The 72,089-nt window shown below is 41.2% G+C and overlaps 1 protein-coding gene across 1 annotated transcript; it reads right to left on the bottom strand.

The window, feature by feature from the left end:
- Window positions 1–36,223: 36,223 nt before the first annotated feature.
- papss1 (3'-phosphoadenosine 5'-phosphosulfate synthase 1) lies at window positions 36,224–65,623 on the bottom strand. The gene is made up of 12 exons (XM_007907712.2): window positions 65,561–65,623; window positions 64,742–64,856; window positions 62,917–63,152; window positions 62,477–62,615; window positions 61,123–61,241; window positions 59,063–59,176; window positions 55,121–55,232; window positions 51,244–51,449; window positions 49,240–49,375; window positions 44,129–44,397; window positions 38,297–38,526; window positions 36,224–37,593 (listed from the first exon to the last, which is right to left on the bottom strand). The coding sequence occupies exons 1-12, from the start codon at window positions 65,621–65,623 to the stop codon at window positions 37,455–37,457; spliced, it is 1,878 nt and encodes a 625-aa protein (XP_007905903.2). The 3' UTR covers window positions 36,224–37,454.
- Between the last annotated feature and the right edge of the window lie 6,466 nt (window positions 65,624–72,089).

Genomic DNA, 72,089 nt, shown 5'->3' with positions numbered 1-72,089 from the left:
GTGGGCAAACATTAATATAAAAGCAACTTAATCTAGTGTATAAAAAAACAGTATAGTTGAATAAAAGAGCAAAGAAAACAGCCCACCAGTAGTCTACACATCTTGCTGTATATTGTAGGCTACCAGTGAGCATTATAGGCATGAACTGTAATCACTGTCTATCCCCATCAAGACTGTGCAAACTGGGTTGTTGGGGAGTTGTACATTTTAAGTATTTAAGAGTATTTAAAAAATACAGAAATATTTAACCTGATAATACAACGGTGCCATGACCCGTTCTGCCTTCCCCCACCTCCGCAACATCGCCCGGCTCTGCCACTGTCTCACACTGCAGGCCACCGAAACCCTCATACACACCTTCATAACATCCAGGCTTGCCTATGCAAACTCCTTGCTTGTCGGCCTCCCCAACTCCTCCCTCCATCGGCTGTAGATCATCCAGAATTCTGCAACCCATGTCCTCTCTCGCACCAGGCTTCATGACCCTATCGCCCCCATCCTCACCCAACTCCACTGGCTTCCCATCACACTGAGGATACGGTTCAAGATCCTGGTCCTCACCTTCAAAGCCCTCCATGGCCTTGCTCCCCCCTACCTCTCCGACCTCCTAACGTCCCCTCACCATTAGCGGGCGGGCCGTCTGCCACTCTGTCCCCACCCTTTGGAACTCCATCCCATTGCCCCTCCATCTCGCCCCCTCCCTTGCCACCTTCAAGACCCATCTCAAGACCCTCCTCTTCAACAGTGCTTTCGATTACTTTCCTTCCCCACCTGTCTTCCAGCCTCCCCAATCCCGACCCCCAGTTAGGTCTGAAACACTGACTGTCCAGCGCCTTGGGACGCCCTCCGAACGTGAAAGGTGCTATACAAATGTAATTTTGTTGTGTTGTTGTAGAATAAATTACATTCTCTTCAGTTTGAAAGTTGTTGTTGGAGATCACATGTCTTTTTTGAATACAATAATTCAAAATTGCCTTAACGTTACTCAGAGACAATTAACTATTTTCAGATGGTTTAGACGGCTTGTATTAATCCAATCAATCTTCCCTTAATATTCATGATCCTTTTCTATCTGCTGTTAGAATAATCAAGCTACTTTTCTTCCTTGTTCATCGATAGTCAAAACCAGGCAGTGAGCCCTGCTTGAAACATTCAAACAATCGCTTGAAATATATCATTTGGAATAAAGTGCAGAAATGTTATAATAATCATCATAATAATCTTTATATTTGGGATAATGCCTTTCACATCAGGGGGATATCGCAAAGCTTTTCACAAGATATACTGTAAAGCATAGTTACTGTGTATTTGTGGAGCTAATTTGTGCACAGCAGTGTCCCACAAACAACAATAAGTGAATGACCAATTTTATTTGGGGGATTGTTGGCCAGGACACCTGGAGAAATTCCCTTCTCTTTTCAAATAGTGCCATTGAATCTTTAATGTACATCTGCCCAGGCAGACAGGACCGGGTTTAATGTCTCATCTGAAGGACTGCACCTCCAGCAATGCAATACCTCCAACACCCCCAGAACTGAATTGGAGTGTCATCTTAAACTATATGAATTTAAGTCCCAACGTGTTGGTTGAATCCACAGCCTTCTGAATCAGATGCAAGAGTGCTACCATTGTGCCAGGCTAACAGACTGAAAGAGGATAATTAAAGCTCCTATTTCACATAGCCTCTTGAGGCTTCAGATATAGAATTACAGAACCAACAAAATTGTACCACACACTAAGAGAACATTCAGCCCATTATTTTGTATCAGCATTTTCTCCTCCGAGAAGCCATCCATCCTAATCTCATTACAATAAATCATGTGAAGTGCTTTGAGATGGCCTTCTGACATGAAATACACTATATCAAATATAAGGAATATCTATCTATCTATCTATCTATCTATCTATCTATCTATCTATCTATCTATCTATCTATCTATCTATCTATCTATCTATCTATCTATCTATCTATCTATCTATCTATCTATCTATCTATCTATCTATCTATCTATCTATCTATCTATCTATCTATCTATCTGTGTGTTTGTCTGTCTCTCTATGTATTCATTTGTTTATTTATTTATTTATTTGCCTTTTTGTTTGTTTACGTATTTATACTTTACATGGTGATGTTTTCTGTGTGTGTCAGAAACTTATATCTGACACCTGACCAGATAAAAGATGCTCAGGCCATCAGATAGAAGTAACAGAAAATATGGGCCATGAAACAGACCATTACCAGTTGAAGAATTTCAAAGATAGAATTCCCTCATAAAAGCTTCAGTTTAAAGTTAATAATCCCATGGCACTATTTGAAAAGAGAAGTTTATTCTGGTGTCCTGGCCAAAAATCCTCCAAATAAAATTAATTATTTGTTTCATGCCTGTTTGTGGGACATTGCTGTGCACAATTGGGCTGCCACATTTGCCTACAAATCCAGATTGCTACACTTCATAGTAAAATCCTGTGAAGTGCTTGAGACATCCCCTCAACATGATCAAATGCAAAGATTTTTTTAACCTAATAATTCAGAGCATTTCACAATGGAAGGATTGGGCAATGAATGTGGGAGAAGAAGAAGAGGAAGGTGATGATTGAAGAGGGATTTAAAGGGAGATAGAGATGGGGCAAGGGCAAAAAGACAGAGGCAAGGGGTTTGAAAGGTTAAGGATATAGTGACTGATGGCACAGCCATCAATGGCGGATATGCAGAAGACATATGACAGGACTGTGTTAGCGTAGCAATGGGGGGTGAGCTGAGGAATAGGGTATGAGCATATCAGAGAGATATTGATGTGCTAAGATGCGGAGGGATTTATATGAGGATCTTGAAGTTGATCCATTTGGAGATAAGAAGCTAGTGGAACCTGGCAAGGACTTGGGTGAGGGTAGTACAGCGTCCGGTCTGGGTGAAGATATGGGCTATGAAATATTGCATCAATTGGATTTTGTGGATTGTGTAATTGGGAATTTCCAAAGATCCAATCATTTCAATTAGAAATATTAGGATTGTAAGCCAAAAATTGACGATGCCTATTAGAGACACATGCTACGTGGAATGGAAGCCATAAGCAGAAATTAAGTTGATATTTACATTCGGATATTCGACAAACTAAATGGAAAAAACTCACTATCCCAAAACACTGCCCAAAACCTTCTGCCCCCAAAAGTACAATTACATTCTTCAAAAGCCAGATTTTTTTCTGTTATTTGAAGTTCCTCAAGTCACAGTACAAGAATTGAGTTTGCTCACATTTTGTAATAGAGTGTTGCAGGGTGCGGGGGTGGGGGGGCAGAGGGGAGAGGGTAGAAGAAAGCCGTGAATACTTAAAATGCTAATGATATTGCCATTTGATGTTGTTTTGAAAAGTGGAAGAGGCCATTTTTAATCAGCTTGGGTGACTCAAATTGCCTGTAATTAAAGATAATACATGAAACAGGAAACTGTTTCACAGTGACAACCTGCCATTAAGAAAAATTAAACTTGTTTAAAGGAATATGCAGGATGGAATGCTAGGTTACTGAGCGGTTGAAAAACACAGTAAAATCCTTTCTGCTGGATGAAACAATTCTGACGCACACCTTGTGGCAGTTGAAAAGGCAGCAATAATAATTTAATGCTAATAAATTAGTCATGGAGCAAGCAACAACAATAATACATTACATTTTTACATTGCCTTTCGCGTCGGGAGGACATCCCACCAGCAGACATCGCAAAGCAGTAGATGTCATTCCTTAGCGTAACCAATTCTCTAACCAGGCACCAAATAAACCATGCACATGACAATTTCCAATTGCGTTTCTTACGTTATTCTGGTGATTGGTTCATGTCTGCCACAGGGTCACCCCGGTCCTCTCAATCCCATAACTCATAAATTTATCCTTTTAATTTTGTCCCCAGCGGTTTTAGAGGAGGATGTTCAAAATGTTGTCTTATAAAATCACTACCGTCTCATAGAGAATCTTAAGAAACAACAACAACAACTTGCATTTGTATAGTGCCCCTCAGACAGGGTAGCGTCCCAGAGCGATTGGTGGTGAAAATATGGTAGCAATGTGATAATCATCAGCAGGGAAAATTCTTCATGGAAAATTCTCAAATTCAGTCTTAATTTAAAAGCTGGTTCTTCACAGGTCTTTTCAAGAACTTTTCTAAAATTCAGCACAATCTTAAATGTTAAAACAATGGTTAAAACCATGAGAAATTTCAAGCCTCAAATGTCTCATTGGTAGAAACCAAGGAAGAGGTTAACTATTTGTCCTCAATATATGACGCAAGTGTGGCTGGCTTACAACCTGGAAAAAACAACTTACGAAATAGAGAGCACAAACTGATCATTTTCATAAGCATGATACACAAAGGTAATTATAATGTAAACATATCATTGCATTTGAAATAGTGCCTGAATCTATTTTCGCCCACAAGGTACACACAGTCATTCTACTTTTCAGTGTCTCCTGTGAAGTGTTTTTTTTCAGACTTCTTCATGACTTGAAAGGCACTGTACCGAATGTAAAGGTTATTATTAATATTATTATTAAAACAATTAAATGTCTCAGAGTGTTTCACTGATTACTTATGTCAAGAATTGTCCATTGCTTGCAAATTTGTATAATGGCCAATTTTAGCTGGAGGATTGTTGGCCAGGAAGGGAAGAGAAATTGCATTCTCTGTTGCATTGGAGAGAATGCATTGGAGTCCTGTAGCTTAGTGGTTAAAACCCTCACAAGTGAAAGGGCCTGGGCTTGATTGCCGGGCAGAGCAAAACATTTCCTTACTCCACACGCCTCTGTTTATCTAGCAGTAAGTAGGAACCCGGTTTTTCGTCGATTGACGGCTCGCTTTTCCGGGGCTAATAATTCCTTCATTTTAAAAAAATAATAATAATTTGGTCACCTAATCCGTAACTGTTTGTGGGGCACTTCTGCGCACAATCAGCTGCCATGTTTCGTCCACAAAATACACAGTCAATTTACTTTTCACTGTATTCTGTGAAGCGCTTTGAGATGTCTTGAAGACATGATAAGGCACCATATCATCCATGACTGTCCAGTGCCTTGGGACGTCCTCACGATGTGAAAGGAGCTACACAAATGTAATTTTGTATTGTATTGTGTATCAAATGCAAGGATTATTACTATTATTATTATTTGAACAAGCAGGTGGAACCTTGCTTTGAAACTTCTGATAATACAGGACCATATAGTATCACTCCGGCACTTATGAACCTGAAATCTTCTGTCTGACTGACAAGAATGAGAACTAGAAATTCAGCCAAAACCAACACAGTTAGTTGTGATGTTGGCTAAGGATTCATCTATTTCAGATTCAGTTCCAAAATACTGTACCTATTTCTACACAGATACTCGATAGAACAAAATTTAAAGAGGTAAAATTGCACTACAATAGGATTTCCCAAAAATGCCCACATCGCTAAGGATGGTAACTTTACTGAGCATTGGAATTTTACCCCAATCCAATCCCCGAGTTTTGTGTGTTAATCATATAGTAACACTGCCTTGATATTTGTTGGTTGGCAGCACTTTGTGCCGGTCAGAAATTTGGGAGTTCAAGTCCTTATGTATCAAAGCTAGTTCAAGCGCTGTGTCAGGGCTTGATCTTGCACACTGGACTGACACTAATGCAGTACTGATGGAGGTTTGTTTGGTTGGAGATGGCATCCTGCAGATGACACACTAAGGCAAGGTCCCTTCAACTTGATTTGATCCCAATACAATATTTGGAAGCAGAGCAGAAATTCTCCCACTTTCCTAGCCACTATTCCTCAACAAAATTGAACTGTAAATAGCTTTATTGGTCATTCATCTCACTGCTGTCTATAGAAATTGTTGCTGGTGCAGATGAGCTCCCACTCTCACAGCACCTAGCAATATAACTTCATCCCGAAGTAACTTACTGTATGAAGCTACATCATTTACTACATAATACCACATATAAGCTACATAATAATAATTTGGTCACTCAATCCACAGCTGTTTGTGCGACACTGCTGTGCACAACTGGCTGCTGCATTTCATCCGCAAAATATACAGCCAATCCACTTTACAGTATATTCTGCAAAGCTTTTTTAGACGTCTCAATGACATGATAAGGCACTATATCAAATGCAAGGATTATTATAATTATAAATACCATATTTATTGGCTTATTATAGACCGTAAGTGGTATATTGCCATTACAATGTAACAAACGTCCTTCCACCCACTCCCCAGAACAAACAAAGCACCAAAAACGCAAACAGGCAACTGAACAGCTACTTATATATCAAAGCTAGGTTATGCCAAAGTCAGATATTGGCCAAGGTGGCTTGTGATATTGACTGGGGACTCAGCTTAATCAAGCCCAGGCTCCCTTCAAATTTCATCTGTTGCAGCAAGAACGTCACCTGTGTGTGACCTGGAGTTGAACTTCTATCTCCGCAGCCAAAGCCCTCTCCTTTTTCTTTCCTTCGTTGACTTTCCCAGCATGTCCGTTGACAATGGCTTCATGGCAGTAACAAGGAGAGTACATTCCATTGTTATATTTTCTTTTTTCCCTCTCCTTTGCTTAGCAGCCAAAAGATCATAGTAGCTTTCCCACTGCAAGGCTTCCCACTTAGGTTGTGTCATGTTATCACTGTAGACATCAGTGATCTCAGCTGTTAATAGAAGGATCGCATGAATCCACGGGGCATTTACGCAGCCTTCCATTGTCAGTGAGAGCCATTGCTGCTTTGCCAGTGATTTATGTAATAAATATATTGTGCTGTTTTCTCAAAGATCTTTTGTCTTTTGTTTCATATTAGTAATTAGGTGAGCTAAGCACTGAGGTATGACACAAAAGCTACACTTAACTGTACTTTCCAAACCCCCCACCCCTCCCCCCTCTCCATAAGAGATAAATGTGATATTTCTCCCTTAGGCCACATTACCAAATTGTGAAATACTCTGCTGCTTTTGTAACAGGCAAATCTGTGTGCCTTTTGTCACTTGCTAAAGGCTCCCTCATTGTTTAAGCTCTACTTTAAAGGCAGAAGGATACAAATCAAAGGAGCTCATCGTCATTTACCGCAGCTAATGCTAAAAGCAGGAGAGGGGAACTGATGTACAAAATGCCTCCTGTACCCAAGATGTTATGTACATTATGGATGAGATCACCTTTTTTTATGAAAATAAAAGAAAATTGGTGGAGGGATATAGTTATCAATTACCGTGTACCTGCCTGCCAGCTTCTCGATGTTTATTCTTCTTAGAGATGCTGGACGGGGACAGAACTGAATACAGTGGCTCCATGTTATCTTCAACAAAGTGTAACGGTATGGCTTAATCCAACCCCACAGAGAGCTGAGCCCTCATCTCCAACCATCGCAGATGTTTAAAATCTTCACAGTCTTAGCCTTAAGTTTTCATTTGGAAGCATTTCCACCTTTCCACATTTCCACCCACAAAAATGCGCAGTCAATTCACTTAACAGTATATCCTGTTAAGAGCTTTGAGTTGTCTCAACGATGTGATAAAGCGCCGTATCAAATGCAAGGATTATTATTATTATGTCCACATCGCCTGAAAAGAACTGCTGGAAACCTATTTCTACATTGAAGCTTTTTCCAAAAATTCTACACAATCTTAAATTTTAAATCTTAAGGCTAAGAGCAGGAGGGATTTTGAGACATCTCCACGATGTGATAAGGCGCTGTATCAAATTCAAGGATTATTATTGCATTATCACCTAAACACTCAGCCAGTGATTGTATTGAGTGGTGCCTACATGTCGGCTAGGCTTTGAATAGCAGCCAGCTCATTTGGGCCAGCTTGAGGAGATAATGCTTGTATTTATATTGAATTGGCTAGGAATCTTTTTATCCTGCCAAAGTGAGCAATCTGATTTATTGTCTCCTCTCGGCAGCAGATGTGTCAACACGGCTGAGGTTTCAAAGGTGGAATAGACGTAATCTATTTTTAAGGAAATATATAAACAGCACTCTGTCAATTAACAAAAAAGAATGATTGTGGATCTTTTTGCTCCAGTGACCGTCATTGCGTGTGGATGGAGAATGGAACCTTGAACTCCTTAGGAAAGACAAGCGAGGCCAAAGGGAACCTGTTGCAAGGATAGACTGGGATGCTATGCTTAGAAAGACAACAACAACAACAACTTGCATTTCTATAGTGTCCCTCACCCAGGGTAGCATCTCAGAGCACATGACAATGGTGTAGCACAACACCAATATGGGGGGAGTGGGGAGGTAGCCATAGGCATGGTTGAGGATGAAGGTCTTCAGGCGCGACTTGAAGATGGGGAAGAAGGGGTTCAAGGGGAAGGGATAGAGGAAGAGTGTTCCAGAATTTCGAGGTGTAGTGAGTGAAAGCAAGTCCACCGATGTTTTTCAGATTTAAGACCTGAGTTTTCACTGTACCCCTCGACCTTCTAGCATCCAAGTAAGAAAGAACTTTTTATAGCCCTAATACTGAAACATCTCAAAATGTTTTAGAGTAACTATTGTCAAATGCAGTGACTGTGTTTTTTGTAGGCAAAAGTAGCAGCCAGTTTGCGCTCAGCAAGGTCCCACAAACAACCATATGTTTAACAATCAATTAATCTAGAGAACTATTAGCCAGATCACCAGAGAAATTTCCTTCGCTTTTCGAATAGTGCCATGGGATCTTTAACTTCCATCTGAAGAGGCAAACAGGACCTCGGTTTAATGTCTCTTCTGAAGGATAGCACCTCCGACAATGTAAGACAACTAATATTAATAGACCGGAAACTTTGGAATATAAACCCAATACAGGCAGTGACAGACACCCCTTAAAGTGCCTAGGACACTCCTTTGATACTTGTTCTATATTGCAGCCATAGAAGTAAATCTGGTAACAGACCCTATCATTCTATATCCTCAGTGTCTGCTGTTTGGATTAATATGGAAAGATTCGGGTACTAGATTCATTTAAGGCTGTCCCATCTACTTTCTACTTCATTGTGATGTTGGTGTCAACCTTGCTGCTGCCAGAATCATTCTATATCGGTGTGAATCTTTGTAAAAATAATAATCCTTGCATTTGATATAGCGCCTTATCACGTCATCGAAACGTCTCAAAGTGCTTCACAGAATATACTGTAAAGTGATTTGACTGTATATCTTGTGGGTGAAACACGGTAGCCAATTGCGCACAGCAATTAGTAATGTATATTAGTATATAAAATTATAACCTACAAGTTTCATACCTAAACCATCACCTTGATTGTCCTAACACAGTTGTGGAAATTTGGAAGATTTGTTTGAATCAAAATGAGGAAATCCTCTTTACCCACGTGATCGTTCTGAGAGAATCCCTGATTCGTAACTATAATACAGCATTTCAGCTTGGTGGAGCAGGACACCGACTGATAATGATGGTTTCTTCCAGTTGTTTTTTTTAGAAACTACCTACCTTGATGTGAGTGGAAGCAACAGAGGTGTGGGGGAGGAAATTGCATATGGCAGTGGAGCAGAGGCTGTGGGAAACAATGCAGTGGAGCTGTGCTGACAGCTGAGAGGACACAGCAGTACAAAAGCCGAGAGGCCATTGTGTCTGCTCGAAAACAATTTGAATTTATATAGTGCCCTTCACGTAGGAAAACTGCGCAGAGCACTATCTTACTTTGGGCTACTGTGTGTGAATTCTTCCATTTTTTACCCACCTTAGTGACTACCTACCTTGCCCTCTATTCCCTATCAAGGCTTTCCTATATATTGTGCCCCAGTATAGTGCAGGTCCGCTTATAGTCAGGACGCACTGTGGACCAGAGGGTATGTATACCTGTCGTGTGCTACATTTCAGGTGGCAGGCTTCCTGTGCATACCACACGGATGCAGAGGGCTTCCTGGTGCATCAGCAACCATTGGGAACTCCCATGATGGCGATTGCTGGCTTTCTGTTTTCCGTCTTTCCACAGGAACTGACATCAGCAGCGACCTGACAACCTGGAAACACTGACAGCAGCCATTGTTTTTAGAGCTTCATTATAATATTGGGTCTGCCTTTATGGATTCAAACAGCCATATTATAGCAGGGTCCATAGAACCACAGAAACTTACAGCACAGAAGAAGGTCAATCTGCCCATCGTGTTACCCTGTAGTCAATATAAGGAGCGAGTTATCAAGCTTCGCTGTTTTTCTTAGAGTTCTCCAACAGCTTACTGAATATCCTAACATCAGTGTCGAGCCACACGGCAGAATGTGCTTCTCATTTCTGGATGACGAATTGTGTGTACAAATCTCTTAATGCAGGCTTCAGTGAGCTTAGCAAGCGGAATGGTGATTTTGAAGGAATATCTCAACATATACACGAGAACAGATGTCCAAGAGTAAGCTACGAAGGCCGTGATAAACAGGGAGTCAGAGTCAGACCATCAATTGAGAACAAAGCTCAAATGGTTATTAATGTCATCTGAATCTCAGGATTATGTTGCAGTCTTGTAATGGATTCTTAACCATGTGTTTTACATTACTTCAAATATATTCTGTATCTCACTTTGGTCTACTGTGTGTGTGAATTCCTCCATTTTTTACCCACCCTTTCCTGCCTCCCCTACCCTTCTATTCCCTATCGAGGCTATTCCTATTTGCTGTTTGATGGCCAAGTGGGTAAAAACACCGGTGTGTGACAGTAAACCATACAGAATGAGAAAGTGCAGGTTCAAGGCTCTGTCCTGAATTAGCTGATCTCAGTTGGTGCAGCAGTTCAAAGCTACAACTGGTTGCAGCTGGGTAAGGGAGAGGAAATTCAACCTGTTACAATATAGTATTTGGAAACCTCTGCTGGAAAATGTGCATGAGTGGATTTTGGGCTTATGCCCTCCACTAACAAGTAGGCTGTTACTCAGTCATGGCTCACATGTGAAAAATGGTTTCTTGATACTCAACAGTTGAGTGTCAAGAATCTACCAAATCTGGAAGAGGTAATTTTAGTTGTTACAAAATTAGTGAATATGTAATAGTGCTTAATTATAAACTTATACACCCGGGGAATTATGCAATTTTGCACCCACGTAATTTCATGCATAATACGTTGTATTGCATTATATGACCGAAGTGCCTCATATCACTCAGAAATAAATAAATAAATAAATAAGAACAACACTTTGCATTTATATAGTCTCCTTCATGTGAAGCAGCATCTATCTCAGAGTGCTTAACAGTGGCAGAGCTCGATGCTGAGTTGGGGGGGAGGGACAGATGAGTAAATAAATACAAAAATGTGCAATGTAAATATAAATAAATGTGCTATATAAATACAAAATTCATGGAAACTAGCCTCCATATCTTTCTAAAGAAGCTACAATAATATTTTCCTGTAATTTTGCATAATTTTCATTTTTTAGCTGCGTAACTTTTACTTTTTCTGTGCATAATTCCTTGGATTGTAATTGGAACAATTGATCTCCAGCACAACTATATTAAATAAATAATCCATACATTTAATACAATTGAAACATCTCAAAGAGCTCTGTAAAGTGCAGTGATGAATTTGTAGGTGAACACAGCAGCAATTTGCGTACAGGAATGTCCCGCAAATGGATCATACGCATGATCATTGAAAATCCTTACTAGTCCCTGCTGCAGAGTCCAATCGTGCTTTATTTGTATGCCTGATTGTTTCCACTCTTCTCACCCGAGGGGATGACATCCAGATGTAAACAGTGTGTTTTTGCCAAGCATCCATTCTAAGAAAGCTTTAGCTTCAGACATAACGTATCAAATAGGCCTCAGAATTATTTATGGCCTGTACAAATATTAGTTTGCCTTTCATCGGGACAATTGTTTTCGGTGAGAATGAGAGATGAGAGAAGAGATTCACAGATGAGAGAAGACAGATTGCAGTGACCAGAACTGTACATAGTAATCCATCTTGAACATGACTTCTGGTAACTTCATTGAATGCTAAGTGAAGGAGAGACACTGAGGAACATCCACTCTCAGAATCTTTGATAATCCTCATCTTTTAAAATGCTTAACTTTAGTAGCCAGGGACAATATGTGGAACCTGGGATTCATAGAATCATAGAATTATGCAGCACAGAAGGAGAACATTCAGCCCATCACGTTTCTGCGGCTCGTTTAAAAGAGCTATCCAATTCAATCCCACTCCCCCGCGCTCTCTCCATAGCACTGCAAACTTGTCTTCCCAAAATAATTATCTACTTTTCTCTTAAAAGTTGTTATCGAATCGGTTTCCACCACCTTTTCAGGCAATGCATTGCAGATCCGAAAAACTCGCTGTGTGAAAACATTTCTTCTCACCTCCCCTCGGTTTCTTTTAACAACTATTTTAAATCGGTGCCCTCGGGTTACCGACCCACCCGCCAGTGGAGATAGTTTCTCCTTGTCCACCTTATCGAATCCCCTCATAATTTTGAAAACTTCTATTAAGTCTCCTCGTAACTTTTTCTGCTCCAAGGAGAATAATCCTAGTTTCTGATGACTGAAGTCCCTCATTCCTGGTACCATCCTGGTAAATCTGCTTTGCACCCTCTCCAATGCCTTGACATCGTTCCTAAAGTGTGGGAACCCAGAACTGAACACAGTACTCTAGCTGAGGCCTAACCAGTGTTTTATAAAGGTTCATCATAACTTCTTGACTTTTGTATTCTATGCCCCTATTTATAAAGCCTAGTATCCTGTATGCTTTTTTAACAGCTTTATCTACCTGTTCTGCCACCTTCAAAGATTTACTTGTATGAACCCCCAGGTCTTTCTGTTCCTTCACCCCCTTTAAGATTCTACCATCTACCTTATATTGCCTCTCCTCAGTCTTCCTTGTGAAATGTATCACTTTGCATTTCTCCAAGTTAAACTTCATCTGCCACGTGTCTGCCCATTTTACCAGTCTGTCTATGTCCGTTTGCAGTCTGCTGCTATCATCCTCACCGTTTACTTCTTTTCCTAGCTTAGTATCATCTAACTGTACTCCCCAAAGCCAAGTCCATGTCATTTATATAGATTAAAAACAGCAGTGGTCCCAATACCAACCCCTGGGTGAACACCATTGCACATTTCCTTCCAGTCAGCAAAACAACCGATCACCACCACTTTCTGTTTTCTGTCTCCTAGCCAGTTCGGTATCCATGCTGCCACTGTCTCTTTAATACCGTTGTCTTCTATTTTGCTTACAAGTATCTTATTTGGCACTTTATCAAACACTTTTGGAAATCCATATAAACTACTTGCACTACCTTCATCCACCCTCTCCGTTACTTCATCAAAAAACTCTATCAGGTTTGTTAGACATGATTTGCTTTTAACAACTCCGTGTTGGCTGCCCTTTATTAACCCATATTTTTCTAAGTGAAAATTTATTTTGTCCCGGATTATACTCTCTAGAAGTTTCCCCATTCCTGACATTAGGCTGATTGGCCTGTAGTTCCCGGGTTTATCCTTCTGCTCCTTTTTGTACATTTGCAACCCTCCAGTCTTCTGGCACCACCCCGGTGTCCAAGGATGATTGAAAGATTGTGGCCAGAGCCTCTATTATTTCCATCCTTACTTCTCTCAATAACCTAGGATGCATCCCGCTTGGACCGGGTGACTTATCTACCTTGCGGACCAACAACCTTTTTAGTACCTCCTCTCAGTTAATTCTTATCCAATTTCTCTACCCTCTCCTCCAATACTGTGGCATTAGCTGCATCCTCTTCTTTTGTGAAGACTAAGATGCAAAGTACTCATTCAATATGGCAGCCATGCCCTCTGCCTCCACAAGAAGATTTCCTCTTTGATCCCTAAATTGACCCACCCTACCTTTGACTAACCTTTTATTCCTTATATGCTAATAAAACACCTTAGGGTTCTCTTTTATGTTATCCGTTAATCTTTTCTCATACAGTCTCTTTGCCCCTCTTATTTCTTTAATTCCTATTAATTCCCTAGTTAATAACCTTCCTTCCTAAGTTTATGTTCTTCAGTATACATGAGGAAGAAATGAAATGAATACAAAAGGGAGAAAGGAACAGAGAGGTATAAGAAAGGATAACATGAGGGGGTTGGGGAGGCCTGTGTGGAGTATAAACACCAGCGCTGACTGGTTGGGACAAATGGCTTTTTGCGGTGCCAAATCATTCTATTTATTTGCCCACAAAATGAACTGTCACTCCACTTTACAGTATGTAAAGGATGTCTCAATGACATGATTAGATGCTATGTCAAATGCAAAAATATGAAGATTATTATGTAATTCTACATAAATTATCTAATCAACATCACGGAATTTGACTTCAAGAGATGGCAACATCTCCTAACACTTAGAGAAGAATTTATTCCCTTCAATTACGTTTTATAACTTGCATATATCTAGACTGATATATTGTATACAGCAAAGGCGCCATACCAAACAGCAGATTTAACAAGGCTCTGTTTGTTTGTTTAATCCCTTTAACTGCTCAATTCCATTAAAAAAGTTGATAACCGTTCTGAAGCTGAAAACAATTCATCATATAGGGCATTCAACGACTGCTTCAAAGGTTGAAGAAAAAAAAGGTGGAAAATACACTTTAACATTTATGAATCAAAAAAAATATAGCATTGCAGCTGAAAATAGCACAGAATAGTACCGGTACATCAAAGGAGAATATTACCTTGAAATTTGTTGAGAAATTAGAGCACAGTGAACACATAACAAGAGCAGCTGAGATCTAATAATGAGGAGGTAGCAACATACAGCTCAGCTGCCATTTCTCAAATACAAATAGAAATTGCACACACTATAATTCACATCAGTTTGGCTTAGTTGATAGCACTCTCATCTCTGAGTTAGAAGACTGTGGGTTCAAGCCCCACAACGGGAGATGGAACCCATCTAGTCCATGCTGACACTCCAGTGCAGGGCTGAAGGTGTGCTGCATTATCAGAGATGCCGTCCTCTGGATGATATGTTTACAAGAAGTCCCGTCTGCCTGTTCAGCTGGATGTCAAAAATCTCAAGCGACTATTTGAAAGGTGAAGAGAGGTTCTCCCGGTCTCCTAGCCAACAATCCCCCCAATAAGTCATTCACTTCACACAGTATGTGGGACATTTGCTGTGCGCAAATTGACTATTTGCTCCCAAATGCAATTCCTACACTTTACATTGAATCCTGTGAAGTGTTTTAAGATATCCTCCTGACGTGATAAGGTTCTATACCAAATCTAAGGATTATTCATTATTAAATCATGTTTTTAAATATGAGTCAGATATTTGATGAGTTCATTACAATGTATGATTCATACCCTTATTACAAGGTTCATGACAAGATCCACTGACAAAGATATTCCAACTTCAAAGAGTCCATATGTTTCTGATGAACCAAGTTGGTAACAGTATAAGAAAGAATGGAATGGGACGGGTCATTTGGCCCATCAAGTCTCCTCCTTCCACGGATTAGGCAAAACTTACTTAAATTTCATTCGATCTCGTGGAGAGAACTCTGCACAGAATCCTTGAACCCCAAAGGCAATCAATTGAAGCCCCCACCCCACCCGAATATTCTTCAATGCCTATATCTCCACCTTTGAAACCTGTCCTGCACATGTCCACCATTCTGTGTGGGGAAAAAACTTCTAAGCTTCACTCCTGCTTGAGGCAGTATGAATTTGAAACCTATGCCCTCTTGTTCGGCTCTCACGGTCTAAGTTAAATAGCCTGCTTACATCTACTTTATCTATGCTTCTCATGACTTTAAAGGCTTGGATCGTGTCCCAAAACTGAAGCAGGCTAGACAAGGTGTCCATTGCCTCTAGTTACAATACGTGATGGCAATTAAACCAAATGTTTAAATCGTACAATAGAACTATAGATGTTACAAAAGTTATTAAGGATTCAAGTTTATTTTTCTCTCAGCTCTCACAATTAACCATTTAATTGTGTCAGACAATCAGGAATCACCAGCTCCCGGCACTTAGCTAAAGTTGATATGAAAGGAGGAAATTTACTTCTCTCAGTAGAAGCCTTTCTCAAGCCTTGAAAGGAAAGAGGTCTCAGTTTTCTTGTTTCAGTGAAGCTCGAAGAGTAGGTGTTAGGACCTGTTGTTTATTGCTGGTGTTATTTCTATATTGCTGAAACACTCACAAATTATTGTTTACGATTGTAACAATATTATTGTACAGTAGCTTCCAATAGGACAAAGGGTTCCTTTTCAGCCCATTAAGCCATTGAAAACTGATATTACTTTACCTTGTAAATTGCAGGTGTTAAACCTCCTAAATGATGCTGGCTGTACATTCCGGATGTTTAATATTTGACTGTTAGCAATATAAAGCAAGAATGGCAGATAGTATTACTATTTTCCAACACAGATTGGCTCTACCAAGCACGGATGTGGTTCTTGATCCTTTATAGAATAAATCCATATGCCAAATGAAAACATTAAACAACTGTAACCGTGTACAGTAAACGAAGCAGGTACATAGTCGAACAGTCCATTTACTGTTCCCCAGCTCTGCTTACTCCCAGCTACACACTACTCATGTTACAGAAAGCTGCTTTTCCTACTTTCTTGTCAGCTCCAATTGAAGAAAGTTATGACTTCAAAGTGACCCAATTGAAAATTTTGACAATAATAAAGGGGTTTTGACAAAGTTGGTGAATGTAAATTGTTTTCTATGGCAGAGAGTTCATATACCAGGAGACAGGTTGAAAAATAGGATGTTAGGGGTAAGAAAATTAGTAGCTTGCCACACAATGGATAATAAAAGGTGGGAAGACAATTTAAATAGACAGCATAAATGGGTTCAAGTCTTAGCTAGACATATTTGCGAAGATGGGTTTGAGGGATAGGCTAAGTGGGCCTAAAAACATTTTCTTCATGAAAGTTCATATATTTTATTCTTTTTTGAACAGCAGAGCAAAAGGTTAATTCTCATGAGCAGGTCAGGCAGCATCTATGGAGAGAGAGGAAAGTGAGATAATGTTTCAGGTTGATGACCTTTCATCAGAACGTTAACTCACTCTCCTCTCTCTGCCTGCCTGACCTGCTGAGTGCTCCCAGCAACTTCTATTTTTATTTCAGATTTCCAGGATCTGCAGTATTTTGCCTTTAGACTAACTCTAATACCTGAGGTAGCATTTGTATTCACTATGCAAACTCCCTTCTACTGTTTAGGCACTGCAAGATACAATAAGTGGACTGATACCAGAGTTTATAAAACACAACATTACATCCAAGATCTATCTATCACTCATGCGTTTGGATTTTGTGATCATCAGAAATCAAAAACAGTACAATAACAGAGGAGAATTTCAATCAGCTCCACAAGCTTATGATGTGGAGTCCTGTAACATAGTGGTGAGAGCACTCGCCTCGCAAGCAAGAGGACCCAGGTTAAATTCCCGGGCAGGGCGAAACCTTAGGCAAATTTCCTTTCTTTGCATGCCTCTGTTTACCTAGCAGTAAGTAGAAACCTGGTTGTTTATCGATTTGTGGATTACTTTTCCCAGGGTAATAATCTGTTCTAAAAAAAATAATTTGATCCCACAATCCATGACTGTTTGTGGGACTCTGCTGGAATTGGCTACCAAGTTTCGCCCACACAAATACAAAGTCAATGTATTTTACAGTATATTGTATGAAATGCTTTGAGATTTCTCAATGATGTGATAAGGCCCTATGTCAAATGCAAGGATTATTATAATAATCTTACTATAAAGGGCGTTTGCGCATGGAACAAGTTGATCAGAAACATACACAAGTGAAGATGTGGGCTGGTGTGGAGGTAAGAGGAGAGTGATGAAGCAGCCTTGGCTCAGGCACAAGGTTTTGATGTTGAAATGTGCTCCATTGCCTTTCAATTTTTTGTGGCTGGGGATTAATGAATGCAGCGTTGACTGAAATTCGGTCCAATCTTGTCAAGTTTTGGTTGCCGCCAGTGAAGAGAAATGATGACCTAAGTCTTGACAAAATAAATAAAAGACAGTTTGAGTGAGTCTTACTCCTATAAGCTTGGGGGTTACCTAACGAAAGAGAAAAGTCTTCTTCACAAAAGAAAATTAAAAAGGCTCAAGTGACACATAGTGTGGCCAAATACTCATTTGTGGAGTCCTGTAGCTCAGTGGTTAGAGCACTCGCTTTGCAAGCGAGAGATCTGAGTTCAATTCCAGGCAGGGCGAAACCTTGGGCAAGTTTCCTTACTCCACACGCCTAATAATAATCCCTCCAAAACCCCAAACAATAATAAAAATTGGTCATTTTCAATCTACGACTGTTTGTGGGACATTGCTGTGCGCAATTGGCTGCCGCGTTTCGCCCACAAATATACAGTCAATTCACTTTACAGTGTGTTCTGTGAAGCGCTTTGGGACGTCCTCCCGACGTGAAAAGCGCTATATCAAATGCAAGGATTATTATTATTATTATTAAACAATAATAATCCTAATAATCCTTATAATAATAATCCTTGCATTTGATATAGCGCTTTTCACGTCAGGAGGACGTCCCAAAGCGCTTCACAGAACACACTGTAAAGTGAATTGACTGTATATTTGTGGGCGAACGCGGCAGCCAATTGCGCACAGCAATGTCCCACAAACAGTCGTAGATTGAAAATGACCAATTTAATTATTGTTTTTGGTTTTTTGGAGGGATTATTATTAGGCGTGTGGAGTAAGGAAACTTGCCCAAGGTTTCGCAATAGAGGGGAAACCTTTGATTAGTCAATTGTGTATTGACCTTTAACCACTGAGCTGAAGATGACAATGTTGGCAGCACAGTAATCTCAGCACAGTAATCTTTAGGCAGCTTGTGTGCGAGAAAAACTGTGCTGCAGGTTTCTGGATCAGCTGAAGCTTCTGGACAGTAGAACTGTGGAGGCTGGAAAGGGGAGCAATGGAAAAATCTATGCCTGAAGTGATGAAAGCATGGCTGAGGGCTTCAGCGGCAGCATGCAGTGCTCCAGATGTGAGGTCCCCAGTGAATGGGACGTGTTCTTGATATCATGACATTCGACCATAACATAAGTCCATGTGATCAAATCATAGCTTGCGAGAGGTCAACCATTGTTCACTTGAAACACAGATGAGTTTGTCTCATGTGCTTCAACTGCAATGAAATGTTTCTTACCGAGACTGGCTGTATCAGCAGTAATTTCTTTCACTGATTATTTTTACAGTCATTGTAGATATGGTCACACATTAAGAGAGGTGGCAAGCATGGACTCCTGTATGCGATTGAATAACAGCCAAATCAGAGCAAAACATATGAAGTTCCCAACAAACCATGTAAAATAATGGATTCTCTGGAGTGGTTTCAATCCGTCGAAGCTTTGATTTTACACTTTATAACCCCCTTGTTCATTTTATTACCTTTTAATCACTTTCAGATGTCCCTTCAAGACACAGCTGGATTTCCTATATCTGGTTAGGAATGGGATTTGACATTTTCAATAATCGCTGAGGCTTAGGAAATGTGATCTGTGGGAAGGAACTGGGAAAAGGTGAGTGGTGGAGATATGGGAATAGCCGAACACTGTACAATGTAGAATAGTGAAGGTTTATTCCACAGTTGAGGAAAGCATTTATAACGTGGTATCACAATGCTTGCTGCTGTGTGTAAATTCCACACACAAATAATTGTAAAAGAGATTAAGAATGAGATTGAGGTCTCAACAGTGGAAAATAATGGCATGCCTTGAATTTCACTAACTTGCTTCACATAAACATGGCACTGGGATAGACTGATTGCAGACTTTTATGTGGAGAGGAGCTGGACAGGTTGGCAAGTAGGGGGCATTGGAATAGTAATAATCCTTTCATTTGATATAGTGCCTCATCACATCTTCGAGACGTCTCAAAGCACTTCACAGGACACACTGTAAAGTGTAATGACTGCATTTTGTGAGCGAAACGCAGCAGCAAAGTACGCACAGCAGTGTCGCACAGACAGTCATGGATTGAGGTGATAGGATAGTGCAGAAAGAATAATATGCATATATATTGAGTTATTCTAGGTGTTAGAGGAAAAGAAGTCTTCAACAGAAAAGCAGCTCTGCAGGATGTTGCGTCCAGGTTAAGTTTATCTATAAAAAAGCACATTTGTCAAACCATTCAGCAAACCAGAATAAAGTATAATATTGTATTACATAAAGAATTACTCAATGTAAACTATCAACAAAGTATAATTCTTATTATATGATCATTGGTGCAACGTCATTCAGAATGAAATGTACACAATGACACTATTGCTTTCTGTAGTAACTACAGCAGTATGTCTTTGCCATTCAACCATCGTCCGGATTGAAAAATGTTATTATGATAATAATAATCCTTGCATTTGATATAGCATTTCACCCACAAAATATACAGTCACTTTACTTTACATTATATTCTGTGAAGCGCTTTGAGACATCTCAAAGACGTGATAAGGCACTATATCAAAAGTAAGGATTATTATTATTTATCGCATCGTTGAGATGTCTCAAAGCTCTTCACAGAATATACTGTAAAGCGAATTGATTGCATATTTGGTGGGCGAAATGCGGCAGCCAATTGCAGACAGGAGTGTCCCACAAACAGTTGTGGATTGAGTGACTAAGTTATTATATATTTTTTTGCAGGGATTATTATCCCCGGAAAATGATCTGCCAATAGACTAACAACCGGGTTCCTATTTACTGCTGGGTAAACAATGGCAAGTGGAGTAAGGAAACTTGCTTAAAGTTTTGCCCCACCCGGGAATCAAACCCAGGTCCTCTCGCTTGTGAGGTGAGTGCTCTAACCACTGCACTAGAGGACTCCATCCTCCATTTTTCCACCTCACTCCTCAGACAGGTACTAGATAGCAACAAAGGCTGTTTGTTATGCTGACCACTGGTACAGGTTGCAATGTGAATTCCTTCCTCAACATGAAGGATTAGAAGACACAGTGGCATTGCAAACATTGGTGCTTTAGAGGCTTGATCACCAGGTAACAAAACAGCCTTTATACTAAATAATCCCAGGCGTCGAATATCTTCAAGTCAGTTAACATGACGTGAAATGCTGTCACTCAATTAGTTGTGGATGTTTTTGTGAGGGAACCCTACATATCTTGCTGTGTGTCAGCCTGGCTCAGTTGTTAACACTTTCACCTTTGATTCAGAGATTGTGGGTTCAGTTCCCACTTTGGGACTTGGAACTCATATAGTCTAAGCAGACACTCCAGTGCAATGCTGGGAGTGTGCTTCAGGTGAGACATTAACCTGACGTTCCCATCTGCCTGTTCAGGTGGATGATAAAAATTCCATAGCACTATTCAAAAAGAGAAAGAAATGTTTTCCAGTGTTCTGGTTGACAATCCCCTGAATAAAATTGGTCATCCATTTCCTGGCTATATATGGGACATTGCTACATGCAAATTAGCTGCCACAGTTGTCACAAAACACAGTGATGGCATTTCAGACATCTTGACGATGTGATAAGGTGCTAAATGGAATGCAAGAATTATTATTATGATCATTACCTACATTTATAATAATCATAAAGCATTTGGAATTAAAAGCTTATCCATTACTTGGAAAAGCAGCGAGTGTGACTGGTGATTTCCATTTTTATTTTGTGGAGGTTGAAGACAATGCTTGTCGTAAGAAAAAGATCAGAAGGAGAGAAGATGGGTGCAACTGAAATTCGTGGTAACCAACAGAAGGCCAATTGAGGGGTCATAGATAAAGAGAAGTCAGATTATTGTAAATTGATGACAAAGACGCTATAAAATTGCACGCTCTTTCTTTCCCTAACACTTTCGTTACTGCATCTCTTTATAATACTGTACTTGCCAATTATACCGTTTCACTTGCTTCTTTGACCGTCTTTAAATAAAGACCGTGAGTAGTGTAGACCCCAACGAGTCTTCCTGACACCCCTAAACATCCCATCGCATTGATCAAATGGACACATTATCCTATGATTTTTTAAAAAATTTATGAATGGATCCTAAAATAAAACTCAAAAGGCACAAAATAAATAAATGTGGAATATTATTGGGACTGAAAGAAATTTGATTAAATATATTCTGAGTCAAGGCTACATGAGGGAGCAATAAAATCCTAACTGTATGTTGGATGTGCGTAGCTTCCAGTCAGTTATTACAAAATACTCTTTGTGAATTCTGTTTTGAGTTATAGGAGCAGTAGATGTTGAGGTTCACTCAACCATGTGTTATGAATTTTCGTTATTCAGCTGAAATGGATTGTGGCAAAGCATTGATGGTTATGAACAGGATCGGCATTAAGACCGTGTAATGCTGACTGTAGATTACTCTTTTCCTAAAGTAACTTGTTACATTAATTTGTCTGCCACTTTTAAAAATGTGTCTCATCACTTTGTGGCAAGGATGATGCACCCTACAGCACCCTACAGAGTCACAGCGCTCCCCCAGAGCAGTGGGATGTGTGAAGCTGAATGAACCATCAGTTGTCTCACTCCCCTTTAAGAAACCTCTGAGTTAGATCAATCGCCATGTTGGGACTTGGACAGCACATAGTCTATGCTGACACTCTAATGCAGTGCTGGGGGCACGCTGCAATGTTAGAGATGCTTCTACTCAGACAGAAACCTAGCAATGGTCAGAACAAGTACCCTGGCTACCTGCCTGCACCGGAATAGGCAGTGAACAGCACAAATAAGGAATAAAACATTTTTCAAAAACTTTACTAGAGTAACCTTGTGTAAAGATAGTGAGCTAAATTGTCACATGGCAATATGATGGAAAGCAATAGTTAAAGAAAAAGAAAAAAGTTGCTCTATAAACAGTGCAGATGGATGATGTCAATGAAGAACTGTTTGCCCCGAGTTGAATGGGTTCCTGCATGAAGCGATGTTGGATGTTACTATTTTTCCTGTCACTGCTCTCCTCAAGCCTCCCTGACCAGTCGAGCTGGCCGCCATAGATGCTTCGAAGGGTAAGAGGCACCACCATCATCTTTCTTAAGCAAGAAAACAACGCAGTCTTACTGATACTTGAAGGAACAAAATCTGTGGAGAATAATCCAAAGTAATTTGAAAAAAGGTAAAATAAAGGCTTTTGACGTACAGTACTTTTAAAATGAATGTAAGAAAGATTGATGATGATTATCACTGTTGCTTTCATTGAAGTGGTCACCCTTATTGATTGAATTATTGGAAAATAGCCTTCGAACGACTGCGGTGTAATTAAGCGGATGTTATGTGAAAAAAATTGTAAAGAAAAACTCAAATATATCTTAACGGACCAGCAAAAGAAGCCCTTTTTCCATGTGGTGTTGGTTAACATGATTTAAACTGGAAAAAATAATTTCCAATTCTTTCTGCTCTCATTTTATTCGGAAGCCAGTTTCATTAAGGATTCCGCCTATTGAAATGGGTGGTCTTGAGTGTACATGGTTTGAAGTTCATTTTCTTTGCTTGTGTGCAATATTTTAGGAATGCAAAAAAAAAAGAATGTTTCCAAAGAAATTATTTACTTCAAAAGAGCTTGCCACTGATTCATTTCGGACATATAGCACCGCAAAACAATAATTTAGAAAGCAGATCATGTTGAGTTGCTACTTAATTGCTTAAATCAGGCAAAAGTTATTTTTGAAAGTCTTGTTTCAAAATAAGAAATAAGCATGGAAGAAAAGGTTTAAAGGTTAGGTTTTGTATGAAAAAAAAGTTGTGAAATGGTTCAATAGGATACCTTATGAAAGGAAAAGCAAAATACACATACAATTCACTTGATAGTATATCCTGTGAAGCGCTTTGAGACAACTTGATAAGGGAATGTATCAAATGCAAGGATTATTATTAAACTTAAAATCTAAAAGGAGTCCTGTAGCTCAGTGATTAGAGCACTTGCCCCGCAAGCCAGAAGCCCAGAGCTCAATTCCTGGCAGAACGAAATGTTGAGCAAGTTTCCTTACTCCACACACCTTTGTTCACCTAGCAGTCAGTAGGAACCGGGTTGTTAGTCAATTGGCGGATTGCTTTACCGGGGGTAATAATTCCTACAAAATTATTGGGACACTGCTGTACGCAATTGGCTGTCATGTTTTGCCCACAAAATATAACAGTCAATTCACTTTACAGTATATTCTGTGAAGTGCTTTGAGACATCTAGAAAATGTGATAAGGCACTGTATCAAATACAAGGATTATTGTCATTATTATTGTCACATCGTTGAAACATCTCAAAGCGCTTCACAGAATATATTGTAAAATGGATTGACTGTGTATTTTGTGATCGAAACTCGGCAGACAATTGCACACAGCAGTGTCCCACAAACAGTGGTGGACAGAGTGACTAAATTATTTTTATTTTTGGTAAACCAAAGTCTATCGCAGAGGGTGGTCTTAGCTGAACGAACAGCAGGAAGATAGTTAGACAGTGTTTTAAAGGTTAATTATGCAGTCTTAGCTGGTTAATTATTGCAGTCTCCAGCAATACCACTATTGCACTCTGGGATCCCCAAGCTTCGATTCTTACCAATCTGCATCTAATGCTCTCTAGAATTAGGTAACCAGGATGCTTTCCTAGAGGTTTCGGCATGTGTCAGACCCATTTATCTCAAGCATTGCTGGCCAGTTCACTGGGAGAAAATATTTCCTTTGCTTTTTGAACAGTTAAATATCTCACTTCAAGCAATGAAGTTCTCCCCCAGGATCACACTGTAGAGTCAACTTAGACTGTGAGCTCAAAGACCCAACGCGGACCTGAACTGACACCTTTCGACCCAAAAAAATGATTGCTACCAGCTGAGCTCAGATCATATCCAAAGCTGAGTGCTCAGTCACACAAGCTTTGTCATTGTTCTGTGTTGAGTTAGGTGATCTCATATGGTGAACACACCCTTGGTCTAAGGAAGGAAATATAGAATTAGCCAGTGCTTGCTCTTCTGATCACTTTCCAGTGATCTCATTTGGCACCAAACTAAATTAAGGCTGAGTTTAAGAATTTTGCAAAGTTCTGCTCAATCCTAAATGTTAACACAAAAGGGTCTCACAAACTAACTAAGACCAAGTGGAATTTCAGGTGACAGAGACCCAATAATCCTCATCAATTTAACTTTAAATTTAAGATCGTGAAATTTAAGATTGTGCAGAATTGTAGAATATTCTTAAATGAACTTAGAAGCCAGTTTTCCAATTTCCCTAACTTTTAAGACAACTGCCATAACTCTATGAATCCTCAAACCTCAGGTTGATATACAATCGAGTTCAGATGTGACACCTTTTACAATGGAATAACCTGCCAGTATTCATTTCTGGGGTTATATGTCAATAGACATACAGGAAAACAAGCAAGAGAGAGAGAGAGAGACAGAGAGACAGAGAGAGTGGGGGAGAGACAGAGAGAACTGAGGGGTCAGGGAGGGGATATTGCAGCATCCTGTGTAATTAAATTCCAGCAAAAGCCTATACATACAGAGAGAGAAAAAATGGCAAAAAAATATAGAAAGTACGCCACTCATATTGGCTCATTGCTGCACTTGGAAAGTTTGTTGAGGAGAAGGAGGCTGAACTGAGTCTATTCTTACAAGATGTTTCAACCTAGGACAAGCTGTTGAGCAATCTGCATGTCATTAGCAATGATGGCATCTTTTCTCTTAAGCCACCCTAGGCAATAGACTGGAAATCCAAGAAATCCTGGTCTGTCAAGTCTTATTCATTAAGTTAGCAAATAATCTGGAGTGAAACATCTTATTCCAAAAGAAAACAAAATATTACAAAAAAATACATCTGTTGAAATGGTTTTGCAATGGGGATTGGGTGGTACAGTTGGTTAGAACACTCTCCTTTCACTGCTGAGACCAGATCTGGAATCTAGCCCAAACGGACGGATTAAGTCTTGTTTCCTTGCCAACTTTAAGTGTCTCGAGTCAAATAGTTTTAGACAGCCTCAATCCACTTTCTAGCCAGTTTAAGCGCAAAGCATGCAACTGCACAGAATTTGACATAAACTGTCAGCCTTGCTCACAGAGCTCACAAGGATGATGCGTGAGAAACAGAAATTCACATCAGTGTAACTAGAGGCAGAGAAAAGGGCCTCTTCTCGGGTTTAGGTTCAGGCAAATGGACAGCAAGTGGGTGGGAATATTTTAAATAAGAGCTTCTTCCAACTGCAACTAGGGAGTTTAACCCATGTAAGGAACATCTCAGATGGGACCTTATGGAGATCTAAATTATACCGAAAGAGGTAGAGAACATAAATCTAGAATAATAGTTTCAAGGTATCAAGCTACCAAAAAAAACAAGTTACAAGGACAAGACGGCACAGGTTCAGGTTTGTGGAGAGCAATTTTTGGATAGACAGTGCGAAGTATTTCATTACATGGAGGGCAATCAAGCTGAATGGATTACCAAAAAGGATATTTAATGTCAAGGCACTAAATTCACCTAAGAATCAGTTTGAAGCTGAAATGGAATAATGGTTGGTTTAGCATTCTGCAAGGCTTATTTTATCCAACCCTCTCTTTTGATTGGGCAGTCTGAGTTTTCAGACCATGTAAAACATGTAACCTCGTAGACCAATGTGGGAACACATAGCAGGATAGCAGCTCAGAGAGGAATTATTTTTGGTCAGCCGGGTGTCTGATACATGTGGAAACCCATCACCAGGCTTAAGAGTAACTAAACCAAATTGAGAATTCCACGCATCCCACCTAGACATGGAAATTCCAGAGACAGATTGGTGGAATGGAATGCTCACTCTCTCTCTGTAGGGACGCATCCTGCTTACCTAATTCCAGAGCCAAGGTTTCAGGACCCCAGAATATACGTAGGGTACTGCTGACATTTAACAACAACAACAAAATTACATTTATAGAGCGTCTTTCACGTCAGGAGGACGTCCCAAAGTGCTGAACAGTCAGGTGTCGAGGCCCGAGCGTGGGGGAGGCATGGTTTAGGGGTGAGGGAAGGCAGAGAAGTGGGAGGGAGACCAAAGGCACGGTCGAAGAGAAGGGTCTTGAGACAGGCCTTGAAGGAGGCAAGGGAGGAAGCGAGGCGAAGGGACCGTGGGATGGAGTTCCAAAGTGTGGGGGCAGAGAGGCTGAAAGCCCGGCCACTGATGGTAGGGCGGGTAACATGGAGCAGACTGGAGCCCGCTGAACGGAGGGAGCGGGCAGGTTGGTAGGGAGTCAGCAGGTCAGAGAGGTAGGAGGGGGCAAGGCCATGGATGGCCTTAAAGGTGAGGATGAGGATCTTGAACTCGATGAAATGCTCACGCATGAAATGCGTGAGAACCATCTTCCTGTCTGCAGTTCGGGCACACATCCCTTCCACCAGATGGGGGTACGGAGTTTAAACAGTAGCTGCTTGCCTTTCTGCAAGACAATCAAGGTGGATTCCAGTTGCTGGATGTTAAAGCGTGTGTTAATCTAATTGAATTTTTTGAGGTCACTAAAATGGTAGATAAGAGAGTGTCAATGGATTTTGTCAAAATGACCTTTCAAAAGGCATTTGATAAGGTTCCACGCAAGAGGTTATTAGCAAAAATAAAAGCGCATGGAATCGGAGATAACCTTGCGACGTGGCTTGGTACTTGGTTGGGAAGCAGGAAACAGAGAGTAGGGATAAAAGGAACATTGTCTGATTGGCAGTACGGGACAAGTGGTGTTTACCAGGGATCTGTACTGGGGCTTCAGCTTTTCTCCATACAAACAACAAGATTACATTTGTATAGTGCCTTTCACGTCAGGAGGATGTCCCAAGGCGCTGGACAGAGTACAGCATTTCAGACCCAAGCTGGGGTTCAGGGGGTAAGGGAGGGGAAGGGGGGTGGCCGATGGCATGGTCGAAGAGGAGGGTCTTGAGGCGGGACTTGAAGGAGGCTAAGGAGGGGGTGAGGTGGATTGACTGGGAGATGAAATTCCAGAGATTGGGGGTCAGAGTGGCTGAAGGCTATCTCACCAATGGTGGGGCGGGTGGGTCGGGGGACATGAAGCAGGCCAGAGTCGGCTGAGTAGAGGGAACAGGCGGGGGTTAGGGGGTTAGGAGGTCGCAGAGGTAGGGTGGGGCGAGGCCATGGAGGACTTTGTATGTGAGGACCAGGATCTTGAACTGGATCCTCTGAAGGATAGGAAGCCAGTGGAGTCGAGTGAGAGGGGGCGAGAGTGAATATATAATTAAATGTCTTGGATGAAGGAATAGTGAGTTTTACATCCAAATTTGCAGATGACACAAAGTTAGGAGGCACAGTAAATTGTGTAGATGGGAGCAGGAAGTTACAAAGGAACTTGGATAGATTAAGTGAGTGGGCAAAACTGTGGCAGATGGAATTCAATGTGGGGAAGTATGAGGTCATCCACTATGGATCCAAGAATAGCAAAACAGAATATTTTCTAAATGCTGAGAAACTAAGAACTGTGGAGGAGCAAAGGGATAAGGGTGTTCACGGACGCAAATCCCTAAAAACAAGCTCATAGGTACAAAAAGTTGAAAAAAATAAGGCTAATGGGATGCTGGTCTTTATCTCGAGGAGGCTGAAATATAAAGGAGAGGAAATTATGCTTCAACTATATAGAGCCTTGGGCAGACGCCATCTGGAGTACTGCGTTCAGTTTTGGGTACCATACTTCAGGGAGGATATATTGGCTCTGGAAGGGCCTCAACGCAGATTCACCAGAATTACACCAGGGCTAAAAGGGTAAATTATGAGGACAGGTTGCATAAACTTGATCTCTATTCCCTTGAGTTTAGAGGGTTGAGGGATGATCTGATTGAAGTTTTTAAAACAATAAGGGGATTTGATAGGGTAGATACAGAGAAACTATTTCGTCTGGTGGGGAATCCAGAACAAGGAGGCATAATCTTAAAATTAGAGCTGGGCCATTTAGGAGTGAAATCAGGAGGTAGTTTTTCACCCAAAGGGTAATGGAAATCTGGAACTCTCTAATCCCAAAGGCTGTGGATGCTGAATCCATTCACATCTTCAAGACTGAGCTGGATGGCTATTTGTTAGGTCAGAATATTAAGGGATATGGGGCAAGAGCATATAATTAGACTTAAGGTACAGATCAGCCATGATCTTATAGAATGGCAGAACAGAGTCGTGGGGCTGAATGGCCTACTCCTGTTTCTATATTTCTATTAAGGCGAGGGCCTACAATAAAGTTGAAGACATTTCAAGCTTGGAGTGAAAAGCGTTTTATTTTTATTTGAGATACTGCACAATACTGTGAAAATCCTGCACGAGCTCCTGATTTGGAAGACAACAACAACAACTTCCATTTATACAGTGCCCTCGACTTCGGGCGGCGTCTCAAAGAGCTTAACAATGGCGGAGCCCGAAGCCGAGCCAGTAGAGGAGAGGTGACAGTAGGCGTGGTCTAAAAGTTCTTCAGGCGCGACCTGAAGATGGGGAAGGAGGGGGAGCAGAAAGAGGGGGGTAGGAGGAGGAGCATTTTCAGGGGGAGTGCCTCGGGTCGGGGCTAAATATTTTACCTGTATCTACTTGTACTCTATTTATGTAGCAATTCAGAATGTAGAGAATTAGGCAAATTCTTAAATACAGTTTTAATTATGAAGTCGGCTTTCTGTAAGTTCTGTTCAGATGTACAGAAAATTGGCTTCAAAGTTAAGACTGAATCCAATGGTTTAGTAAATTCTGGATGGTCTAAAATGCTACGTTAATGAGGAAATCTAGACTCAGGTTGAATTTCACCCCAATGGTTTGTGCTTCCACTATTAGGGAGATCCTCTGCTGACATAGATTCTGGGCGAGTGACTAATTTTATCTGGGGATTGTTGGCTAGGAGAAACTCCCTTCTCTTTTTAGAATGATTAATGTCTACCTGAACAGGCAAACAAGACTTCGGTTTATCATCTTATCCGATTATCATGCACCGGGATTCATATATTCTAGTGGCGGTTTCTTCAGAACAATCAATGTAGGTCTGATTCTTCTCAATGTAAATTATTCAAGCAGGTACATCTCATTGATATTCAGCTTAAAACATCTGCAAGTTTTTCCGCTCCCACAGTGAGCATGAAAGAGAATGTTATCCTCCGTATGATATGCATGGGGATTTAATGCAATTATTTTCCAGTGTTCATTTCCTATTAAACAGAATGTATAAATGAGTCAGTGAATACTATCGTTCCAGACGTGGTTTTGATTTAGTTTGGATTTGGATTGCATCTCTCATAACAGGATGTAATTATTTATTTAATGCTTATTTTATAAGACACTGCTGGCTTAGATTTAAAGATAATCGCTCTTTTTCTTCATCGTTGCTGCTTATTATCCATGTTGACCATTACATTTTTTCCTATTCTCTTTAATTATCTGAAGGATCTCATTTTATTCCTATCAGAAATCTGCATTTCTTTTATTTTGGACATAAAGAGCTCTCTGGAGTCAAATGGGAAACAGATGGTGAAATTACAGATAGGTACAGCGGGAACTTTTAATGAAGTCTGAAACCAAAGAGTTATCAAATGATGCCAGAGCATCACATCCAAACAGCCCGATCTGTCAATGACAACAGCACCACTGGCCTGGTGTTGGCCTGTTCATAGTGGTCAATTCACCAGCTGTTTAGAAGCAAAAAGTAACTCTCACAGCACTGTGATCTGCATTAATGCAAGTTAAATACTTCCATATTTTGCGTAGGAGTTCTAAGTAATGTTACTACTAATATTTTGTAGTTAAATACTTGAAAATCAAACGCCATGTACGGCCAAGTGTGCTGCAATGCTGCACAATGAAGTACTCATTCATTTTAGTGATGATAAAAGGGCTTCATTGAATTGAAGTGACATTCTTTGTAGACTTGAGTACCAAACCTAGACAGTCAGAACTTGGAAACTTGTAGTATTTCCAAATGGAATTCCTTAATAAGGAATATTAGTCATGAAATTTAATGTCTCCTTCTGGGAATGAAAGGTACGTGACCCAAATAAACATGAACTCCGGACCAATGTAAAATAATAATCCTTGCGTTTGATATAATGTCAGGAAGATGTCTCAAAGTGCTTCAAATTGGGAGCGAATCTGCTACATGTATTTGTACTAATACATATTAAAGCAATTATATTTTTACAATTTTAAGTCAATTGAAGGTTCAAATAAAAATATAATCATGGATAATATAAAGGTATAGAATCAATAACTCTGCCTTTTTACAAAATCACAAGATTGGTTAGAACAAAGAGGACCCTTCAGCCCATCTGATCTTATCCTTCCAGAATACCCATCCTATCTTTTTACCATTATATCATCAAGATATATAAGGCATACATGTCATTTTGAGGATCTAACATTGTGGACTTTCTAAGTAACTATTTGACTGTGAAAAAACGATCATAGAAGTGAATTGCTTGGTTGTTGAGATAGAGTCACCACAATATCCCCCTGAAAGTAACAATCAGTGGCTATAAACAAAGCACATGCTTCTTGGATAATATATAATGTGATTAATGGCAAGACTAATAATCCTTACATTTGGTACAGCACCGTTCACGTCGGAAGGAGGTCTCAAATTGCTTCACAGGATATTTGGTTTTGAAGAGAAAAGATATTGCGAAAAGAACAGTAACATCTGACTGCCATCAAATAATCAGATCACAAGAGTGAATTGGGTGAAGAAAGCTCTTTGACGCATTCTTCCACATGCTACTATCCTTCTACTACAGTATCCAGCAGGGTCACCTATTGCAAATGTACTATTGCAAAGTTACAATCACTTCTGATGTACACGATACAAGCTTCAATCAGGATTATTATGACCTTGCTACTCAGTTTCACTGCCATTAAGTCTAACAGTGAACTTACTTGGCCAATGCCACAGGTCCATTTGATACAAGGAGCTTTCTGAGCACAAAGCTGGTAACAAGGCTTCCATTGTGTTGTGCTCACAAATGAAATAGCAACTTTAGCTTCAACCTGCTTGCTCAAGGAGAAGTGCAATATTTCTGCATGAAAAGGGAAGATGCTAACCTGGCTGAATCAGTAGACTCTTGCCTCCGAATCAAAAAGTTGTGGGTTCAAGCCTCACATCAGGACTTCGAGCTCATGGTCTTCCTCAATACTTCAGTGCACTGCTGGGGAATGCTAAATAGTCAGAAGTGCTGCCCTTTGGATAAGACATTAAACTGGTGACCTGTCTATTGGATGTTAAAGATCCCACAACTCTACTTTAGTAGAGAAGGCAGTTTCTCCAGGTGTCCTGGCCAACAATCCCCCAGATTGAATTGAATCATTCACTTCTGGTTGTGGGACATTGCTGTGTGAAAATTGATTGATACATTTACCTGCAAAATACCCGGTCACTTGCCATATCAAATGTCATTTTTATTTATATTCTACGCAGCCAGAATTTCAACCTCCCTAATATTAAACAATAGCACATCGAGTCAATAGCATAGCATAAAATTGCTTTGACCAGTTGTATTAAGCGACAACATTTATATGGCATCTTTCACGCAGGAAACTATCTTAAAGAACTACCAGAGATGGAGAGGAAGATTGCGGATGTAGGGAGAGTTTGAGAGAGTAAGAGCAAAGTGGCTGAAGGTTTACTTACATTGGAGGGGTGAGATACATAATAATAATCCTTGCATTGATATAGCGCCTTATCACATCTTTGAGAAGTCTCAAAAGTGCTTCACACAATATATTGTGAAGTGAATTAACTATGTTTTGTGGGCAAAACACAGAAGCCAATTGCACACAACAGTGTCCCACAAACAGTCATGGATTGAATGACCAAATTATTATAATTTTTTTGGAGGGATTATTATCCCTGGAAAAGCGATCTGCCAATCAACTAACAACCAGGTTCCTACTCGCTGCTAGGTTAACAGAGGCAGGTGGAGTAAATAAATTTATCTAAGGTTTCACCCTGCCCAGGAATCGAACCAAGGTCCTCTCACTTGTGAGGCGAGTGCTCTAACCAATACATAAAGACTCCATAAATGGAATAGTATACATAGAATAGGCTTGATTTGGCAGAGCTGAAAATGGGTAGGGGAATAGGGCCACAGAAGATCACAGATGTAGAGTGGACAAGGGTGCAGAGAATTTGAAAATTAAATGAGTATCTTAGAAATCAATCCACTAGGGAATAGGGAGTGAGTGGAGCCTGATGAGGGTGATGGGTGTGTCGAGCATGATATGGGAAAGGGTACGGGCAATCAAATTCTGATCTGGAGCTCATTGAGGGTTGAACTCTGAATGCCAGTGAGGAGGGGTTCAGTTGTGATAGGGTGCAGAACAGATGAAGGTAGATTGTGCAGCACAAATGGAAGAAAGTGGACTTGGTCAAGTGCCGATGAAAGGTTTAAAGGAATGCTGAGGTCAAACAAAACCTTTGAGGTTGTACACTGGCACTGTGTGAGCTGGGGTGAGATTGGAACAGAATTTGATAAGGTTGGAACCAGGGATTAGGAGGGGTTGTAAGGAACCAGACAGGATAGCTTTATTTTTGTCAATATTCAGCTGTAGGAAATTAAGACAGTCTGTCAGGAGTGGTCCTGGAGTCATAAGTGTCATCCACATACATGGGAAAGGACTCCATGTCTGCAGATGCCATCAGCCAAGGAGAGGCATGTAGATGAGGATGAGAGGAGAATCAAGGATAAAGAACCCTGATGAACGTTGCAAATGACTGTGCCATGGCATGAAGAGAAGCCATTAGAGGAGACATAGTGAAGATGTGGGATAGGTAGAAGTGGAACCAAAGAAAATGTGAAGCTGCACAGATGTACCAGGAAGGAAAGATGGCCAATAGTATCAAGGCTACAGAGAGATTCAGGAGGATGGAGAGGCACGGGGAACCCTGGCCATAGGGTTCACTGGTGATTTTGATCAGGAATGTCTTGGTGTTGTGAGATGGGATGGAAACCAGATGAGATGGATTTAAATGAGGAGAAATGGGAAAGCTTGGAGCATAGCTGGGAGGTAGCAACAGATTCCAGCACCATGGAGAGGAGAGTCAGGGTTGAGATGAGGACGATAACTTGGAGGGATCATTATGTGCAGAAGTCTCTCCAAGCAAAGGCACTTTAATTAAATAATACTGATTTTTATCCTCTGATTCTACTCTTAGACATATGGTATTTGCAACTCAAACAGTCACTGCTATGATAGATGTGGAATGGAATGCATAATTTAAAGAGGCAGACTATTTGCTGTTCTTAGGTACACCATTTCTCAATCAAAAAAAGATAAGATTCCAATCATCCTGGCATCAGCTAGAACTATTTTTGGTCTATGCTTTTCAATCAAGTATACATCAACTTTTGCAGGTGTCCACGCCTGTCTTGTAACACATGATCATACATCGATACCATCTTGTGTGAATTAAATTTTTATTACTCCCATTCCATTTAATACTTGGGTCCAAAGCTTCATCTTTTCCTGTCGTCCTGTGATTACGTCTCTTAGCACCCCCCAACCCTAACTCTATTCCTTTGAGTTTCCGAGCTCCACATTTCCATCGCCCATGTGCCTTCTGGAATGTAATCCAGTTCTATTGGCTTTGCTGAAGAGTGGGTTGGGATTCCATTGCCATGGTCAATAAAACAAAAGGCCTGAAATTTCACCTAGTCTTAGCCTGTTGGACAATTCCCTTGTAAAGTTTACAATTGCAGAATCATGGAAAATACATAATTTGGAAACTGTAACAACTGTGTAAAATTGGCTTTCAAATTATGAATTTAATTTTAAGACAGAATGGAATTACAGGCCAAGACTACGCAGAATATTGAGCCTGTAGTGGTGTGTGTGCGTGTGGGGGGGGGGGGGGGGTTAGTGGAGGGTGCTAACTCAGCTTCTCTAGCATCTAATGACAGGCTGTCCTTGCTCAATGGTAGAACATGAATTAACCCTTGTTTAAACTGAAGCTGTGCTACTTGATGGAAGCTTTCAATGAGGTGTTTCGTATTTATCAAGAAGCGGATGTAGGCGGATGACACCCAACTCTACCTCTCTGCCTCCACCTTTGACTCCAGGATCACTGCTGTCTTGACAGAATGTCTGTCAGACATCAAGTCCTGGATGAGAGCTAACTTTCTTCAGTTGAACGTGAAAAAGAACGAGGCCCTCCTGATTGGCTCCCGTCAGCACCTCCTCACCTCAGGCGCTGACAGCATCACTATCCACAGTTGCACACTCCACCTTACTAAGCCAGTCTGGCACCTTGGGGTCTTGTTTGACGCTCAACTATACTTTCTACCTCACATCTGTGCCATGACCCGCTGTGCCTTCCCCCACCTCCGCAACATCGCCCTTCTCAGCCACTGTCTCACACCACAGGCCGCCGAAACCCTCATACATGTGTTCGTTACATCCAGGCTCGACTACACAAACTCCCTGCTTGTCGGCATTCCCAACTCCTCCCTCCATAGGCTGCAAATCATCCAGAACGCTGCAGCCTGTCCCCTCTCCTGCATCAGGCTCTGCAACCTAAACCCCCATCCTCGCCCGACTCCACTGGCTTCCCATCACATAGAGAATAGTTCAAGATCCTGGTCCTCACCTTCAGGGTAGGGGTAGAAAGGCTGAAGGCCAGCCGCCGATGCTAGGGCAGCCAGGGCGGGGGACATGGAGCATTCGAAACACAGGGAAATTTCCATGTGTAAGTTGCATAGATATGCATCAGACACCCACTGGCCAAAAACATCCTCCATTGGATGATGAACAAAAAGGGTAAGAATTTATTCTGTAACACGATCATCATACATCTTGGTCAGCCAACTCCAAAAGGGCCAATTTTTGGACAATCCACATTCTTTACGAAGACCGACAAAATTAATCAACTTTTAATTCTTTGAGTCTTTCCAAGACCAAGTAAATTAACCTCTTGGATTGTTTCCAACCCTACAACTCCTCTCAATTTGCAAAGCAAATTTAAAGCGAAGAAATTACAGAAGTGCCCAGTAGATTGTGTGCATCTTCAGAAACAAAAAAAATTCTATGTATAGTGCGTCCACAAAGTCTTCTTACCCACTGTCACAAACAACGATAGAAGTTCAGAGAAACTGAAACAAGTTGTCAAGAGATGGATTTCCCCATGTCACTCAATTATGTTACCGAACATGGCAACGGAATGAGAGCGCTCACACCGATCTTCTGGATGTTTAAATACAGTTAAACATTTGTATTGAATATAATTAAGTTTTTTTAAATACATTTATCATCATTCTTCCACATGTTTCAGATGTTGGTCAGTGCACGGTGGCGAAAAAAATGGGGGTAACAGGACTTTGTAGACACCATGTACTTTTACTGAATTAACTTTGAAGGAACATTGTAGAATCTTAACTAATAAGGAAAAATGAGACCATTAATGAGACTTTATTGATTCATTTAGAAACATAAAGGCAGATCCTAGCACTGAGGATAAGTATCAATATGTGAAAAAACAACAAAATGGCTTGGAATATAATGCAATAGTACCTTCCTTCCACAAGCACAGATGTTGAATGTGTTTTATGTTTAGACCTGCAATATGCTGCATACAAAAACTGTTATAACCTTGTTAAGACTGAAAGTTACGAATATTACCAGTCATGCTACAAATACACCAGCCGATTTCACTACACACATAATCCAACATTTCATAGTTAGGATTAGCATTCACAGGGCAGTTGTTTTACATTAAAAACGGCACATGCCTCCAAATTCCATTTAATCAATATTCACTGGGTTTACTGGAGGGCTCAGCAATTAAAAGGTTAAACTGTTTGTGAATTTCAATACTATCACACACACACAGCCAAGTCAGAAAGCAAAGTGACACCACCTGTGGGACATGATAACCGCTATAGAATAAGCGTGTTGTTTTGGTTTGATTTAAAGTGATGATGACAGGATAGTTCTATAGCAGCAGAACAACACAACTATCCAACAGCTGGATTCCCAGGTGTTCATGAACAGCACAAAATCTGTACAAAGTCACGTTTCCATTGCTCCCTTTAAAGCTTGCTGTAATCACTTGCACATGGACTGCATAAAGTGGGCCTCCTCTTTATTCCCTCTCTCCCTCCCACCATCCCAGAAATAATATCAAATATAAAAGAACTAAAGGTAAAATAAAACACCAAATATTAACGGAATCTGAAATCTGTTAGACCCAATGTCAACAGCTAAACAAAATTTAAAGTTAATAGACAACTAAACAACCCCCAGTAATTAAATATTAAAAAAAATAAGTAATGTTAGACGGCAAGCCCCCTAATTATTAAATTGTTGAGATTGGAAATTTACTACGTCAAATACCCACTGAAATGTTAAGCTGTTCTCTGCTCATCTGGGGTTGGGGAAACCAACGATTAAAACAAGGGAATACAAAATTAAAACCGTGTCAAAGAAAAACAGAAACCATTAAAAAAAACAGCACCTCCACACATCCCAATACATACTGAAGCTCATAAAGATTCGTGCAGAAAAGTTTGCAGCTTAAGAAAGAGAGCAGGTTCCTGACAAACACTACTAATGTTGCTGGAACCCTTGCTGTGTGGTCCCCTGCTATTAATTAAAGAACTGTTGTGTGCTGTTTCGCTGGCCCATTTAGGCCTTCTCCAAGGACTTGTAGTATTCAATCAGGACAGCCCAAGCCGTTTCAGCCATGAAGCCTGTTGGTGGGTTTTCACCTTCCTGAGCCAGTTTACGCATTCGGGTTCCCGAGATGAAGTCAAAATTTTCATGGCTTTAAACCGGAAAACACAAGCATTTTGAAACAACAAAAAGACTAATTAATGGCGCAGTAATAAAATGTATCTGGTTTGTATTTATACCAGATTTAGGATTTACTTATTACACAGCATTTTTTAAAAAAAGGCAGTCTGCACTTTATATTAAATTGTAGACATGGGGAATATTGTGAGCTTGCGTAACAAAGCAATGAAAATAGCAACAGGTCTTTAAGGCTAATTCAGTACTGCCCTTTTATGTATGATGAGATCACAACCCTCATAAAATAACTTTTCATATCACCCCCACTCACTCAGTTCCACTGGCTCCCCCATCCCTCAGTGGATCAAATCCCAGATCCTCCTTCTCATCATCAAATCCCTCCAATCTTGCCCCCACCCTATCTCTCTTCAACCTTACTGAAGCGCCTGTTTCACGTCCCCCACACTATCTGCCGCACAATTGACCGACGGGCTTTCAGCCGCTCAGAGTGAGCGACTTCATACTTGCTTCCTAGATCTGCTCATGTCACTCCAAAACAGGCCACAATGGGGTCAAAAGATCGGCCCTCCAATTTTCCTTTGCAGAGTGATCCTGCTAAGATTGTGAGCTCAATGGCAAGACAGGAATCAGCAGAAGTGTCCCAACACTCCACTCCAGTGTGATGCTGGAATATACCAAATGGGGAAATGTTTGCAATCCCTACATTTCATACTTACTGTTCGGGGTCATAATAGTCCATCGCCTTCTTCGTCTTATTATAAGCAGCAACGCGGAATGGAACAATTTCTAGTGACAGAAGGCCTGGGGCCATGGTCAGCACTTTAGCTCCGTGTGTTGGTTCATACAGATCCTTCTTGGTCTCAGGATGAGGCATTCCCGCAGGGTCACGACCCACAATGTAGAAGTTAGCCCCTGCAATCATGCGGGATCTACAGTGCCATTGGACCTGCAACATTCAGACAGCAGGAATAAAGCGCTCAGTAAATCAGCACATCTGATTGACAAATTTGTAGTTTGAATCAAAACACTTCCATACACGGCATGATGGAACTGACTTCTCATTTCACGTGTAAAAGTACTATTATTTCCTTATATTATTAACCAGGAACCTACCTGTCAAGCCGGGCATTTTATGAAATGGTAGACAGATCATTTATTTGAATGCAGTCAGTAAATCCACCATGGCAGGGTAGCCAGGATCCAAAAGTAATGCAGCCTGTGCTGGTGTTGAAGCATCCAATTTCAGGCACATATAGCAACTGAATAAATGGTCCACATCTCTCCTATTAATGGTATATCTTTTGTATATAGTAAACCTCATATAAGTCACATCAGTTGGCACCATACATTTAATATGACTTACGCAAAGTATGAGTTATGTCAAACTTGCATACAATATAAACTCTTGAGCATGACTTGGGCAGACGTATGATTTAGGAGGTTATATGTTTTATACAGATCAGACTCATGCATGTTTTACTGTAGGTAGCTTACAGACATCCCAGAACACTAGATGTACTCAGAATTGTTGTGCGTTTATATTATGATTTTGGCAATATTCACAGTGAATGTACAGTATAATTCAACAGTGAACCAAATTCAACGCCAATCACAATGCCGTCTGGTGAGGAGGTGGCTTCGACCAGTAGAAGTGCAGCATTAGTGTTTATGCCAAAAACAGCTCAATCGTGGAGGCACTTAAAACATCTTGATGCCTTTTCTCTGGCGGCCTTCTCAATTGCATTGTGAATTTTCTACAGAGTTGCTCTGCAGGCGTGAAATGTCCTGTTCTCAGTACGCCGGTTTGTAGTAACAGACGATAAGCATGCCAGACCAATCCATCATCTGCATAGACTACCAATCCAGGATGTGAATGCTGCCAAACCCGCACGTTTGGCAGCCTCAGGAAGATTTCGCCACAAACTATTCTAGAATTGGTGGATTCAAAATATATTTTTATATATATATATACACACAAAACATATGAATTTGATTAGTCCCAAATCTATACCTGAATACCTGCAGTATTATTGTTATGGCAAAGGGAATGTGTTGTTGTGCCCACTGCAACAATAGTTCACATGGGTTACCGTCACTTTATGGCTTGACAGGGATAGGCCTTTATTCTAGATCTTGATGCCTGTACTGGAATTGCAATGGTTGCTCACTCTTAAACAGGGCAACAGAGTTTGAATTCCATTTTGCATGAAATCGCAAGCATGTGCTCCACACAGACATAAGCACTTCCATTGGTATCACTATGTCTTTTCCATCCCTGATCCCTCATATGGAATGATCCACATCAGTATTTTATTGATTTGAAATTGGTAGAAAATCACTTACAGCAGATCACAGCTAAGACTAATTTGGCAAATGCATTCCTTTCCTGTGCATCTATCTTTTTGGGTAAGCTAAAAAAAAACACAGTTCTTTAGAAAAGTACTGTGGTAACTCACGGCTACTGGAAAAGTATACCCTGTAAATGTTTGATGACCTAATTAATTGGTTTTATATCTTTCAACTAAGAGGGACCTTGATAAATAAATCTAAGATGACACTCCAATGTAGTGCTGGGAGTGTGCTGCTTTGTTGAAGGTGCTGTCCTTCGTATGAGACGTCAGTCTGTTTGTCTAGATGGATGTTAAAGATCCCATAGTACTATTCAAAAAGAGAAGGGAGCTTCTCCCAGTGTCCTGGCCAACAAAATTGGTAATTTATTTCATGGCTGTTTGTGCTCTCCAAGACTATATAAATGCAAGGTGTTGTTGCTGTGGGACATTGCCGTGCACAAATTGGATGACATATTCACCTGTACACACAGTCACTACACTTTACTGTAAATCCTATGAAACACTTTGAGATATCCTCCTGACATGAAAGGCATTGTATCAAATGTAAGGATCGCCATATGTAAGGATCAAAGAGGAAACTAAAAGTGGTGGCCCCTCATACATAGTCAAAGCTCCCATTTCTTTCTGATGTAGCCAAAGTGTTGCACGTGGTTCCTCCTTCACTGCTGTCAACTGGAACTAGAGAGACCAACTGGGGGTCACAGCCTCTGGTCTCCTCTGATTTCCAAGCTAATCTGAATTCCGTTCTTAACAGAGAACAGGTTAGCAGGCTGCTCAGTAGATAAGATCACGTGACTAGTTACTGAAAGGGCACAGTAAAATAACGTTTAAGGGAAAGCTGGAAATTTGAATTAAAACGTACACAAGCCGAATAACCCCCGTCTTGCTGAAAATATCTGTTTTTATGTCCATCTTCAATGAACAACCAAGAAAGTCATAATTGCAATCAAGAGTCCGGGTGTACCCATCCTAATTAGACTAACACATTTACAGTGCACTATTTATTATGACAATACGTGAGATGAAGAAATTACAGGATACCAGCATAACTGAATCTTACCCTAGATTTGGTTTATAGTCCTATAAACATCTGAACAAGTAATAATAACCCGTGCATTTGATATAGTGCTTTATCAAGTCGCTGAGATGTCTCAAAGCGCTTCACATTATAGACTGTAAACTGGATTGACCGTATTTTTGTAGTCAGAGAGTCTTTAATAAAACACAAAGAAGAAAAAAGATTTAGGTAGGTATACTGTGAATCATAATTACTATGCATGTTTAATATTCTTAAATGATAATTTAAGTTAGCCAAGACTAGTTAGCCTAGTCTGTGAGCTCAAGGTCCCAACATGGGGCTCAAACCCACAGCTTTCTCATTAGATGTTATCAGGCAGAATATACTTTTTCAAGTGGGCCTCTATTATTTTCCTGATAAACATTTAATAATTTCATCGCAGTTACATTAAAATCTGTCATTTGCTCTCTTAGCTTCTTGTCTAAGGTTTAAAATTGCTGTTTTACTCCTTAAGTTACCAGACTGAACAAATAGAATTTGTTGCACTACGGGACATTACTTCAGATTTGCCCGGATAATCTAAGGACATTATTCTTCCTTCAAACTCACGGCTTCCATACCAGCCCCTTCTGTTTCAGGGGAAGAGCAGGCTTCAGGCAGAATGGCTCGCATAGACGAAGTCAAGATGTACATCAACAACAACGACGACTTCCATTTATATAGGGCCCTTCACAAAGGATAGCGTCTTGGAGCACACCATGGTCTTTTTGGCTGAGGCGAGAAGAATCCAACATTCTGATCCGTAATCGTGTTGCCTACAAACGGAAGCTTAACTACCTCAATTGACACAAGCACTACTCTGGAGTGTCAGCCTAGATTGTCAGTTCAAAATGCCAATGTGCGACTTGAACCCACAACCTTAGGACTCGGAGAAGTGAGTGGAACCAACCGAGCCAGGCTTTATGGCTAGTGAAAAAAGAAGCTGCACCTTACAATATCGGTCATCAGCATTTGTTAGAGGATACAAACCTCAACCTTCAAAGAGCTGTTGCATTTTAACAATCTTATTAAAGATTGAAGCCAAAGGCTGAAGATTCAAGCCTCACTTCGGGACTCGGAACTCATATCATTTAGATTGATACTCCAGTGCAGTGCTGGGGCTATGCTGCATTGTTGGAGGTGCCTTCGGATAAGACATTAAACCCAAGTCTCACTTGCCTGCTCTGGTTAACATTAAAAGATTAGGACATCCTCCCGTCGTGAAATACACTGCATAAATGTAATTTGTTGTTGTTGAGAAAGGAGTTTCTCTCAGTTTAGGGGATTGCTCTATGTAAAGTGGCTGCTGCATTCGCCTACAAATACACACTCATTATACTCCACAATATGGTGGGTAAATTGCTTTGAGACATTCTCCCCTATTATTTTGTGTTAGAACAACATTCACAATGATTGACACAAGTCTACCATTAGTTGCATTTTTGAAAAGTTTGTGTGCAATTATTTGGGCATTTTTATATCTGAGTGTTGGCATAACATCTTCATCTTCTATGCTTGAGTGGAGAAGAAATGTGAGGGAACAGTGTTTTTAATGGCATTATTTACTATTTATTGTGAACTTGCCATTTAACTTTAAAAGCTTTAATTTCCCTTCTTAAGAAGACTTTCACATATGCATTAAATGATATGCTTGTAAATTCTGGCAATCTGCCGTTTGTCCTTTCTGTTGTTTTTTTTACTAATATAAATGCCCATAACGGTTTGTGGTTTGGAGCTATTCTCCTGTGGCCTGATGCATAATAAAGCTTTATTGACCCCATGAGCGTGTGTGGAATGCTCTTGGACTTTCTCCTATTCAGAGCTTCTGTGCAGGAGAATGACAGAGCTGATAGGGCGACAGCAGACACACAGGAAGGAGGCTTAGCCCGACAAGACAAATTCTGAATGGAATAGTACATGCCCATGAGCTACTAAAATGCTGGTTCCCAGGCAGGGTGCAGTACTCTGTGCTATTGTCTTGGGAAACACCTCCCTGCATGGTTGCTAGGTTCAAGTCCCTCTGTAGTTCTGTTAGAGGGCCCCTTATATGCCAGGCTGCACCAGGTCCCATTTGCTAGACAGTTCTAGGGAAGATGTGTTTCTCCCCCAGAATATCAGAGCGACTAAAATGGTGCAAAAAAAGATAAACTGCCATTGAGTTGTTCACTGTTTGTGTACTGGAGTTTGCCCCGTTATTCTTTAGACCCTGGCTATATAAGCACATCTCCTGTTGATTGATTATGATTGCTGGGACTGACTGCAAAATAGGAGGTTAGCAAGAAAACACTCACACTGCCAGTTGAAGGGTAGTATACTGGAACAATCTGGATGCATTCTGGCAGATTTTCCCCGAGTTTACCCGCATCCTTTTATGCAATGCCTTGTGTAAATTACTGAAGTGCAATGGCATACCACATCTGGTCAGGCTTATGCCCACATACATAGCCTGAAGTCAACATTACAGTGGGATTTAGTCATCAAATTTTTTTGCGTGGGGGGGGTGGGGGTGGGATTGCAATGGACTGTGTTTCGCCCATTATCCAAAAATCTGAAATAAATTGCCGCAATCATAATACAAAAATTAATCTGGAACAGTTTATTTTCAGGGCGGGGGGGGTGGTAGGTGGAAGAAGAGAATCGACGGACTAAAAAGATTTGTATTCAGTATGGTGTACGTAGACAGAGCACTTAACATAACAGAGCAGAGCATTATATAAGCGTTTCTCACCAAGAACGTACATCATGGATCACTAACCGGAGAATTAGTGCTGCAATGCAATGTATTAAAAAGTTTTCCAAACTGCAGAGCTAGTTCTTTTTTATTGCAGCCAGGCAGAGTTCTCAAAATACACCAGTCATGTAGTTGCTGCAGATGATTATGGACAGCAACAGATTTTATACACTGTAATCTACTTAAATTATACTGAACTATATCTAAAAGTTTCAGTTTATAGAAGATCGCCGTATCAAAATGCAAGTAAAATAAAATATAGAAGTCTCCCCATCAAACACTTTTGGAAGCCAGACATTATAATTCTCCAGTGGATAGGCATAGTGCTGATGTAATCTTAAGACCATTTAATTATACTGCAGACAACTCCTTAAGGAAACTACTAGTTCAAAATGAAAATAAGACTCACCTCAGTTGGCCCAGCGTACATCATAGGAGATGGGAAAATAGCCACAACAGTAGACTCTGGATCAAGTATCTTCTCCTCCAGGACCGCAGCATGTTGCTTCATTCGCCATGTTAACGGTACATCATCATCTTTGGTCCATCCGCCCAGCGGGTGAAGTAGAAGCACTGGCTGTCTGTAACCCCGTTCAATCAGCTGCTTAAATGTGTCACGCATCAGCAGAGCATGACCATTGTGTACTGGGTTACGTAGTTGGAATGCGAACACGGCATCTAGATAAGAAAACAAATTAAGGTCAAACAATTTCACATAGTAATTAATTACATGATTACAAGGAATGACACAGCATGAAACTTGACATTCAACAGTTATAGTCCTTGCCAGTCTTTGTACTCCACATGAGCCTCAACCATTTCCCACTCTCTATTCCCTTTTTCCTCATGTTTGCAGCATGTTTTCTGCAATAGATTGTCACCCTGGCTCAGTTGGTACCACTCTCACCCCTGGGTCACAAAGTTACAGGTTCAAGCCCCAGCTCAGGACTTGAACTCACATAGTCTAAGTTGATACTCCAATGCAATGCTGGGGGTGTGCTGCATTGTTGGAGGTGCCATTTTTCAGAGACGATATTAAACCACCCTCTCTGCGTGACAGAGTTTCTCTTAACTCCCTATTGGATCTACTACTAGCTAACTTATGCACGCTAGTTATGGACCCACCAACAAGTGGAGATATGCTATCAACATCCACTTTCATAAATCTTTAACACCTCTATCAGGTCCCCTTATAATCATCTCAACTCTAGAGAGAAAACCAATTACCTTCCCAATCTTTCTCTACAGCTGTAAACACTTATCCCTGGTGACATCCTTGTAAATCTACATTGATGAAAATCCATTTTGAAAAGTTTTCACAGCTGGTCACTTAACACACAAATTCTCATCCAGCTCAGTTAACCAGGATTTTGCTTCATTTGGCAACTGAGGGTAAGAGTAAAGCCTCTGCCAATCACTTGACCTTTTGTACACAAAACTGTTCCAGCCCTCAGTTCCCAACTGGGAAAATTGAGGGATAATGGGATAATCCTTCGAAACACGACAGAACTTTTTTTTAGATTAGTAATAATAACGTTGGGAGACATCCTAAAGCGCTTCACAGGATAAACTGCAAAGTGCACTGATTGTGTATTTTGTGGGCAAATGGCCACAGAGAGTAAAAGACTGGTATGATGTGTGGAGCAAATCACCAGCACAGGTGGCTACAAAAAACTACAAACTGTTTCAAAAAGGAGTGGGAGAATTCCTATCAACTGCAAGGACTGACAGGTGCCCATATCCAGAGATCGGAACATTGCATGGGAAACTGGATGGGGAGGATATAATATTCTACTTCCTGAACTTCCCACTATATTTACTTGTTATAGTGGGGGTGCTTTGTATTGCACATCATCAGAGCCCTGTTAGAGCCTGGCTATCGCTTCAACACTCAAAAATACCCAATGAAAAACACTAAACCAAGTGCGGCAAAGTTAAGGAATGACTTCATTTTTATTATTTCTTTTTATAGAAAAGTCAAGATTCTGCAGTGTGTTCCGAGGCAGGAACTCATCTCAAGGTTGAGGTGATGTCGATAAACTGCGCAAGCTCTCGTGGTTTGACATCATCTCAGCCCCTTGTTGCGTTACAACTCTGTAACACACTCCAGACTGACTGGTATCCTGTAGTGAACACATATGGTTACCAGGTGAATGGTCTATCTGGACTCAGAAATCAGCAGGCATATAAACACATCAAGAATGTGAGCCAATTGTCCAAGGAGGTAAAATCTTTCCATTTACCAAAAGCAAGTTATTGTTGAATCTACAAGAGTCACCATTGCGCTCATTTTCCTGTTAAGTGAGCGAGTGTCTGCGCAGCTCAAATGTTTACAAAAGCCTGCAAGATCTCTCCGGAATCTGATATGTAGTGGTAATATAGCGCTCTGGGACGCTACCCCATGCGAAGGGCGCTATACCGCTATACAAATGCAAGCTGTGGTTATTTAGCACCATATCATGCCGTTTAATCATATCAAACCCCTTTGAACGTGGTAACCAACTGGGATCAACTATTCGTTTCAGCCAAGTGCGTTTGCAGAGCTTTCCTCAACAAATTGTTGTGAGCTGGAAAACGTCACCAGTTATAATTCTCACAGAGTTGACAAAGACGGTCAATGGGTGTCAGTCAAGACCAAGGCCGGCTTTGGACATGACTCTCTGCCACCACCAACTCTGTCATGTCGATGGGCAACAACATTAAATAGAAAGCCAGCAAACACCTTACCAGCTTAACTCCCATCTTTTAGTTAAGTTAAGCCAATAACTTGCTACCCAGCACTCCAATGCTGGGACCCTTTGTCATCCAAGTTCAATGCCTCAGGCTCAGTCATTGTGATGGCTACTGAGAGTGATGGCAGGGAGGGAGGGGTTTGAAAGGGGGTCTAATTCATGAGGTAACGATTGGCAAAGTTATGTCAATTATCATTTATCACAAATCACAATTGTTACCTCAAAAGGAGTATCAGTGCCCCAGCCATTCAGTCTATTCATTGGAGTCATAAAGAAAGGAAAAACAGCAATAAAGCCAATCATAGAGAAACAGTAAAGGAACCAAAGTTGTTGACTTTCATACAAATACAGTACTAATATCTAAGACTACCTTCCTTTCAAGCTCGGTTAAGGTTAGACTACATGTTGACTTGCCATTATTCCTTGCGACCTGAAGCAGATGGAAATGCTTTCAAAAGATGCAAGGTTCCATGTGTAGCAACGACAGAATCAGTATTTATGCACTTTTTTTGGAGGATACTACACATACTACAAGAATTCTATTACCAAATTGGAAAACATATACTGGCTTAAGTAAAACGTAGAAACTACCCTATATTAAAGACAAATCGTAGACAGGGCAAAGCCTGTGTGGGAAATGAGGGGGGAAAACAACAATAAGAAGCAGTAGAAGAGAAGAAACTGTTAGAGCCAATAAAGTCAATAATCAGACTCTGAAAATACAGACAGTACACTTTATAGTATATCCTGTTGAAGATCTTTGAAACATCCCCTGTTGTGACAGGTACTATACCAAATGTAAGGATTATTATTACAACATTGTTTCAACATTTCTTTCTGACTTTGAACCCATCTGTATAGATAATTCTGCTTCAATTTTGCTTTTTGTCTTCTTTTCTCATCAATATCTTTTTTCAGATTCTTAAAAACAGCCTTAAATAACCTCAACTTTGAATATTCCTTAAACATTGAAATAGTAAAACGCTTACTTAAGATTTATATATATATATATATACACACACACATACACACACTGAGAGAACGATGGAGCAGTTCTCCAAGGGTTGGTAGACAATAACAATTTGTATTTTTAGAGTGAACGGCCTTCACATAGGATAGCATCTCGGAGCACTTCACAATTATGGGTTTGGCTGTCGAGGACTGAGAGGGGAAGTGAGATGATCAATGGGTCAAAGAGGTAAGCTTTCAGGAGATCAAGACAAAAAGTATGAGAGGTTTATGCTTGGCTAATTGGTCTCCTTACCAGCAGGGAAATGGTGAAGGTATTTTGCATGTCCAACAAAAATATTTATTAAAAAATCCTATTCTTCTTGTGAACAGTTTTTTTTTAATCTTTCATATCGGGAGGACATTTCAAACACTTCACTGGATATACTATAAAATGTAATCACTGTGTAATTATAGGCAAACGTGGCAGCCAATTTGCACACATGAAATGAATGATTGATTTTATTTAGGGGATTTGTTGGCCAGGACACCGGGAGAAACTCCCTTCCCTTCTCAAATAGTGCCATGGGATCTTTAACGTTCAATTGAATAGGCAGACGGGACCTCAGTTTAACATCTCATGCAAAGGACAGCAGCTCCAACAATGCAACACATTCCCAGCACTCCAATGGAGTGTAAGTCTAGAGTGTGAGTTTCAAGTCCTGACGTGGGACTTGAACCCACAAACTTATAACTGAAAAAAACAGCTTTTGTTTACTTTTCCTCTCTTTCCTCCATTTAATATAGCGCCTAGAATGTTGAAAACTTCTCACAGCGTTTTACAACTTTTATGTAAAGTGTAGTGCCGAGCAGTGACCCACAAAACAGCCATGCATGAATGACCAATTTTACCCGTAGGATTGTTGGCCAAGACACCAGGGGAAACACTGTCACAGACACGGTAACAGTTAGGGAAGATAATAAATCTTTCCCATCCTCAATCTGAATGAATGCCTAACGGGAAAGTGTAAGTTACTCAGTAATGAGAAAATAGTAGCACTTACTAGCATCTTCCAGGTCCAGATTACTTCTGTGCAGTACATATAAATAGCAAGTTCAGTTTACAATAATGGAATATTATGAAAGAATGCTGCTCGCATCCTCCAAGTTCTGCATCTTTACAGTAGAATTTCAAAATGTCATATGAAAGGCGAGTAAGAGACACCAATAACTGTATGGATATAATTGAGGTCTAGATATTGAACAAGAAGAGATTCAGCAGATCATAAGTCCTCAAAGCTTTGTAAGTATGAGGCAAATTAAGTGATGAAGTGCATTATAAACAGTGAAACTGCTTACATTTGGGACCTAACCCACCACAGATTGATGAGATTAAAGTGACGCCCTGTCTACAAAATCCTGGTTAGGCTTCGTAAAATTGGTGGTCATAAACCATTTAGTGTCAGCCTGGCTCTCACTTGGAGACAGAAGGTTGTGGGTTCAAGTATCATGCCAGGAATTTGAACTCAAGGTCTAGGTTGACACTTCAATTTATTATCCTCCAGATAAATAAAATTGGTCATTCACTTCATGGTTGTTTGTGGGACATTGTTGTTCACAAATTAGCTGCCCATTCGCCTACAACGTAGAAAGTCACTACACTTTACTCTAAATCTTGTGACACACTCTGAGATGTCAAGTCTGAAAAGTAAGATTTATGATTATTATGATTATGAGAGTGGCTGGTATGGAGCACAGGAAAAAAATCACTCAAGCTGCAAGGTCAATATTTTTAAACAAATAAAGAAATGTACAGGATTCAAGAGTTCTCATTACTCACCAGCATTCATGGCTTTAAATTTCTGTTTCAGCTCACGTGGAGTCAGGCGATATTGATCCAGACCATCGTTCCAGTAGATGCGATCAAGAACTTGCAGGTCACCGCCAACCAGCCAGTCACCGCTCTGCATTACCATCTGCAGACCACACGGAGAACCAGATTCGAGAGGTGGGGGGTAGAGCATAGAAGCATATAATATAAGAATTAGATTTCCAACAAGTAAATCCTGGAAACATAGGAATGTACAGGAGAGGGGAGGAAAAATATTGCAGGTCCATCTGGCAGGTCTAAAGGCAAAAACAAATCCATTCACTGCTCCATCTCCCATGGCCCTGAAACAGCTCTCGAATTTGGCTTAAATTCCTGACAAAACCTGCCCTCACCACTCCCCGAGTCGTTCGTTCTACATATTCACCATTTGCAGTGTGAAGTAGCTGAAGCTAAACTGTCTGTTCACCTTCCCTCATTCCCTCTTCTGACTTTGAGTCTTTCCTCCCTTTTGTGATCAGGCTAGTGAGGTTGTTGAACATATTACTAGGATTCAGTTGCTTTAGGACCTTTAGTTTCCTGAATATTTAAAATAAGATCTCCTCCAATTCTTTTCCAAGCACTCTGGGATGTTACCATGCGTGAAGGGCAATATATAAATGCAAGTTGTTGTTTTCCTTTCAAACATCCCATTGTGTCCCCATAACTCAACAGCCTAATTCCAGCTATCGATTTAGTGATAAAACCAACAACAAAATTACACTTGTTTGGGGGCCTTTCATATCAGGATGTCCCAAGGCACTGGACAACCAACGTTTCAGACCCGAGCTTGGGGTCGAGATCGGGGAGGGTGGTGGGCGGAGAAGGAGGGTGACCGAAGGCACGGTTGAAGAGGAGGGTCTTGAAATGGGTCTTGAAGGTGGCAAGGGAGGGGGCGAGGCGGAGGAACTGCGGGATGGAGTTCCGGAGGGTGGGGGCAGAGTGGCAGAAGGCCCACCTGCCAATGGTGGGGCAGGCGAGGCGGGGGACGTGAAGCAGGCGGGAGCATGCTGAGCAAAGGGAGCAGGCAGGTTGGTAGGGGGGTTAGGAGGTCACAGAAGTAAGGGGACAAGGTCATGGAGGGCTTTGAAAGCGAGGACCAAGATCTTGAACTGTATCCTAAAAGGACACATACAGTAGTACAATTTACATTCATATATCATCTTTCACCTCGAGGAGGGGAGGAAATTCTCACATTCATGTCACTCGCAGAATGAGTGATTTTATTACTGTCTATTAAGTCTCGGTTGATTTCCAAATCTCGGTAATCAAAAGGTCCCTCCCTGATTGTAACAGAACCACAAGAACTGTGTGTGGTAGCTAAAGATCTTAATAAGCAAGTAAGAAACGGGTACTGAAAGGTAAAGTTGAAATACTGCAATTCTTACACACAATCCCAATGATGTAAAAGATGCACTGAAGATAACCTCATGTGCACAAATGATTTTTATTTAATCTTTGAACAAATCAAACATTCATTACATTTATTGTAATGAAAATCCATTCATTCTGCTGAGGACATAAATATTCCTTTTACCAGATCTACACCTGCTCCTTTGGAGGTGATTTAAGACTTGTCACACAGCAACATGAAAGCGTTTTCTGTAACCAAATTTTGAAATGTAATTATTTTTCTTACAACATTCTACTCCCCACCTCGCTAAGCTCCTCCTGCTACAAGCTTTATCTAAACCTCTGCAGCCCATATTGATTATAACTCGCATTTATATAGCTTCCTTCATGTAGGGAAGCATCTTGGAGCGCTTTGTTTAGGAGCATAATAACAATAATAATTCTTGCACTTAACATAACGCCTTTCATGTCAAGAAATCAGAGTTTGGAACAGATACAGACATCAAACTGTGATTGGAGATGTTATTTTCAAATCCCACCACGATATGGAGAGGCTGGTGGTGAGGTACGTGGATCAGTCAATATATACAAAAAACGTGTCTCTTATCAGTTTTCTAGCGTCACCTTAATGTAAGGGTGTTCTTTGCAAGTTGTCCCCCACTGACGTGCACACCGTTCCTCTTTCCTGTGCTCAAAAAATTCCGGATTGCGCAGGATAGCCACGCGTTTCCCATGGTAGACCAGCGCAAATGCACTGCAGCCATCCAGTCGCTCTTTGTCCTCAGGCGTAGCTGTCAGCACGATGGGCACTGACAGGTTAATGAGGCCCCCTGCGGAGCAAGACCAGAGGAAAAGTAAATAAAACAAAGGCTTTAAATAATTCCAGCACAGTGGATTTGTGGCGGCATGAGGTGGAAAGGGAGAGAGAGACAGAGGGTGGGGGGGAAGAGAGAGAGAGTATGGGGAGGAAAAAGAGACAGAGTATTTGGGGAAGATTCTGTACCATTCCTTTTACATCTAAAACGACCAAAGGAAATCATATTCGGACAATCAGAATGAATTCAGCTTGAATCGTTTTGGAATTGACGCTCAGCCTTAGACAGAGAATAACATCTATATGAATTACCAACATTCCTCTAATCTACAATAAAAACAACAAGATTACATTTGTGTAGCGCTTTTCACGTCGGGAGGACGTCCCTAGCGGCTGACCATCAAGCTTTGTGAAATCTGCACTGCAATTCTAGAAGAATACTCTTTTCTCACCCGCTCCCACACCCCCCATACTACTGGCTCTCCATCATCCAGAGAATCGAGTTCAAGATCCTCGTTCTCACTTTTAATTCCCTCCACGGTCTTGCCTGATATGACTTTCTAAAATCCTACCAACTCCTCTGCTCAGCAGGCAAAGGGCCTGCTTCATGTCCCCCTACCCACCCTCACCCCATCATCATGAGGGGGAGGTGGAGTCCTGTAGCTCAGTGGTTAGAGCACTCGCTTTGCAAGCGAGAGACCTGAGTTCAATTCCAGACAGGGCGAAACCTTGGGCAAGTTTCCTTACTCCACACGCCTAATAATAATCCCTCCAAAAACCCAAAACAATAATAAGTTGGTCATTTTCAATCTACGACTGTTTGTGGGACATTGCTGTGCGCAATTGGCTGCCGCGTTCGCCCACAAATATAGTCAATTCACTTTACAGTGTGTGTTCTGTGAAGCGCTTTGGGACGTCCTCCCGACCTGAAAAGCGCTATATCAAATGCAAGGATTATTATTATTATTATCATCATCAGCAGTCAGGCTTTCAGCCCATCTGCCCCACTCTCTGGAACTCCATCCCAGTGTCCCTTCCCTCACCTCCTTTCAAGGTCTGTCACAAACTTTTCTCTTTGAAAGCACCTTCGGTCAACACTCCCTGGGTCCCACCCTCCAGCTCAGGTGCAAATCCTCTACTGTCTAGCACCTTGGGATGTCCTCCTGACATGAAAAGCGCTATATAAGTTGTTGTTCTTGTACAACCAATCGTTTGTGAAAAGCAGTTTTGGTGCTATCAGAGTTGGCAGCAGGCCCCACCAGCTGATGCTCACCCAACTGTATCCACACATAGTCCTTTTTCTTTTGAAGTACTCAAGTATCTTTTTTTATAGGCCACTAGACTGAAAACTAGGGGTATTTATAGGCGAGAAAATTATCAGTTTCTTTCCTGGACTACTGCCCCCTCCCCATTAAGGATATTTAGCAGGTCTGGAAACGTTACTCACCCAATATTGTATCAACCAAAAATTTATTTTTTAAAAATCACAGTTTCAGTCTATTCAGAAACGTAAGACAAACACTTGTAAGGGCCAGAAAATTAGTTTAGAAAATGACGCATCCCCCTCTTCCTCCTCCATCTCCCAAAACTAATGTCAGAAATTAGATCAAGAAATAAACAGAAATGTGTGTGGTAAAAGCACAGCAAGAAATAGCATTAACAATTTTTTTTAAATGTTGATACAAACTGATAATAATATCCAATTAAAAAATAAGTGAACAATGAATGTGTGGAATAAACAATTTGGGAATAAACTGTTTAGTGTAAAAGGTTATCCTTGTTGCATGTGTATACATTTTAAAGAATGTAAAAAATACAATCCAACTGGATACTAGTTGGGTTGTATTTTTTTTAACTGAAGCCAAGATGCCTGCACAAGTAATGGAAGCCATCATATTAAAATCACCAGTGTAGGTGTGATTTTGAAAGATGTATTTATTATTCTTTAAATGCTAAACTAGTAAGTGCCAGGCGTGCACTCTGAATTGGCACTGTGAGTGGTAGTGGTTTGTGGACATTTGATTCTGCTATATTTTATTCTTCAGAGGAATGGCATTCAAACATGAAACGTCAAACCTCAAATGAATACGTTAGAGGCTGTGACAGGGCACGGCTCACGCACATTAGTTTTATATTAAAAGCAGAGTTCGAAAGCGATCTCATCTGAATACAATTTCCAACTGAGCTTGCCACCAACTATCCTTCTCCAAGAAACTAAATATTGCTATTTGAAAAGCCTGCAAATCTCAACAATACAAAATGGAACTCTCCACCCACCCCCCACAACAAAATGATTTGTCCATAAGAAAACTAACAAATATCAGATTAAAAACCTAGCTACCTCAACATTAAAAACTAAGCAATCTCACCGAGTCCTGAGTGCCCACCCTGAGCTATTTTAACCTATGAAAACCAGACCACATAAAATCGGTCATACACTTCAGTGACTGTTTGGTGGACATTGCTGTGTGAAAATTGGCTGCCCCATTTGCCTACAAAATGCACTTCGCAGTATGTCTTCACTTTAAGCCTGCAAATCACTTTGAGACTTGCTCCTGACATGAACATTGTCATTCCAAATATCAAATGTAAGGATTATGATTTGATTTAATGAAAAACTCAGGAATACCAGTTACTTCCTTACATCTTACAGCGGGAGAATACGTTCCATCTTTCTCCCAATAATTCCCAAAATTTTATTTTCACATCATATTTCTACCAAAATAGCCCAGACCAATCTCTCTTTCTCTCCCTCAACACAACATTCACTGTCAAATCTAAAGTTAATACAGTCTCATTTTACACCAGCATGGGTGAGGTTTGGAATACACCCTGGATATTTATATGCCTGTCGGTTTCATTCAATGATTTTTCCAAAGTTCCTCACAAGTATAAATTTTAAATGCAATGGTTTTTAAGCTAAGACCATAAAGAATTCTGGGCCCCTGAACCTTGCAATGAATTTTAAGAATTTCTCTTAAAAAAAGATGGTCAGCAGAACGTAAGTAAAACTGGTTCTTGCAACAAAAATGTAGCTCAGTGTCAAGACAGGTCAAAGCTCAGACAAATACAAAGGTGTCTGTAAGACTGAGAAAATGGGAGTGAAATCTGAAAATGAAACACTTGATGATTTACTGCAACAAACAGAGTTGGAGCTTCTATGTTTAATAAATCGTCCTAATAATCTTCAGATGGACTGCTCGAAACTGAAAAGGAGTCAGCACCACGCTTGCCTTCACTTCTCTCATTGGAGTTAAAACGCAGAGGGCTGATTATTTTGGGTGCGTGGTTTCTGGTTACGTTGTAAATCATGTGGGGCTTCAGTGCTATGCTATAAAGAATGCAATTAACTGGTAACTGTGCATTTAATCGTCTTTCCTTCCGACCGTTAACCTTGAAAAGCTCCAATTTGTACAAGTCTGAAGTTTTCAGGTAAGCCTTAGCACATAATGAAATAAAATATCCCAATGGAAACTATGGCGATATATCAAGATTCATGGCAGAGGCTGCCTCCATATCTCCTCTGTAGCTGTTCCTCTTGTGTTTTATTATCAAACAGGCCACCATTGTATAGAGTTGTGAAACAAAACACACACATTAAAAAGCTTTACACAAGGATGCAAAATGGTCATTCATTCAAGCTTTATTTAAGCTTTGACTTTTGCACCAACATCCAGGAGTCCTTACCATCCAGTAAGCAGCCAAAATGAAGGCACTGCAAGTACTCCCGTTCCCTCATGAAACCGTTGAGTGGAGTGGCCCAACCTTCTGCCAGTACCTGTACCCACTGCAAGTCCACCTATGGGGAGGAAGAGGAAAAGGGGAAAAACACAAGTTGCATTCAGCATTTAAAACTGATCAAGCACAATTTGTACAACAGGAGCCATGTGCACATTTCATAATAAAAGTTGTAAACGCATTTATTTTTACTCTCTTGACACTCCTCAATAGCTTAGAAAAAAGTGGCTACAACTTCCTTGGCTCTTGTCAACCTACGCCTAATACTTTCCCGAATTAGGTAAGCAGGATGCGTCTTTCCAGGGAGAGTGCGCATTCCATTCCAACAATCTATCTCTGGGATTTCCACCTATAGGTGAGATGCATGGAATTCTCACCCTGGTTTGCATACTCTTCAGTGTGGTGATGGGTTTCCGCATGTGTCAGACCCCCCAAAAATTGACCCTCCTGGATATACAAAGCAGCACCAACAGAGCCCAAAGTCTAAGATAATCTGAATGGAGAAGACTGTAGGGCAAGCAGTCCAATTACATTAGTATGCACATCTGTTGGCACTACTGTCAGAACTGGCATACATCCAACGAGATGGAAGGATTGTACATCCTCAAATAAATAAAGGAATTTTAAAACTAACATCCTTCAGTAACTTTCCTGAGCCTCGTTCAGGATGAACACATGCTTGTTAAGATCACAAAGTAACCCAACTTTGACAATGATGCAAACTAAATGGTGTACAAATGGATTAAGGAATCCGATTAGTCAGCCTTTGAATGATGCTCCAGTTATCTTTGTGACTAAAGCACATTGAGAGGAAAGCTTTAACTTTAAATTGTGTGCATATTTACCTTTTTATAGCAAATACTGGAAGTCATTAGTGGAAAAGTTTTACGCTGGTTAAGACTGAAAACTTGCAAGCAAATTCAATCCTCATTGTTAATTTAAAACATTGCTGAGTTGCTGGCAGAGGATAGGGACAAAACAGCCAATGGCAGCAGCAACCAGTGGCTGAGTCTGGGAGACAGTGAGGCAGGCTCCAACACGAGTGTTATGTACTGTCACTTAAATTAGACACAGACCCCAAGCATTATCGGGCTTCTAAAAAGGAATCAACGCAGAGAAAACAAGACCTAAAAGTAGTTCTGTGTTATTGGAAGATACAGCAGTTGTGCACAATAGTCAGAACAGAGAGAAAGAGGTGGGGGTGGGGGGGGAGGGGGAGTGAACATCCCATCAGTATAAAAATTATCTGTAATCCTCAAATTCTCCCTTTACAGCCTTCCAAACTAACTTGTTAGCTTCTGTGTGCATGTAAAATATAATACATTTAATGCAGCACCTAACTACGTTATCGAAATGTCTCAAAGGAAGCATGTATTGTCAAGCACTCTGGGATGTCCTCCCAAGCATAAAAGGTGGTATGTCAATGTAAATGTTTATTGTAAAGTGTTTCACAGTGATTGCATTTATAGGCAACCAATTTGCAAAAGGCAATGCCTCATAGAGAGCAATGCTCCATAAACAGCCAAGTTGATTTTTATGTGGGGGATTGTTGGCCAAACCCCGGGAGAAATTCTTTTCTCGTTTTGACTAGTGCCATAGGATCTTTAACATTCACTTGAATGGGCAGACTGGAATCTCAGTTTAATATCTCATCCGAAGGTATGCACCTTCCACAATGAAGCACTGCCCTAGCACTGGCATGTCAGCCAAGAATATATGCTAGACACATAATGCTGTTTTGTCTGTATGCTCTGCCAAGAACTATAGCAATGTTTGAAATTAGTGTTGAGGAGTGAACTTTTTGTCTTAACCAAGGTAATGCTGGCTCACTAACAATTTTCAGCATTCGCTATAATAGGTGTGTGTGTGTGGGGGGTGTCTGTGTGTGAAGGGGACTGATATTGATACAACAGGGCCTCACAGAGAATGATTCAGCGTTTGATTTTAAAATGGAAATCAAGTAGCTTCGGGAATAAATCGTACCTTGTGGGGGCTGCAATTCCATTTTCGCTATTTATACTCCACATTTGGCAGTAAATTGCTGCTGCTTTGGCACCCAAACTGATTGTGGAAATAGGCTTGTGTGCCATCAAGAAGACTGCGATTCTCACTCGCAGTGTAAACCTGGCAACTGCTAATCTCACTGGGGCTCGATCCCCCCATCCACCTCCCCACAGGTCCATTCAAACCTCTCAACTATGAACTGAGACCTGACAGCTTTTGAGTAATAGGATTAGAAAAGAATTAGATAATTTTGGTTGTTTTTCTTTCCGGATCCAATTGCAAGTGACACAGAGCAGGCAGTATAAGCCTGGCTTTCTGCTATACATCACTGTACTGCCAGCAGCACAATGGCTTCACTCTCAGGAATATAATGCAGAATAAAACATTCTGGATTTGAGCTGCCCCGAGGGTTCAGCTGGCAAAGTCTCTGCCCAGTGTCAATCTATGCCATGCAGATTAGAAAGATCCAAAACTTAATTAAAGGTCACCACTGTGTTACCTTGTCTCAAATGAAACAGTATTGGGTGCTACTATTGGCCTCAGGGACTCTGGCTGGGGGAAGGCATTGGTGGGGGTGGTGGTAAGATGCCAGGTTTCCCATTCTTGATCCCTGTCCAGTGATCACTGCTAGAAAATGTGCATAAGTAGACTGGACTCAGCTGTGATGCCTCCCCACAGTTGAATAATCTGGCTCACATGTGAAGAATGTCCATATGGTGAAGCTACCCTCAGTGTTTTGCAAGAGCATCCTAGCCCGAATCAGCACGTCCATAAGGAGGAGAGGAAAATCAGACAAGTTATTATAAACAGTTTGTACAATCGAGTTGGTAAACATTATGATATGTGGAGTTTGTGCTACACAGCAGATCTGCTCCAAGAAGTTGAAGGATCTCACAAGCAACCAATGATCAAAACCTTCCAAGTGGAACAATATAGCCCCTTAACAATGCAGATCCTTAAGCAACAATTCAACAATCAATTGATTGTAATCCTGAATCCATTTTAGTTCACAGCTGTGTGTCAACCTAGCTCGCCTCTGAATCAGACGGTTGTGGGTTCAAGCCACATGTCAGGAATCATCAATGTCTAAAGTGACAAAGTCGGAGGTGCCAGCCTTCAGATGAAAGGTTAAACCGAGGTCCCGTCTGCCTGCCTGTTCACGTGGACTTTAAAGATCCCAGGGCACTACACAAAAAGAGAAGGGCGTTTCTCTCTCCCAGTGTCTTGGCCAACCAATTCCCTAAATAAAATTGGTCACTCACTCCATGGCTGTTTTGGGGATATTGCTGTGTGCAACTGGCTGCCGCGTTTGCCCAGTCAATCCACATTACAATAGATTTTGTGAAGCACTTTGAGACGTCTCAATGGCCTGATAAAGAGCTATATTAAATGCAAGGATTATTATCCTGAAGTTGTGCAGTGTTGATCTCACTGGTTCTGGAGCACAGATCCCTTGCGTTTCAGAGCTGTTGAGTCAATTCAATCATTCTGATGCAGGATGCTTCTTTTCTTCTTAAAAAAAACACAGGTGTCATCATGTCAAAGATAACCCCAGTCAACAAACTTGCAGGCAGTCTATACTGGGAGCAGCCATTACGCAGTATGTAACCTGGGCCAAGCAATAACCCTTTCAGTCAACTAACCCACTTCCATCAGGTGACAGAATATCTGCTGCAAATGTGATACTTCTGGAAGTGGAAATAACGCAGAGACAAAGTGCACCCTTGAATGACTGAAAGACCACCGACCGATAATTCATCAACTGCACAGTGTCTTTCAATGCACAGCTCCACCTTGCGAGTGCCAATTTTCCTACAGTGTGAAATTGCACCTGTAAACATTGAGCAGGTCAAATAGAAAGAGCCCCCTGGAAGTTGCAGCTCATACCTTATTAATTTCCAGTGCTGGCAAGGTCTCTGCGTCGGCTTTGACAAGATCAAGCTTGTTCTCTGGGACAAACAGTTCCTTTATTTCAGCGTAGGCATCAACTGGAACGATATCCTGTATGCAATTAATATGAAATGGTCAGGAAAACAAAACAGAAAAAAGCCATAAATTATAAAGCAAAAGACACTTGATCTGAGTTTGCAGGAACATTACAAAGGATATCTGGAAGGATTCTTCGGGGGAAAGGGGAAAGAGAAAGAAACAATTTAAAACAGAACAGTTCTACAGTGCCACCTTGTGCTCATAATCAGCATGAACATGCAATGCAGTCAGAGAGTAAACACAAAATAATAACTAGTGATAATCCTTACATTTTGATATATAGAACCTTTCACTTCAGGAGGGAGGGCTCAAAGCACTTTCCAGGATATATTGTGAAGTGTATCGACTGTGTACTTTTGCTAATTCAGCAGCTAATTTTGCACAAGACAATGTCCCACCAATAGCCATGAAATGAAAAACCAATTTTATTTGGGGGATTGTTGGCCAAGACACCAGGAGAAACTCCCTTCTTTTTTCGAATAGTGCCATGGGATCTTTAAAGTCCTCCTGGACAGGCAGAAGGGACTTCAATTTAATGTCTCATCCGAAGGACGGCACCTCCGACAATGCCGCACATCCCGAGAGCACTGCACTGGTGCGATAGAGTCAAAGTTCCAAAGTGGGCCTTGAGTGCTATAGGTGGCAACAGCACCCCTGGTACATGGTTGGGGGGGAGAAGATGGGGGAAATAAAATCAGTCAGTGGGCCCACTACTCATCAGTGGACCAGCGAACTCTTCCTCCATCGGATTCAGCCAGTGTTATAAGTATAAACGGATGATGTGTTTAAAAGAGGTTTTAATGATTCATAGGAAGTCGTGAAATGTTCTCAGGCACTTCCCACCACAGGGAGGAATTAACTAACTAACACCCTCCTTGAGCTTCCTCCTTGTCACATTCTACTCAACTCATGGAGCACACAAGTCAATTCACTTTGCAATATATTCTGTGAAGCGCTTTGAGATGTCTCGAAGACGTGATAAGGCGCTATATCAAATGCAAGGTTTATTATTATGCCTCCTCTTATTTCTATGCACTGCCTTTTATTTTATTTTTGCTTTACTGTATGGTACTTCAGCAGCAACAGCAACTTGCACTTATACAGTACCCAACACGTGGGATGTCTCAAGAGCATTTTACAAAGAAGGGATCAGGTGCTGAGTAGGTGAGAGGCGGGTGGGGCAAGGGAAGAAGGTGGTGACCATAGGCATGGCCATTGAGGGAGGTTTTAAAGCAGGATGTAAAGGACAGATTGTGAGACAGATGGAATTTCAGAAGTCAGGGAATTAGAATCAGAAAATCTCTGTCATCTTTCAACTTGATTATACAGGTCTTACCTAAGTTTGACTCTGCTAGGAATAGAAAATACACTTGTAAAAAGAGATTTTTTCCTCGTTTCAAAAGAGCCCAACAGCTTCTGTTTTTCTTTTTTAATTTGTGCATCATACATCCTTTGGATGAGATGTTGAACCGAGGTCCTGTCTGCCTATTCAAGTGGATGTTAAAGATTCCATGGCACTATTCAAAAAGAGAAGGGAGTTTCTCCCAGTCTCCCATATAAAATTGGACAATCACTCCACGGTTGTTGGGGGGACATTGCTGTGCACAAATGGCCTGACGCGATTGTCCACAAACTACATAACTCCACATCATTTGACAGTATATCCTGCAAAGTGCTTCGATGTGTCTTGACGATGTGATAAGGCGCTGCATTAAATGCAAGCTTATTATTATATTTCATTAAAAAAAGGGTGTTGGACATGACAAACTACGATTCAACTGACACCCCTAAGTCTCCTGCAATCGTACAGGCAAGGGTGAAATGTGATGTCAAACCAGAATGGCTTCATTGTTAGAAACCAAGTAAAAGCAAGTCACCGGCGGGAATCTTAACCGCTTCATTGTTATGGAGAAAGTCTCCATTCACTAAGCCAAACTTAGGCATAAATGGACTCTTACCCTTTCCTGAAGCAGTTCAACCACTTGCTGGACACATTCATTTACAGAACACACATCTGTCTTCAGCACCAGCTCGGGAGCTTCTGGCTTCTCATACTCTGAGTCAATACCCGTGAACCCTGCAAAAATGTCATTTGGTACCTTTAGCTAGAGACAATTACTGTGCAATTTACTAAAAAGGCCTTTGCTAGCCATAATGTATCTGACCAAACTAAGTGATTTAACCAGCAGAGCTGCAGTGGATTTAATCACAATTTCCTCCATCTCTAGCCCTCAGTCGTTAGCCATGATTTGTTAAACATTATCAAAATATTATCCAAATACAGTAGACCCCAGAAAAGCCCCCCCCCCCCCCCCCCACTCAGCAACAGGCAAGCCATTCAATTAACTTTACCAACACAGAAAAACACTCAAAGACCACCTTTTTGTTGGGCTTATATACTATACATAGATATATAAATAAAAAACACAGATGTTGATTTTGTTCTACTCGCTCAGGAAGCTGTCATGGCAGCAAAAGCAATACGAGAAAAACGGCAGTGCAGAGAAGTATAAACAGAAAGCATATGTACTCCATGAATGGGGAAAGAAATTAGAAGTGGAAGTTCAAAAAGATCAAGGCGTGTGAGCTGACTCATCTTTCACATGTCCAAAGTGTGCGAGGCACCAGCCACCAAAGCAAACCGAGTGCTGGGCTACATTAACAAATCAGCTGGTCTCAAATCCCCAGATGTTTTCACTGTGAGTTCAAAGTCCCGACATGGGGCTTGAACCCAGAACCTTCTGACTTAAGAGGCGAGAGTGCTACCAAATGAACCTGGCTTAGCAAAATAAAGACCCCAATGTCCTTCAGTGCTTCCAGGTGTTGGGTAACAATTTAACCAATTTCTTATGTTCACATAGATTCTTCCTTGAAGTCTGCAACACAGAAGGTACACTTCAAAATGTTCTCTTTTTTTTTGAGCCAAGGATATGGGGGACCGAGCAAGAGAACAGGTTTACATTGGCTCATGGGAAGAAAAGCTGGGATAATCTTCAGCTGGGATCATTAGGAATCTTTTTGCTCAGCAACATTAAGGGCATCCATGCAAAATGTTTTTTTTTAAAAAAGTTAAAATATTTAAAACCAGAATAAATTAGAAGCAAGAAGGACCCGAGACTGTCAAATAACCACAGTTGGGAAACAAAATTGGAAAGATTAAGAGAGCTGCTGTGAACTAATAAAATAGTGGCGCAGGCTCAATACACCAACTAGTCAATTCCAGTTCCTAGGAGTCTTTTCCTCTCCCCACTGTACACATGTAAATGACAATACTCACACCCATATACACACCAATGCCCTCAGGACACTTACCTTTGATCTCTCCAGCTCTGGCCTTCTTGTACAGTCCCTTTGCATCCCTTTTCTCACAAACGTGCAATGGGGCATCAACAAATATTTCAAAGAAGGGTAGGCCAGCATCTTCATGGATATTTCTGCCATTCTTTCGATCCTGCCCGAGAGAAAGGTGACCTTACAGAAGCTAGAAATGTGCAGTATTCACAAAGCTAACCATCGATTCCTGCATGAATAGACCTGATAAATAATTGGTATGAGTTGAATGGTGATGGAGAGATACGCAAATGCTAAGGTGAATTAAAAAGCCCAGCTTTTATGATGTAAAACTTCTTTGAATTATTTTTATATTTTTTTCTCCACTTGGGTCACACCTTACTGTATAACTCCAAACAAATGATAAGATTCAACAAATCAATAATGTTTCCAATGGAAAGTAGCGTGGTGTAACCCCTTACCTTAGTATAAGGAGAAATAAAACTGGCAAGGCACACAAGTCCAGCATCTGCAAAGAGCTTAGCTACTTCAGCAATGCGCCGAATGTTCTCCTCTCGATCGCCCGGGCTAAAGCCGAGGTTTTTGTTCAGACCCTGGCGAATGTTGTCACCGTCCAGAGTGTAGCAGGGTATGCCATGGCAAACTAAGTACTCCTCCAAGGCCATGCTCACAGTGGTCTTGCCAGCTCCGGACAGGCCTGTTAATCATTATTAAAGCATTTTATAATGATTAATGGGTTTACTGCCAGCCTGTCCCTCTTACACTGTCTCCTGCCACTTACAGGGGTATAGCCTCTGATGACAGAGATGCAATAGGAACAAAGTGGTGTTTCCAGTGATGGGGAGGAGGCCTTCATCCCTCCTCCGGGGGAAACAGAACCCAGCACAGCAAGACAAACAGCTGCCAGATTTCTCTAGGTAGAGGTGAGCTGAGCTGTCAGCCTGAGGTATTTGGGAATTGCTAGCTTGTGCTGATATCCCTCCAATTTAATATGACTTATGCAAAGTATAAGAATATAAACTTGCATAGAATATAAACACTTGAATGGGATGTACGGCTTTAGCCAATTGTATGATTTATGCACATCAGATGGTAAGGTGAATTAAAAAGCCCAGCTTTTATGATATAAAGCTTCCTTGAATTACTTTTTTCCCACGGGTTGCGAGTTTTACTGTTTAAGGTAAGAGTTGCCAATTGTAACAGAGAATTACTCATGGGTACATACGTAAACAAGCTAGCTGTGCTTGACACTGTCCCTGAAAAACAGCGCCAATTCCCAGGATGAAACACCTCAGCTGGTTGAAAACAAGAATTGGCAATAAAACTTCTGACATGTATTGCAACAAGCATCAAGGGACCAGCAGGTGGGAGGGTTGCACAGAAACAAGGCTTACTGTGGAAAGTCACTACTCCCCTTACAGCCTCTTAAACAAAATTATATTTATACACTCCCGATGGCTGAATGCATAAAGGCTTCCTCAATCCCCATTGTGTTCCTACAGATCAGGGGCTGGGGCGGGCAGATAACCACAGAATAGTCAGGCTCGATGGCGTGAATAGCCTTTTCCAATCTAATCTTCTTACCTCTGAACTTTTAAAAAGAACACTAGCAAACCAGTTGGTTGTTTGGATGGAGCTTTTGGAGGATGGGGTAGGGTGGGAGGAAGGGGAATGCAGACAAGCAAGATCTGTATGAAAGAAGCACAGCTAGCTGCTGTGTGAACATTTAAAGCAAACAGAAGCTCAGTGTTTCAGTAGTCAATGGTTTTCTGTGGATCCCTTTGCGATGTACCGTATAATAATAATCCTTGATATGCCATGTTTCACGTCTGGAGGACGTCTCAAAGCATTTCACAGTAAAGTGTAGTGACTGTATTTTGTGGACAAACCCAGGAGCCAATTTGCATACAGCAATTTCCCACAAACAGCCATGAAGTGAATGTTCAATTTTATTTGGGGGATTGTTGGCCAAGACACCGAAATTTTTTTCCTTCACATTGAGTAATGATTTGGGATCTTTAAAGCCCAACTGATTATGCAGGAGTGACTCTAGGTTTAACATCTCATCCAAAATCAGCACCACCAAAAATGCAGTGGTAATATTCATAGAGGACACAATGTTTGTCACTATACTTTACAGTATATCCTGTGAAGCACTTTGACATCCTCCCAACATGAAAGCCACAATATTAAACTTAAAGACTATTATAATAAACTCTCTGCCTCTTCCTCAACCCCTAATTGTTGATTTAGTTAGTGCTTAGAAACATTTCTGCAGTAAGTTACCTGTAAGCCAGACAGTACAACCACGAAAGCCACTTCTGGTTCCTACAACCTGCCCACGCTTGTTCCTGCTGACATGATGAGCCTGAAAGGTCACGTTCGTTGCCCTCTGTTTCCCCTGCAAGATGCAAAAGACAGTGTTTAGATATCTCATGACCACAAGACAGCTTCAGATGAAGAAGGCCCTTTGTCCCATTTGATCTCATCCTTCCAGATCACCCACTCCACCGTCAACAGCAACAAATTGTATTTATATAGCGCCCCTCAAGCAGGGTAACGTTTCAGAGCGCTTGGCAGTGGCAGAGTAAGAGGCCAGAGCCAATCGAGTGGAGATACTCTACTGTAACTCCCATTATAGCATCAAGCTGATTTTTTGAGTCCAGTAGTGTATTGGTTATAGCACTCGCTTCACAAGGTAGAGGATCCAGGTTTAATTCTGGGCAGGGCAATACCTTAGGTAAGTTTCTTTACTCCACATGCCTGTTTACCTAGCAGCAAGTAGGAACCTTGTTGTTATTTGATTGGCAGAATGCTCTCTGGGGTTAATAAACCCTTCAAAAAAAAGTTTTTAAAATAATAGTATGGTCACTTCAATCCATGACTGTTTGTGGACACTGCTGTGTGCAATTGGCTGCTGCGTTCGTCCACAAAATGATCAATTAACTTTCCAGTATATTCTGTGAAACGCTTTGAGATGTCTCGAAGACGTGATAAGGAGCGATATTAAATGCAAGGATTAATATTATTATTTAAGATGTTCTCCCAGTGTGAAATGTGTAAATTGCTGTAGTCCTGACTGAGAAAGGCAGTATCTCAGCCAACCCCTTTAGCTATTGTGTCAAACACATCTAGACCAGAGGCTGGGCTGGCAATGCACTGCAACATCTCTACTACTTAATGTCACATGCCGAAAATAAAGCTTCCATTGTACAGAATGCATTGATAAAAAGCTCCAACAAAAGAGTCAATTCAGCCTTTCCAAAATTTTCCTGTGCGGGGGGGAATCACAAGCTATGGATTCAGAGTTCAGACTGGAGTGTCGTTTGCCTTTCTCAGTTTGGTCGTGCAGCAAGAGTTTTGAAGCAAAACTTGGTGATCACCGCAACCCCCAATACTGAAAAGAACTAACAATTGGGACTGAACTCTTCTCTTTTTGAATAGTGCCATGGGATCCTTAACGTCCATCTGAACAGGCAGACAGGATTTGGGTTATCGTCTCACCTGAAGGACAGCACCTCTGACAATGCAACTCCCAACACACCCCCAGCCCATTGGAGATTGCACATTGGAGTACCCAACACAAACAACCAGGAACTTCAAAGTCCAATGTGGAGCCTGAACCAACAGTCTTCTGACTCAAAAGCATAAGTGCTCCTCACTGAACACATAAGCCACGTACTCATTATTTAATTTGCAACCTCTTTTCATAAATTTTCTTAAATGGAATTCATTAATCAGAGATGGGACCTGTGGGCTCAACAACAGAAGAAAAATTAAAAGAAGCTTCCTGACCTCAACCTCAGGGTCTTCATTACAACTGCATCAGTTTGCAGCACATACCACCTTCATCTTCAACCCCCAGGCACATAAGAAATAGGAGCAGGAGTAGGCCATTCAGCCCCTCGAGCCTGCCCCGCCATTTGATAAGATCATGGCTGATCTTCTAACCTAATTCCATTTACCCACCTATCCCCATATCCCTTAATCCAGGAGTGGGCAAAATACGGCACGAGGGCCATATCCGGCCCACCAAATGATTCTATCCGGCCCGTCATTGTTAAATTTTATAAAGTTATAGTTTTTATAAAGTTATAAAGTTTAAAAAGTTATAATTTGCTCAGTCCCAGAATGTCCCACAAAATTTCGCATTTGAATCAGACCAGGAACATCAGACCAATCACTCTGCTTAGTTGTGCGTACGCTCAAGTGTTGAATCAGGCTGACGTCAGAAATGTACAGATCAGAAAAATTTTCAAACACGTGCACGCGGCAACCGCGGCAAAACTTTTCACTGAAGAGGACGGTAATTCAAAATGAGTTTATCAAAGAAGCGGAAAGTGGACGCTGAAGGTCAAATATTCAACAAAGAATGGACTTCTAAATTTTTTTTAAACCAGTGTGGGTGGAAGAGCTGTGTGCTTAATTTGCAAAGAAAATGTGGCAGTGCTCAAAGACTACAACTTGGATCGCCATTTTGAGAGCAAATATAATAATGTTTCTGCCGAAGAAAAAGGAAGGAAAGTTGATGAGATGGTTGTTCAAATGCAAAAAGAGCTAGGCATTTTCACAAAACAATTTGCATCCCAGGATGAGATTACAAGAGTGAGTTACTTGATTACACACAAAATCACCAAGAACAGCAAACCATTCTCTGAAGGAGAATTTATAAAGAATTGTATGGTTGATTCTGCCTCGATTTTATGCCCAGACAAGAAAAACTGTTCAAGAACGTTAGCTTGTCAAGGCGAACTATTGTGAGACATGTCGAAGATATTTCTGAGAACCTGTATCTGCATTTACAAAATAAAGTAAGCAATTTTGCATGTTTTTCACTGGCACTCAATGAGAGTTATGATGTCAAAGACACAGCCCAGTTGATAATTTTTATTCGAGGTATCACCAAACATTTTGAGCTCACAGAAGAATTGGCATCAATGCAGTCAATGAAAGATACGACAACTGGAGGAGACTTTTTTGGAGGAGGTAAATAAGTGTATCTTAAAATTAGGAGTGGAGTGGAAAAAATTGGTGAATGTGACCACCGATGGAAGCCCAAATATGACAGGCAAAAATGCTGGGTTACTGAAAAGAAATCAAGATCAAGTCAAAGAAACAAATCCAGAACAGAATATTGTTTTTCTACACCGCATTATCCACCAAGAGGTCCTCTGTAAGAGTGTTCTAAAACTAAGCACTGTCATGGACACAGTTACGAAAGTGGTCAACTACATTTGAGCAAGAGGATTAAACCACAGGCAATTTGTAACTCTGCTTGAGGAATTTGAATCCGAGCACACGGATGTTCTGTATCACACGAATGTAAGATGGTTTAGTTTAGGAAAGGTCTTGAAAAGAGTGTGGGAACTGAGAGCAGAGATTGATTTAATTTTGGACATGAAACAAAAAGATTCGGATTTCCCACAGCTGAATGATGCGAATTGGCTCTCTGATTTCGCATTTGCCGTTGATATCATGAGCCACATGAATGAACTGAATTCAAAACTGCAACAGAAGGGGGCCTTTGTGCAAGATTTGTATTGCAGTGGCAAGTCATTTATGATGAAATTATTTATTTTATCACGTCAGATAGGAAACAGGCAGATCGCTCACTTTCCAACTTTGCAGCAGATTACTGTTTGCGATCAAAGCCTTAAAAAGTATACTTCGTCGCTACTTGACTTACATGCCAAATTTTCTCGCCGATTCCGGGATTTCAATTTGATCGAAAATGACCTATCTTTGGTCTCTTCACCTTTCTCATTTGATGTTGACAAAGCCCCATTTGACCTACAACTCAAGCTTATTGACCTGCAATGTGATCCATTTGCGGAGCAATTCAAATCAGTGCCGCTCCCAGTTTTTACGCCTCTCTTAATAAATATACCTTTCCAAAGGCTCCAACACTGTCTTACACCGCAGGCCACCGCAACCCTCATACACGCCTACATTACATCGAGGCTCAACTATGCAAACTCACTGCTTGTCGGCCTCCCCAACTCCTCCCTCCACTGGCTGCAGATCATCCAGAACTCTGCAGCCGGGTCCTCTCCCACACCAGGGTCCGCGACCCTATCAATCCCATCCTTGCCCAACAGCTCTGGCTTCCTTTCACACAGAGGATACAGTTCAAGATCCTGGTCCTCACCTTGAAAGCCCTCCATGGTCTTGATCTCCCCTACCTCTCTGACCTCCTAAGCCCCTACCACCCTGTTCGCTCCCTCTGCTCAGCAGACTCCGGCCTGCTTCATGTCCCCTGCCTCGCTCGCCCCACTATCAGCGGGTGGGCCTTCCTCCACTCTGCACCCACCCTCTGGAACTCCACCCCACAGTCCTTCCGTTTCGCCCCCTCCCTCGCCACTTTCAAGACCTACCTCTTTGACCGTGCTTTTGATCTCCGTGCTTCCCCCCCATGCCCTTCACCCTCCCCCACCCCGACCCCCAGCTCAGGTTCATAACTTGTCTGTCCAGCGCCTTGGGACGTCCTCCCAATGTAAAAGGCGCTATACAAATGTAATTTTGTTGTTTTTTGCTGTTGTAGGTGCGGTCTCATCAAGGCCCTGTACAATTGCAGCAAGACTTCCCTACTCTTGTACTCCAACCTTTTTGAAATATGCGCCTTTCTAATTGCTTGCTGTACCTGCATACTAACTTTCTGTGATTGGTGTACAAGGTCATCTAATTCCCTCTGAATACTAACACTACCTAGTCTCTTCCCCTCTAGAAAATAATCTGCTTTTCTATTTTTTTCTACCTAGGCAAATAACTTCCCCACATTATACTCCATCTGCCACCTTCTTGACCTGTCTATGTCCCTTTGCATCCTTCCTGTGTCCTCCTCACAGTTTACTTTACCACCTAGCTTGGTATCGTCCACAAATTTATATACATTGGGCGCATTGCTTGCATAAGTCCATACTATCAACCAGAGATATAGTTGGTCTGGGGATTTGAAGAAATTAAAGATGACATGCATACAATGCAAAAATTATCCAAAGCCTTGATAATAAGATTGTGGTCACACCACATTCTGGAAAGGTAATTTCTCACCATGCTCCCCATTCGTGGATCCATTGCCTCGCCCAACACCACTTTGTAATCCTGTGCTTTGCAAAAAAACTGGTTAAACAGAGCATAGGTTGATTTAGATGAAGAATGCCCTTCAGCCAATCTGGTCTCATCCTTCCCAAATACTCATCCACCTGTCCTCCCATCCATCAAGCTGTTTCTTAAACAAGTTCAGCAGCCAGATCTCAACCACAGGTTCCAGTCATTATTACCCTCCAAGTAAATAAAACTCTTCCTTGTGTCTGTCCTGCAATTGCCCTTTTTCAACCTTAAACTTGTGTCCTCGTGTTCTGCTATTTCAGTGGATCCGAAAGTCCTGACTGAGTTTACTTTTTCAATCCCACAAGGTCCCCTCTGAGACATCTCCTTTCAAGACTGAAGAGTCCAAGCTATGTCTGATCGCTGCTCTTGGCTCATTCCTCTAGAAATCATCCTTGTTGTCCTCCACTTCTAGAGCCTCAGCAGTTCCCTTATGTCACAATGACCAGAACTGTACTCAGTTCTCCAGAGCGGCCTCTGATCAAAGCACTGTGCAGCCCGAGTATGACATCTGGAGGTCTAAACTCAATGATTGGGCAATGTAGCACAAAAAACAAGCATCCTGTTTACCTTGTTTATTGCATTGTTTAAATTGCATTGTATTGCTGGCCTCACGCTGTTAAAATGGTGAACCATGAGTCAGTTAACACCTCTCGATCTTGTTCAGCTTCCAGCTTCCCGAGTTCTATCCCACGTGTGGAGTACATAGGCTTCCTAATCTTACCTCCTATACGCAGTATCCTGTATTTACATGCATTGAACTTCATTTGCCAGTTATCAGTCTAAGAGAGGTACCAATTTCAGAATTAAAATACAAAGAGATTACCACCAATACAGCATTTGCCTGCTTAACTCCTCGGGGAAATCTTTGAGCTCGGCCTGCTTTTGCCCACCCACACAGAATAATAAGCTCAGCAATGAATTTGAGGAGCAGACGGCAGCATTCCTGGCTGACCTACAAGCCACATGTGTATATAAAGCAGCTGAAGAATCAGTTTAATCCTCCGCCACAATCAACCCCCTGTTTCACTGGCTCCAGACAAGTCAGTGCTGTTTGTTCATTTCCAATGTTGACGCTGCGTTAGTTTCCACTCAGGCACCTGGACACCGAAGGTCAGACAAAGCAAAGCCAGATGATCGTCTCAAAATAAACAGCACCTCAGAACTTCAATCTCAGAAGATCACTGGTGCTCGCTGCATCAGTGAGACATTTCTCCACTTGCCAAACCGGCTATTCCATAACAAGCACGGCACACACGCAAGACATTGTTATAGCAAGGTTAAGGGCGGAAAGGCTCACACTCATTTGTGAAGTGAAACAGTGGACTGCAAATTCCTGTACAGGACAGAGGAGCACCCATCTTTCACACAACTTTTATTTACGTTTACTCTTTCAGTACCAGCTTCGCATTCCACCCCACCCTCCCCCCCGCCCCCGATAAGGTGCTATATCAAATGCAAAGATTATTATTATTATTTCTGCTTCAGTTAACAGCTGTTGAATGAAATACTGGTACTTTTCTGTGAATAAACTGCAGGGATGATCTCAACGGTGTGCAACCCCATTTTACCAGCAGCACTTGATACAGTATTCACTGAAAAGCTTGATATACATTTTTTTTTAAAAATCACATAGCATATATACCGCATGCACTTGGGGATGGTAATTAAGCTCTACAAATTTATACTTTTTCTCATCACCAGGGTATAGCCTACATAGTAAATCCACCCAGGTAGCAACTGTTCTTCCAATATAAGAGCCTTACGCAACAACAACAACAAAATACAGTTGTATAGTGCCTTTCACAACATCCCAAGGCGCTGGATTTGGACCTGAGCTGGGGGGTTGGGATCAGGAGGGGCGGAGGGCAGGGAGGATACGGGCAGGAGGATGACCATGAGTGCAGTCAAAGAGGGACCTAAGGCATGCCATGAAGGAGGCAAGCGAGTACCACTTAATCTTACACACTGGGTTCCAATTGTTGTGAACACCGCAATAAACCAATTAAAAGAGGACTAAATTAATAATAGCAACATGAAACATAGGTGGCGGGTTCAATCCCTCGTCTGTTCTGAGTTCACAGCAGTTGGAGCTCTCCAACTGGCTTCATTACATTTGGTTTAAGGAGTGAGTAAAAGAGGAAAACTACCAAGATTCCCGTTCTCTGGTTGCCTTTCAGAAACTCCTGCTATAGGTAAGTGTTGGGACATTGGACAAAGAACAAAGCAGGACCAGTTATTTTACCTCTTCTGGTCTAATCCCTTGCCAACACTCAGTCAAGGCTCCCACAGTCTGGTAAGGATGGAGGCGGGTGGTAATAGATATTGCAATGAATGCAGGCTGCACATTTTTGAACAAGGTGGAGCTAACAGAAGATGGAGCTATGGAGGCCAGAGAGGAAAGTTTTGGAACGACCTCATCTCAAGGTGATGAACGCTAATCCTGCATAGGACAAACTATCCGTGTTGTTCACGGTTTAAAATTCAAGTTTAAAATGGAGAATAGATTCAGCCCAGAAGGACACGT

The sequence above is a fragment of the Callorhinchus milii genome, unplaced genomic scaffold (genome assembly GCF_018977255.1).
Source record: "Callorhinchus milii isolate IMCB2004 unplaced genomic scaffold, IMCB_Cmil_1.0 Scaffold1, whole genome shotgun sequence".
Lineage (NCBI taxonomy): Eukaryota > Metazoa > Chordata > Chondrichthyes > Chimaeriformes > Callorhinchidae > Callorhinchus > Callorhinchus milii.
This window is presented reverse-complemented; position numbering and strand designations above follow the sequence as displayed.

Coding starts and splice junctions, on each gene's coding strand:
- papss1 (XM_007907712.2), bottom strand. CDS start 65,623: ATGTTGCAGTGCATTGCCAGCCCAGCCTCTGGTCTAGATGTGTTTGAC. Junction 49,376..51,243: donor AAGAACACCCTTACATTAAG/GTGACGCTAGAA, acceptor TGTGGTCTGCAG/ATGGTAATGCAGAGCGGTGA. Junction 44,398..49,239: donor ATTTAAAGCCATGAATGCTG/GTGAGTAATGAG, acceptor TTTCTTATCTAG/ATGCCGTGTTCGCATTCCAA.